General features: G+C 41.7%; 2 protein-coding genes across 2 annotated transcripts; one reads left to right on the forward strand and one right to left on the reverse strand.

Moving 5' to 3' along the window:
• Positions 1-8,156: 8,156 nt before the first annotated feature.
• Positions 8,157-34,656, reverse strand: gatad2b (GATA zinc finger domain containing 2B). Its single transcript, XM_030789378.1, has 11 exons — positions 34,571-34,656; positions 15,647-16,012; positions 15,196-15,325; positions 14,207-14,338; positions 12,404-12,532; positions 11,789-11,959; positions 10,351-10,723; positions 9,657-9,859; positions 9,368-9,478; positions 8,672-8,789; positions 8,157-8,308 (listed from the first exon to the last, which is right to left on the reverse strand). Exons 2-11 carry the CDS (start codon positions 16,009-16,011, stop codon positions 8,172-8,174), a joined length of 1,869 nt encoding a protein of 622 aa, XP_030645238.1. The 5' UTR covers position 16,012; positions 34,571-34,656; the 3' UTR covers positions 8,157-8,171.
• Positions 34,657-44,890: 10,234 nt separating this feature from the next.
• Positions 44,891-48,685, forward strand: gnrhr1 (gonadotropin releasing hormone receptor 1). Its single transcript, XM_030788752.1, has 3 exons — positions 44,891-45,424; positions 47,744-47,951; positions 48,279-48,685. The coding sequence occupies exons 1-3, from the start codon at positions 44,891-44,893 to the stop codon at positions 48,683-48,685; spliced, it is 1,149 nt and encodes a 382-aa protein (XP_030644612.1).
• Positions 48,686-72,089: the final 23,404 nt, after the last annotated feature.

Below are 72,089 nucleotides of genomic sequence, written 5' to 3' on the forward strand. Positions count from 1 at the left end.
TTCTGTCTATGCTTTCTAAGCTACCGATATTGATCATCTCCGCTACCTATGTCCTGGCACAAACACTCGATGTATTCCCACAGTGCTGCTAAAACCTGCCCTCTTGTGGTGAAAAAATAATATGGCTTTTGGCATAATCAATCAACTTTACTTGAGCTGCATTATTTGATTTGAAGGTTAAAGCGAAATACGGTTGTTCTTCATATTCCATACGAAATGTGTCTTATCCAGTACTTTCACAACGTCAGATAACAAAAGAATTGCTCTTCGAAAATGTGAATTACAGCAAAACTACACGAAGATGTAAACAGACACGAGTCACCCGAAAAAAAAGTGAGACCGTGTAAAATCAACAAGGCCTCTCCTCGTCGAGCGTCTCTGGGTGAACATAGCTGTGTCGTAACTCAGCTGGCTTGATGACAAGGTGCGTTCCCAAGTGGAGTACATTCCAGAACAGTGAAACTTTCCCACCTGCCACTATTCCAGACTCTCTTACTGATGAGTAAAAGCCTCTGATAGGAGGGGGATGTTCCAGGATAATTAACGTGGAAATTACGGCAGGCGCCAAGTGACGGGTGGTGGGTTGTTTGCACACTCGGTGAGCGATGAATTCCATGTGTGTTTTATTTGCCAGGAAGATTTATTTGTTTGTCTTAGTTATGTTTCTGGAGTAAAATGAAATACAAACCAGTCCCTCATAATCTATGATATATACCCAATATATTAAGTTCTTCAAATATATATATATGTGTAGCGTAACTTACATAAATTCTCTTCTCAGGTTAAGAAAAACGTATCTGTAGCCGTTTATAGCAAATAATGCTCCAACCAACTGCTTATTTTTCCCATTACCAAAATATAGAATACCAGATAACAGTCATAAATCATGCCAGTTTCAGCCCCTTACACAAGGTCTGACGCGTTCAGTTCTAGAAACTGTTGTTCTGTGTAGTTGACGCGCTAGGCTAGGAGTGTGGCGTACGTGCATCTGCTGTAAAATTGCACATTTCCAAGCTCTCGTTTAGAGGTCAAAGAGCATGACACGCCATCGGAGAGCTCACCCTTCCCACTAAGTGTACCATATTAGAGATCAGTACAGAACCCTGGGACGCTCAGAGGAATGTGGATCAAAAGACAAGACCACACATTTCGATTTCCAAGAATGAAGGGAATTTTGTAATGGGGCCTGAATGGAGTGTGTGGGTGGATATGAGAACATACAGATATTTTGGACAAACTGTTGGCAAAGTGTATATATATGGAAGTTAGTGGACTTAACTGGGTGTGTTTGTATTATATGTGTGACTCAACAGTCGCTCTCAAGCCACACGTCATTAAAAACACTGAGGTACTGGTAGACTGGAATATTTTTTTATTAATGGTTACCTATCCATTCATGGATATGTATTACTAATGATTTTGTCTAACTGAATTATGTGGTCAAAACAGAGAGCTGTATATGGAGCAAAAATCACAGTGAAGAGAATATATCAGCATCCAGACCACTGTCGTAGGCCTATTATTAAGTGTCGTTGCAAACAATGTACAGACTAGTTGCAGATATTCAGTTTCATATTCAGGTGACCATAAGGGACCAAAGGAGTTGTTTTTCAAACTTCCCCTAAATTATTCGTTCAGGTTTATTGAATCATAGTTATATACATATCTATATTATAAGAACCATGTAAGTAAGTATGTAAGAATTATATGAAAAATTCTCGATCATTCTCAGATGTTTTTCTCCTTGTACTGACTTACACTGGCTAAAGAGCGTATACCGTTTGCCACTGATTTGAAAGAAATATGATTATTGACCATTATATACTAAGCATAACTGAATTTGAATACCAACAAACAAAGCAAAGGACATCAGATAAGAGCCATAGTTGTAGTGGAATTATTGTGCCCATTTTGGTGCTACATACCAAGATCACTGCTCTCTTCCCTGCTCTAGGAGAAGAACTTTATGTGTCACACACACACACTGCACTTAACCCATCCTAATACCACACACACACAGGAGCAGTGGGCAGTTGGCGCCGGCGCCTGGGGGGCAAACTCCAGGTCCTTTTGCTAGTGCCTTGGTCGAGGTCACTGACACGCGTACTAATACTAATCCTCGCATGCGGTGGGAGGAAACCGCGTGCATGTCTGTGTCGCGGGAGAGAACCCAGAGGACACCCACGCAAACACGGGGAGAACACGCAAACCCCATGCAGAAAGGACCTGGGACGGCCGAGATTCGAACCCAGTGCCCTCTCGCTGCGAGGCAACAGCGCGAACCACTGAGCCACCTGTCATTGTCACACTGAGAATAACTAGAGCACCTGAGTCAACTTCAAGCTGGTGTAATTGAACTTAATGATGAACATGTCAGGGCCTCAGCGGTCACAGATTCATTTGTATTGGCAGGAAATGTCAGAGTTAGGCGTGCTGAGAAAACGGCCCTCGTTGTTCTAAGCGGACACTGTTAAAGCCAACAGTGAAGCTAATCAGACAGCTGACGAGAGTCTAGGGACCAGGAGAACCGGTCTATGCGAGTACATCTAATTGTCAGAGCCGTTTGGCTGGAAGAAAACCTTTGTGCGAATAACAATGGGAAAATCATACGTGTTTAATATTTCTGCGAAGGAATATGGTCCCATGCGTATTGGGAACTATCAGAGATGCACACAGTATAGTGCAGACCAAGACTGGCCATAACCAATAACATCACAAACTGCCCTTGTGTCATGATTGACAGGTAGCTGACTATATTAACCCCAAACAAAACCACCGACTGATCAATAGGATCAGAAGCCCCCTCGATATCACACACTAAGAAACGTTGAATGATTAATAAACCACAACCGCACGGAGAACAAAACACATTCACACTGCTGCAGCAGCAGCAATAAATGAATTAACACGTTAATAAATTATGATTTGGTAGTGTAATTAAAGTTATTCATTTTTTGAGATCGAATACAATTAAGGTGTATCTTGTATGCTTTGTTTACAAAACCAACACATTCCCAAAGGTAAACTGTTCCATCCTTTATTAAACATAGCTTGCAAGAGATAAATATTACAAAGTTATTTCCTCCAAAATTAGCTTATTTTTTTTTTCAGTCAATGCATAATTGTTGTTAATCAACCGGCAGTAATCAAACAGCATTTTTTCATCTGTGTTTTCTTTTTTCTTTTTTTTTTTAGACAGTTAAATACCAAGGATGTGCAAAAGATCTTGATTAATGTTCCAAATAAAATAAAAACTTGACTAAAGCACTTTTATCGAGCCTTGAAATAAATTCGTCATTATTCGGAGCCAATCCAAAGCTGTCCATATGATTACTACAGATTTTCTAATTACTCCATCATAACCTTTTTATTTTAAACAAACTGATTTAAATATTGCCATATTGTAAATATTCAAACATGTATTTGCAGCTAAGTCTGTTTAAAAAAAAGATTCCAAAGTTCAGTTGCAATTTAGAAAAAAAAAAAAATAAATTCAACAAAACGTGTGATCCAGACCCCTCTATTCCCATTCCAAATGAAAGTTATCGGCATTTGCAACAAAAAACCAGGATGGCAGGAGAAAAATAATAAAGAGTAAGAGAATGAAAGAAGAGATAAAAATCAGAAAACGTGATTTGATTCTTGGAGTGACATCATATGGTAAAAAGAAGCAAACCCCTGCGTTGTAACGCTAATCTCCAGATAAGCTGATTGTCCGATCCCAGGGCTATGGACAGTTACTCCATGGTGACACTGACACGTTGAAAAAAGTAAAAGAAAAGAAAGAGAATAATAAAGAATGTCACAATCCTTGTATTCAACACTTGAGTTAAGTGTACAAATTGTCCTTATATATATTTTTTGTAATAGGCTGAAGGCATTCCTCAATAGAACAGTCAAAATAATAATAATAAAAAATTTCCTTACATCAAGGATGTATACTATGTATACAATTTTCCATGAAAAAAAGAGAGGAAAAAAACAAAAAACAAAAACAAGAGCATTGTGAAATTTCCCACTAAGAAAACAACTTGAATAGAAGGAATAAAGACTATTGAAGATCTTTTTTTTTTTTATTTGAAGAAATAGAAAAGAAGACTGTACAAGATCTGCCCTTTAGGGTAGACTGCACCCTGTCATTTAACTCAAGGTAACTTATTTCATGATAGCATGCTTTGATTTTGCATCTACAGGGGGGAAACGCTTTGGATCTGGTCAAGTGTAGGGTAATACTGTCAACTGTTTGATCCACTCCAAGTCTTATGAAGCCAAAACTTTGAATGGGATACCTAGAGAACTGTTTTTATTCAACTTCTGTTCAACTTCAAATGTTCTTGACCAAAGGGGAAACAAAAGAAAAAAAAAGGGAGGGGGGGATAGCAACACACACTAAAATGTACAAGAACATCCCAAAATGTCCCAGTCCAAAGACTCTGGCATGGATCAAACACTCCACCCGGAAAAGAAAAGGAAAAAAAAAAAAAAAAAAAACAGAAGAAGAGAAAAAAAAAAAAAAAAGATTTTTTTTTTTTTGCAAGTACTACATACTACAAAAACATACAGCCAGGGAGAAGAATGCATCTAAAGAGCTCATTCAAAAACAAGAGAATTATAATCCCAAACATTTTGCACATTTGTTACACAATAATACACAGTGATCACAAAACGAAATGACAAGCTTCACAATATTCATGGCTTTTTGTTTGCTTTTCTACACAATATACAACCATTTTAATTTCATTTCATTTTTTTTTAAATTCAAGGGAGAAAAAAAGCATATGTACAATAAGTCATTATTACTTTTGACCTAGCAAATATCGTGTCATTTTTATTTCACAATTCATACTTTTTTTTTTGTTTGATTAAATTTGATTTTTTTTTTTAAGAAATATCGCAAATTAAACAACCAAACAAAAAAAAAATGAACCCAACCAAGGAAATAGTCAGCAAAAGAACTTTTACGTTTCAAAACCTTTAGAAAATGACTTTTCAAAATCCAACATTTTTGCTGTAGATAGTAACAAAGGTACATGGATGCATCTGTTATAGTCTGCAAGAGAGAGAGCAAGAGAGAGAAAGGAACTGTTCTATACAAGTCCTGCATTTTTTTTTCCTCAAAGAATATATAAAAACAATCAAATACAAGAGTGGACATAATTCCACCTGTCATTATGAATTAGAAATATGTCTAGAAAAAGTGAATAACATTTTACTCTAAGCACAAAGGATTGGCGGGGGTGGGGGGGGGGGGGGGGGGTGGGGGGGTGTGGCGGGGACTGATTCATCATTCTAAAGAGAAACGAGCAAAACTCCCTACCAAGCTAATATTGCACCTGTGAATCAAATCCAAGGTAGTTTCAACATGAATGTGTTTTTTTTTGTAGATTGCATTGTCCCGTCACAGTCTATGGCAGTGTGCGGCCTGCCCTGTTAAACGACGCCACAATCCACCTACAGTGCTCTGAGGGCAAACAAAACACAGCACCGCTCCAGAGTGCTAGATTGCATTTCCATCCTCGACAGCTGTTTGATTGACAAGTGAAATCACTGACGCTCTTCAGAATCTTCAAAGTATGCCAACCCTCTCATCTGCAACTATCTGCCCTGTAGATTAGCTGAACATGACTTCCCTGAAAACGTGTGGTTTTTACCGGTAGAAAATATGTCAGAAGAAACATAAGTGCCGTTTTTTGTTTTGTTTTTTTTAGTTTTTGACGTTTTTTTTTTCCTCTCTCTTTTTTCTGTGGTTGCTCATAGATTCATTCACAGTCCTTTGGTTTTTCTAGACTCTGTGACCTTGTTGAACTCTGATCAAGCAACCAGGCCAACCATTTGCCAAAACAAAAACAGACAGTCAACCCATAAACATCTATGAACAAAGCTGCTGACAAGAAAACCTGATAACCACGGCCGATTAAGGCTCAGTTCCATTAGGAAATGAGGAACTAACAGACTAACAAAGACGTATCAAAAATGTGCCTGATCTTTCACTGTAACTCTTGACTGTCTGGAGGTCATGTGAGGTCCAAAAGATGAAATCTCTGGTAATGCAACTTTAAACACTATTTAATACTGCATACTGACCAAAAACACTGCTCTCAACCTGCTCTTAAATACACAGAGGGTGTAAGAGAGGGTAAATAAGGGAATTTAAAAAGGCCTGAACTCAAGCTTTCATCGTGTTTATAGTCCTGTTTCATCCATATCTGTCAGAGGTAAACAGGGACAAAAGAATACCCATTGGGAAAAGATACCGCTATGAATCCTCATTGTTCCAAACTCCAAATTCAGTGTGTGTGCCATCCAATCTAATCTCTCCTCTGGCTCTCTCATAGACTTGTCTGATGACATCCATACCTTGAAAAACCTGTGAACTGTAACATTCTTCTCCAACCGTTTTTTTTTTTTTTTTTTCCTCGTTTTTTTTTTTTTTTTTTTGTCATTTGTTAAATCAGAAAAAGTGCTCCTTGAGAACGGGGTGTCTCACGTGCGATACCTTAAAAAAATCAATGATTGATCCATCCATGTCTATGCCACTACAGCTTTACCCATCTCCTTGTCTCAAAAACCATGATCTCCAACTAGCATATCTATACATAATCCATACAGATATTGAATAGTTTCTATATGTCTGTTCCTTCTTTCTTTTCTTTTCTTTTCTTTTTTTTTATGATGATTATCGTCTCCTGTGGTTAGTACCTCTTAGATACATCACCAATTCAGCAGGAGACGCCGCCAAAAAGGGCATTACAAAGAAAAAAAAAAATCAATTAAAGCAAAATAAAAAAAAAAAAAAAATTGAAAACAAAATGAGAAATAAGGGAGCATAGTTCTTGGTGGTGTTGGAGCTCTCTGGTTTGATTCTTCTCCAGACTTCGAGAGAGTTGACGTCACTGCATACTTTGAAAATGAAGGCATTGAAAGGACACAGGAGACATTTCATTAGGGCACCATCTATCAAAAACAGTGCTTGGCAGAGAGGTGGGACTGTTTTGAATTTTGTTTTTTTTTCGACCTCTACATTCAATAGCGACCATCTACCGTCGCTAGCACTCTTTTCAGGTCTTTTCAGCACCGTGCGCTTTTTTAGGAGGTCTTGCCAAGGCCGTTCGCTCTAACAACACTTTTTTGTGTGTGTGTGTGTGTGTGTGTGTGTGTAGCCAATGACTCATCCCTCAATGTCTTAACCGCATGTCTATCATCTTCAGTGACTCTGCAAAAAAAAAAAAAAGCTCCTGCTTTTCTCTGGTACTCCTGTAGCCTTCTCAAGGCGAAACCAACAGTCTGTGGACCAATCCCATCCCCCCATACCCCCCCCCCCCCCCCATTGCATCCGCGCAAAAAAAAACTGCTCCCGCGTGGGGAAGGAAAAGGAAAAAAGTCCGTCTTGCTCCATTAACCCATTTACTACAGGCTCTTTATACGCAGAGGTTGTTTGTAATCACTACAAAGACTCTGGTCTACCAGCGTGGACAGTCTGAAAAGCCATTCCTCTTCCCAAAGCTTAGCTATGCTTCAGAAGCTTTTATGTGGCGTACACAACGTACAGCAGGGAGGCTCTCTTGTGAAAAGCAAAGAGGCGTGCGTGTGTTTACAGGGCAAAAAAAAAAGGGGAGGTGTAAGAGATGTAATGAAATGACAAAAGAAGACTGTTTGAAATCTAAGCTCCTCCCTCTCCGAAAAAAAAAATAAAAATAAAATAATAATAATAAATTAAAAAAAAAAAAAAAAAGAGGGAAAACGTAAAAAGTCAAAACACTACACCTAGAAGGTAAGAATAAATCTAACAGAAGCATTGATAATACCAATAATAATAATAATAATCATAATAATAATAATAATAATAATCAGAATCATAATGGTGATAATATTGGTTGTAGCACTAACGACAGCAATAGTAGCTGAGATAATGATAAAGAGCTTTGCTATAGTAGGAAAGTTAAGTCAAGATGCACGGACAGCTCGGTGTCTGTGGTCTGGCGGACAGAGTTGTACTCATGGGTTAGTTGACTAGGCATACGGACAGGCACTGCATGCGATGGGGGGGTGGTGGTTGTGATGTGTGCGAGTGTATGAATCGAGGAGGGCGGAGGGGGCGGGAGGGGGGGGTCGAAGGGGGGGTCGAAGGGGGTGGATGGTGTGTGGGATGTGTAGAGGGGCCCTGAAAGAGCTCATTTCTGCCCAGTGATGGACTGGGATATGGAACGCGGCGGAATCATGTCCAGCAGATACTCCCTCTGTCGGTCTGCAAGACTGGACGCCTTGTGTCCCCCAACTCCCCCCGGGTTCAGATAGGCAATGTTCAGCCCTGAAAGCATGAGAGAGAGAGAGAGAGAGAGAGAGAGAGAGAGAGAAATGAGAGAAAAGGATGAGCGTATGCACAGGTAGAACCGGGTAAAGTAACAGAGGAAGATCGTCTCAAAAGTAGAAGAAGACAACAAAATACAACAACGAAATTATTTTTAATTACACGTTATATTCTACTGATTTAAGCACAGGGGGTCGGGGGAAGACGCGGAGGCAGAATGCTGTAATGACAGCTCGTAGAGAGGCCTGCTGTGTTGCCACGGTGCTATCTTACCGGGGATGTTGTAGATCTGCCTGTGGCTGTCGTGCTGCGCCCGACCGCTGCTGCCCCCGCCGCCGCTCCCTCCTCCTCCGCAGTGCTTGCCCGTCATCCCCAGCAAGCCGCTGGGCACAGACAGCTGAGACGCCTGGGCGAAGTTGGAGAGGACTCCCCGTGCTGAGCTGGTCAGACCCCGCTGCAGAGCCGCCTGGGGCTGGGGGGCCTGGGAGAAAGAACAGGGGAGAGAGAGAGAGAACGGGGGAGAGAGAGAGAACGGAGGAGAGAGAGAGAACGGAGGTAAGAGAGAGAGAACGGAGGAGAGAGAGAGAGAACGGGAGAGAGAGAGAGAGAATGGGGGAGAGAGAGAGAACAGGGGAGAGAGAGAGAGAACGGGAGAGAGAGAGAGAACAGGGGAGAGAGAGAGAGAACGGGGGAGAGAGAGAGAACAGGGGAGAGAGAGAGAGAACGGGGGAGAGAGAGAGAGAACGGGGGAGAGAGAGAGAACAGGGGAGAGAGAGAGAACAGGGGGGAGAGAGAGAACAGGGGGGAGAGAGAGAGAACGGGGGAGAGAGTCAGTAAAGTTACACTCTACATGTTAACAAACCACAAACTTGCATTTTACATACTGGTATGAAGGGTACATGTTCCTGTCTTGAATCAGTCAAACATCAGCGTAATGTACTGACATTAGTGGCAAGCTGGTCTGATGTGAAGAAGTGTTCGGTGAGTCTAGTATTTGTCAAACAGAGGTGAGGACAAGTGAAGTAATAACAGCTCAAGTGGCGTGAGGGATGCTCAGACCTGTCGGAGAGCATGGTGTCTGATCAAGGTCTCGGCCTTGCTAACGCTGGTGACCGTCTGAGCAGAGCTGGGGGACAGGGCAGCCTGCTGCTGGAGCCTCTGCTCTATCTCCTGAGAAAAGAGAGAGAGAGAGAGAGACGGGGGGGGGGGGGGCTTTAATATACTATAATACACTGGAAAGACAGTTTTACTCACCATGCAGAGAAGTAGTAAATTACCTTATGCTGTCATACAGTGAATGAAGTGAAATCATTTAAGGACTGGATGAGTCTTTGAGATATGAACTGACCTGCTCTTGCTGCAGGGCCTTGACGAACGCGTTCTTCAGCCTGTTGGTGTGCTCAGCTTTCAGGGCTTTCTTCTGATTGGACGTCATGCACTGCTCGCAGAGGATGCGTCCGCTTTTTTCCTGTTTCCAGTGGGGGGTGAAGTCAGTCCTACACTGAGCACAGAAGAAAGGCTCCATGCGGGACAGTGACCCCCGTAATTTACCTACAAACACAATGAGCAAGTGTGTGGAGTCAGGAGTGGAATATCTAAGAGGGAACTTCTGCTTCGCTGACCACAGAGAGACAAAAGAACTGAATATCCTAAAGCTAATGTGACTGTCAAAACTAAGGCAACACCTTTAACGTTTTTCTTTTTCTTTCTTATCCCTGAGAATAGGTACAATCTCGCTCTTCTACTAGTTCAGGTAAACTAGGGCCCTCGTCATTATCACTCCCAACCAAACAACGATCTTCCCTTCACTGCAACTGAGACTAAACACTGCATCTGTAACTACGTAACTATGACAACCAAACATTAATCTTCCCTTTGCTCCGACTAACACTAAACACTGCATCTGTAACTATGTAACTATGACAACCAACTGTGTAATTAATTCCTCTTTCCCCCTTAAGCAACACCTTTCCAATCCAGGTTTCTCTCTCTCTCTCTCAGTCCCGCCATGCTGTAAAAGTGTGGCTCTTTCTCTCCCTCACCCTGGCTGTCGATGACACTTTGAACCACCTCCTCCAGCCCCACCATGTAGATGAACTCGCTGTTGGCTGCTGAGGGCAGGAAGTGCAGGAGCGGGGCCGGAGGTTTGGGTGGGGGGATCTCCAGGAGGGTCTTCTCCAGCTGCTTTCTCAAGGCCAGTTTGGCCGCCGCCTGACTGCTGGCCTGGTCGTTCAGAGAGCCCACGGTGGAGGAAGCACTGGACAGGGTGGAGGGGCTCACCGCACCCACTCCTCCCACGCCCACGCCCACCCCGGTCACGCCGGCCGCGCCCGCAGCCTGCATGTGTGCCAGGTTCATGTACATGGCTGAGGAGGAGCCAGAGCGCTGAGAGGCCGCCACCTGCTGGCTGGTCGCCTGTAGTGCACAAATACCACGACAGAGCATTACAGAGAGTACGAAGAGCTCAAATGAGCAATAGGGAAACTCATTTAAATACTCCCTCAGACCTAATATAATTTACTTGACAAGTCTGACAGCTGGGACCTACTGTCTGCTGACAAACAGAAACAAACAAATAAACAAAGGGGTCAACTGGGGAGTCACAGAGAAAGAGAACTGTCTGGTCAAACACAGAGAAAAATGACAAGATATTCAGCTTTTCAGTGACAGATAGAGCCCTGGGCAAATGAGGGGAGTTCCAATAGGCATTTTATGCCACTTAACAATCTACTGGACTTCCACAGGTAGACAGAATGCACTAAGGCTTGACTTTGCCATGGCGCTCTCTCCGGCGACCCAGACAAACCGTACGGATGTTGCTTTCGCAATCCTCTCAAACCCGCAGGCTGTGTTGACATTCACTGAACGTTTAAGATTATTGTGGTTTTTGAATTTTTATCATCTGCTGGATGGGTTTGGCATATTTTTCTCAGACTGATAAAAGGAGATTAATGACATCTCCATATTCTTGTTTATTCTCTCCTTAGGTATTTTAATGTTTTTCCTGATAAATCCATAGAGCAAGTTGGGCGCAAGTTTATCCCTCTGATAAGTCCAGCTAAGTGTCCACATAAAAAAGGCCATCAGTCAATCACTGACTCAGACTCAGACATTGACTAAAGGTACAGTTATGTCCCCGCTGTTAAGAGACCTTGAAACAGAAATAGAATAAATAGGATGGTTTCTTCAAAGGTATGCTCTGTAGATTTAATGTTTTGTTTTGTTTTTTTTTTATACAGACTTTGGTTGATGTCATGGGCTCTGACATAGACATCTGAGAAAAATTAAAGTGCAAACAGCTCAGAGCAGCTGAAAGCCTTTATAGGTCGCAAAACACTTGTACAAGACAAAATTTCCCCATTTGTGGAATTCCTGTGAGCCAGCACAGAGATATGCAAAATAGTTCATCTAGGTGTTACTGACTGACTGCTGTTAGTGCAATGTATTACAGTGGATCAATGAACAGGAAGGTCAGTGTACCTGCTGGTAGCTAACAGCATTGCTCATGCCCCCTGTGGAGGCTCTGCCCATCCCTGGTTTAGAGGGCAACCTCTGGCCCTGCAGCTGGGCGGGGTTGGGGGCAATGACCCGTTGTGACATCATCATGGGGGGCAGGGCAGCGTTGGCAGCTGACCTGATCACTGTGTGGCTCTGTTAAACAGCAAGTACAAGTGAATGCATGCAATGTATTTTACAACCAGCAGATGTCAGCAGAGACCATCTTTACTGTTAGAGGTCGATAAACACTATTGTCCAAGCGTTATGTAGCCAGCAAATTATCACAGAATAATCTGGCCAGCATTCTTCTGTTATACCATCTAACTATTTCTTTTATATTTCATGCTATTTCTACACAGATTACTATAAACGGTGCGGTGAAACTCTACTACAAATACATTTCTCAGTTTAAAAATAAATCATAGTTACTAAGAAGAGTTTAACAGGCACAAACAATTCAGAAAATTCACCTGATTTTCTAATGTAGCACAAAATATCAATAGATAACTAAGTCATACTAATGCAACAGTGAAACTGATCCAAAACGGGCATTAAAAAGAAAAAAAAAAAGCCTAACGCTGGGAGCTGGACACCGACCTGTGCCGTGCGGAGGTTCTGGGGCTCTGAGGCGTGGAGGCCAGGACGCACGGGCAGTTTGCCCAGCCCCTGAGAGCTGTGGATGGGAGAAGGCTGGACAGAGGACGGGGCGTTCTGGACAACAGGCACCTGGGAGAGAAGAGAGTCGTGGTACATGTTAGGCAAGGTACAGTCTTAATCAGTCAAGTCTCTGCACCCATGCAGAGCGGGATGACTAAAACTTCGATATCGCAGCTTCATTTTCTATTGTCTAACAGCTTTTGGCTCTCTGTAAAATAAACAAATAGACAAATAAAAATAAATAAATAAAACCACGTTAAGTACACAGACATTAAGATTTTTCGGTAGAGATGAACTTGTGCTTGAGGGTGGGACTTGACTGTTATTGACAGGGGAAGGGTCCATTCATCTGTGTGGAGTGACACAGAGCTGAGACTCACAGACTAAACATCTCCATACTGCAGAACTGCTGTAAACATCGCAGTGAGCTGTGATATGCTATCAGTGAGGCTATAGCTTCGGGTTTCATCCTCAACACAGCAACTCCTGTCTAACGGCCTTTTACCAAAGCCACTCGCACGTGTGAAATTACTAACATGACCGCAACATGACAGGCTTTTTCCATCAGTAACTGTTTTAGGACATAGTTAGACATGTTTACATATGCTAAGTACTATGGTTGAACGTGAACTCACCATCACTATGCACTATTGCACACCTGTCTGGCCATGAAGGGGTCTCCTCTCTCTGTGGCCCTTCTCAAGATTTCTCCCATTTTTCCCTACAACACCTGGGTTTTTTGAGGGGGTTGTTTTTTCTTGTCCACTATGAGGATTAAGTCTGGGGGTGCCATCCTGCTTTGTTTGTTGTAAACCTGAGGGTGTGTAAAGCCCTCTGAGACTGTAAACAGTGATACTGGGCTTTAAATAAACTAGAACCTGAACTTGAACTATCATAATTATAAGTTTTACATTCAGTTTATTCATAGCTGTAGCTGTTACTAATGTCAAAAGCATCTGAGGCAGTAGGAAAGAAATCAAAACAACCGGACCTTGCTATATTCTTTACAGCCTGATTTAGTGCATGCGAAAATGCTTGGCAAATACAGAACTGACTCCACCTTGAGTTGGTTCAGTCTTACGGCCACTCTGATTGGCTGAGCTTAACCCATGCGTTTTGAAACGAACCCTAGAATAAACGAGGGTGTTCTAAAGCCGGCTGTTAGTGACAGTGGTAGGCGGCTGTAAATAGCTACTGTAGATATAGTAATCAATGTAGAAGTATCAGAATGAGAGAAGCAGTGGCTATATGAGTTAGGCTGACTCATAGTGAAATGTAGAAGAGACAACAGAAGACTACAAGTGAAAGCGCTAAAACAAGCCGCAGAAAGAATGACCAGAATAGCATTACACTTCTGCACCACAAGTATGTAGCCACAAAATATACTTCTATAAATACAGATTACATTATAAATACACCATCATGTGACAACAAATCATAAAAGGGTTTCTCCCATAAATGATTCAGACTTCATGTTACACCCTTGACAGAAAATTTCCACTCAAAACAAATGCACTTCAATCCGGGATTAATCTTAATCTTAATCCTCGAGAAACTCGCTCTCTTAATTAAGATCGGTAACCACTGAAAATGTTTCTGGGTGAACCGATCCAGGGGCTGGGAGGGAAGCCTGCGGCGGAAGGTGTGGTTTGAGTGACGGGTGACAGGTTGCGTGTGAGGCCATGGCTGAGGTGGCTTTGGTGGTTGCGGTGATGAGGAGGAGGAGTAGAGTGGGGTACTGACCTTCTGGACCACGTTCTCTTTCTGAATCTGACTCTGTCTCAGTTTCTTCAGCAGAACCAGTCTGGCCTCCTCCAGCCTCAACTCCTCTCTAAGAGCTTTGATCATCTGCTGTCTCTCCTCTCCTGTCTTCCCCTGTGTAAAACACACACACACACACACGGCTTGTGAATCAGAAAGTAATACACTATAAGCTATGGGCTATATGATACATATAACAAATTGATGGACAGACAGACAGACAGACACACACACAAACACACACACACACACACAGACACAGACACACACATGCATGTGCGCACGAGCTCACGCACACGCACATCGTGACTCAGAGTCAAAAGGTGTAACAAATTACATCCTGATAGAAAAATGATAAAAAAAAAAAAATTATGACTCAGAGAAACACACAGAGCGACCAGTTAAGGGGGAAAAAAAAGGCTACATTCAAAAATGCTGCGTGCTCTTTTCAAGGTTAATGGTCTTTATCTCTTTATAACCTTAATGTAATCTTCAATAAATCTGCTGAAACGTCACATACTGCAAATCATAATCCCCTGTTTTACACAGGACACTTGGCACCACTACTTGACAGTTTGGTTTCCTGAGATAGTGTGATTTTTTTTTTCAGGGATGGAGGGAAAGTAAAAAAAAGAGAGAGAGAGAGAAAAATGATTGAGTGTTCCAACAACCCTAATCACTGTAATGTTCTTCTGTCGTCTGGTTTATGCTATGACTCATATAGCTATAAGACTAGGGAAAGAGACTACAGTCAAGCGTGAAGATGACTGTCAGAGGAACTGATTGACAGACAAAGAAAAAGTCTGTCTGTGTCAGAAAGAGCCAGAAGGGAGAAGAGAGAGAGAGAGAGAGAGAGAGAGAGAGAAAGAGGGGGGGGGACTGACTCCTGAAATGCAGTACTGTTCAGAGAACTGAAAATGAGTGAATCTTAGGACGAATGACAAGAGGTTTGACGTTTTTTGGTTATGTACCTTGAACATCTCCAGGTTGGCACGGTGATGCCTCTCCTCGGGGTGGGGGGTTCCGCGAGGGCTGGAGGCCTCGTTGTCCGACAGGATGATCACGTCTGGAGATGGAGTGCGCCTTTCTCGGTCCAAATCACTGAGGATGGAGAGAGGAACCATCAAAGCTCAAACTAAATGAACTGGAACGAACCACCACACCCCTCTGTGAAGTCTGTTATAACTATTTTACAAAACGAGTGATGAAACTATCATTCTGCTACCTCAAATCCATTCTCTTAAATGACACACATCCCATTTTTATCTATAAACTTTCTCAGAGTCCTCGCTTGATTAGACTGAACATGCTAGGAACAATACAAGAAACATGGTGTTTTTTTGTTCGGAAACACATTATTAAAGTCGTACATTAAGCAATCAAAAGCGATGACACTTTAGTTCCCCCCCGCCCCCCCCTCACCTCCTCTTGGCACTCATGTCCACAGGTTCATCTGCCATGTTCTCTTTTCCATTCTTACTGGGGCCTCCGTGGCTTCCCCCTCCTCGCAGGCTTCCATTCATCTTTTCCTCGTAGGTAGAGAGTGTCACCAGCCCCTGGCTTCCCCCAGGGCCTTTGCCCTCACCCATGGCTGCAGCCACCGCCGCGGCCCCCTCCAGGGCTGCCAAGTCTTTGCGTTTGAGCAGGGCGAGCATTTTAAGGCGCTCCATAGCCTCGTGGCCTTCCATCTTGAGGCGCTTAGCCAGGGCCTCCTCTCTGTCGTCCGGCACCTCCAGCCCCCGCTTGAGCAGGTTCAGCCTAAGCGCCTCCTCAGACATCCGCTCCATCCTATAGAGAGAGAGGGAGGAAAGAAAGAAAGAAAGAAAGGTCTTTAATTTACCTTAATACACTGAAAAAGACTGTTTTACACACGTTTGCACATCTTCATCTTGAGAAGAAGAAATCCATTCAAATGGTTAAGCCCGATGCAAATCAGTCAATTATTTCAAGGCTTTCTTGACTACGAGCCGTGACTGAGCGGGAGCGTTGTGCGAGTGTGTTGTCATGACTCCTTGTCGAACGCCCACAGACTAAGCGGAGCCATTAGCCTGCCTCTTGCTGTGGTAGTGGACTACGCTGCACAAGGCCTCTCAAAGCTTAATTGATTAATTATATGAGCATTATATTTGAATTACTGTTCACAGCTTGAGAGAGAGAGAGAAGGCTCTGGTTGGACTGAATGAAATGCCGTTTCAGTATGCCAAGCTAATATTCGGCTGCCGCGATCGGGGTCGCTTTTGACTTCGCTCGCGAGGCTTCCCAGAAGCGGCAGTTCTCTGAAGTAGCCCGTTCATTGACAAACTTCGCTCTTCAGTCAAAAAGTCGGTCGGGGCGTTTATGCGAAAGGGGATGACTTTCACATTCGCACATGGAGATCTAACTCCGCGGATGCTAATTACTGCAATTGAGAATTGAGCTGCCGTCGAAGGAATCTAATTACATTAGTGTCATTCTCTAGTGAATGAATGTCGTGCTAGTGAATGGATTTCCGAGGTCTCCGTGGTGGGGCAGACATCATCTGAGCGCATAAAAGTCGTTACAGATCCTGAATATGAACGACATTGTAATAGACTTGAAAAGCGCCTTCCTCTCGGAAAGCCTGTAAACCTTGAAAACACTTTTCACTATTGAAAAAAAAGTTGCCAAACTGCCTTGACATTTGCTGGTTTCAAAAACGTCTCTTAGTATTCTGTGCAGAAAGCAAAAAAAATCCTTTCCGTCACTGATAATCATCAGCACTTCCATATTCATATCGTCAGAACTGTACTTTTTAAGTCATTTCGGAATTACAGTTCTTTCTCCAGACAATGAAGCATAAGTTTGATAGGTTGACGAGGAGTAAAAGAAAGTCAAAAGACAGATAAATCAAGTAATTAGTTGATCTTTGTGGACCGACTACTGAAGTTAAAAAGATTCAAATCTTCGGGGATAACACTTTGGCTTGCCAACCAAGAGCAAAACAATTTGTGTTCATGTGAGGCAGACAAAGGCAGGAACTAGCAATGATGTATTTCCACAAAAACCTCAGACACTCTATAATATGTAGTGCACTTACTACAATTAACTCTTGAGACTCCGCTCTTCCCCCTCAAGACAAGCCACAGTGCACTGTACACAAACAGGCTCAGAGGCCAGAGTCAGTATACAGTATGACTGAGTCACTGTGTGTGTGTGTGTGAGAAACACATATATATATATGCAGAGGTCATACATGTTCAAGTGCCCGTGAATCAAGGCACACGTAGGCGTCTGTTCACTTCTGTCCATGGGTCATGTACTAGTGATCTAAATGATCGTGTGTGTGTGTGTGTGTGTGTGTTGTCGTCTCTGCGAGTTAAGCATGCTTGGGTGGGTCCTTCATGGCCACAGGGCAGAGTGAGGCTACTCCCCTCTTTCTCTCCCTCCCTCTCTTTCTTTTCTCTCACATACACACACACACACACACACACACACACGGGAACTGTCTGGACAATGGCAAATGTACAGACACGGCCTATTGTTTGTGGTAGAATCTCTTCATCCGTCTGATACATTGGTATTCAGCTCACGGTGAGTGCCGAGGCACCAGTCTAAGACGCAGCATTAACATCAGGTGTTGTGCTTTGCTGATGTCTCTTTAATGCACACGAGATTCTGCAGAGCCACACACACAACAGCTTGCTCTCAGGAAATGAACCTTATGGTAATAGAGGACTTCTAAACACGGGGTGATATAGCCCAAACACCCGAGGAAAAGCCTGACTGGAGAAAAATACCATCTTGTCCAGCAGTGGGAAAGGAAGAAGAGTAAAGCTACACAGTTATTACACGGTACAGATCACGGTGTACTGGACAGTCACCTTCACAAATCTCTCTTATTGAACATATGTGGAAAAATATGGACACCACAGTTAGTCTCCTTGCCATCAAAGTGAAAAAAAAATCCAATGCCCAGCATCTTTTTATTTGTTACTATGTTTGGGATTTCCAAACCAATAACATACCATTAGTGTATTTAGTCTATATTTCACTTCTTCAAAGCTCAGGCATTGATTTGTGTGTGTGTGCGTGTGTGTGTGTGTGAAAGAGAGACACAGAGAGAGAGGTGTGTGTGTGTGTGTGCGTGCGTGCGTGTGTGTGTGTGAAGGAGAGACACAGAGAGAGAGAGAGAGAGAGAAGCTCACAGTTCTTTGTGTGAATATGCAGTGGGTACAGGCTGGAATCAGATGAAGGTGTGGTTTAGAGCGTGTGTATTAAACCCTTGGTCAGGTGATTCTATACAGCAGTGGTATAAAGAGATACCGCTCTGCTGCATTTCTACTCAGCGCACGAAAACACACGCATACACACGCATACACACACACACACACACACACACACACACACACACGCACGCGTGCACACTCACTCACACACGCACACACATACACACGCACGCGTCTACGCGCTGCCTCTACAATTAAGCATGGATTCTTATTCACGGCACAGGGAGGGACAATCTAAGTCTGATCTATGGGACTTGACAAACGGTTCTCTTTGTGAAGCGAGCCCTGGGTGCAATGCACCAAGCCAGCAACAACACCTCAGGACAACGCGCGCGCACGCACACACACACACACACAGACAGACAGACACACAGACAGACACACACATGCACTCATGCACGTGCACGCGCACGCAAACCAACATATTGTCTTTTTTTGTAGGGTGTGAGCAGACATTTCAAGACATGCAATACAAGTTCTCCGTTTTTAAAGGCTTAGCCAAACCTCCCTCATTCTTCCACTTGCGAGATATGACTAATCAGCAAGTACAGTATGTATTGGTCCAGCCCCGTGACCTTGTTAATGAGACACATGCAGACAAAGGACCTTGACACACTGTAATTTATATGGGATCAGTGAGTTACACTTGACTATGTTCCTCCTGCATATATCACCTCACAATGCCCAAGATTACAGCACCAACCAAACGCAGACCCCTAACAGAACACTGATCTGACCTACCGACTCTGTGGATTCATTAATGCTTGTGATATTGGTTTGGTAGCTGCAATTCCACACACAATGCCCTGTTAAATATCATCAAACCGCTCTGGAATTAAGGTGTAGTGGTTTGGAAAACGCTCACTTCCGGATCACTCGCCTACGACTCAAACCGTTAATATCACACTTGCCTGGACCCATCTCATGCTAGAGAATTAACCTTTAAACTAAAAGTACAGAATGGTCCACGGATGTATAATACACGGATGTCTCTACTTGGAAAAATTCAAAGTCATTTCACCATCAAAGTACTGCGGTCATTTTCATGTTTAACAAACATTTGAAACCACTGTTTGACAGGAGAGAATAACTCTAACTACGCTAACAATAACTGTACCGGTCCACCGTGCTGGTACCAGAACGTCACACAGACTTACAAACCTCTAACCTGGAACCACAAGCTAATGCAACCTCATCTCTCATCTGAGTCCAAACCATACCCCACAGACCTACATCTGACTCCTCTTAAATACCCTGTTGTAAAAATGTACACAATTAAAATGTTCAACTGAGATGTAATTGGTGCTTTGATCACTTCATCATCTCTTGATTTTTTCATTATTTCCTTACAGTATCTTTTTGTCATTCATTCTCATCCACCATGTAATCTGACCTAATTTTATCTTTTATGTGTCAGTGTGATATCTCAATATCTAGGCACGTCTCAACATATCTATATCACTTTCATTAAACGGGAAAAACTGGAGATACACTTCAGAACTTATATTTCTGAGCACAAAGGCATCTGTGGAGTGAAACAGTTTATATCAAATGTCTGGATATAACAATGACAAAGGCTACTTTTAACGCGGTATAAAAAGTGTCTATACAGCACCTTCGAGCGAAAAGAGGGGAAAAAAAAAAATCTTGGATATGTAATGGTGTGTCGTGGCACCGTTTAAAACCACCCACCTCACAGGCAAGTGAGGAGTGAAAGAATGTGTGTGTGTGTGTGTGTGCGCGCGTGCGTGTGTGTATCTGAGAGATACAGAGCGAGAGAGAGCAAGAGAGAGAGAGAGCAAGAGAGAGAGAGAGAGAGTACAGGCACAAGAACACACATAACCAACAATGGCTGAAATCAGCCAATCAGAGTTGTCTTCTTGTGCGCGTCAGTGTTCAGTCCTCCTCCCACCCCCAATCCTTACTGCTCCCTCAGTCCCCCTTTACATAATATAATGACTGTTTCAGTCAGCTGCTACAAAAACCAGACTCTTTCTCCTCACCCCACTCCTCCCTACCCCCCCTCATCCCCCCACCCCCCCATCTACACGCACACCTCGGTCGACACACGCACACACACGCGCGCGCGCACACACACACACACACACAAACACTTCTTCCACAGAAACCTGCACACGCGCACTCCATGACAGACCAAGAGCTTTGGGCACTCTGCCAGCCAACACAGCAGCAGCTCAGGGAGATGAAAAGAAAGAAAACGGAAAAGAGAGCGAGAGAGACCAAGATAGTGAGAGCGAGAGAACGGTACAGAAAGACACTACAAGTGAAAGAAAGAGAACGCTGTAGGAGGATATCTTCTCGAACGCCCCCCCCCCCCCCCCCTTCACCCCAATCACCGGTTACTACACTAAAGATATCAAATCACCATCTCAACCTCGTTTCCACATCTCTCCTCACATACGGTATTTTTAACTGTTGATTTGTTCTGTTGATATGAAATACACTGCGTTTGTATCGGCCGCTATAGGTGCCACAGACGTCTTCACATTGGCAGTGAAGAGGAGGATTCAGGATGAAGGCCTCACGCTGCAGAGAGAAAAGGGGGGGGAAAAAAAAAAGATGAACTGTGGTTTCATGGGCCATGCCAACATAAGGCTCCCTTTTGTGCCCCTTAAACACTCCCCCCCCCCCCCTTCCTACTACAGCTGTGCCACACACCACAAAGCCGTGCTAAAATGACCCCTCCCTTGTTCTACACCCCTCCCCCCATTTCCAAAAAAAGTACTCCCCCCCCCTCCCCCTCCCTGTGTTGTAAAAATAAACACACACGCTTACTTTCTTGGGGCCCCTTCAAGGTACTAACTGTTAAGAGTCCTTCCATGTTCCTTTTTTTTTTTAATTAATTCATCCATAATATAAGAGCGTAAGAGATCTGGATTTCTTTAAAAAAAAGAAAAAGAAAAAAAAGGCTTGAGGGGGTGGGGTGGACTAAGGATAAAAAGGAGGAGAATAAGCAGAGAGAGAGAGACGGAAAAAAAAAAAAAAAAAGACGGCAGTGCTCTCCTGACACGCTACCCTGTCATAATGCCAACCCTTAATTCCCTGTCCGCCCCTCCCCCCACCAGCACACCATTTTCTTTATGCACACGCCACTGCTGCCTGTCGATCAGATCACTACATGCACAAAAATGTCCTCCTCCTTTTGCCCTTACTCTCTCGCTCGCTCTCTCTCTCTTTTTCTCTCCGAAACGCCATCACACCCCGACAAAAAAGCCCTCCAAACCCAAACACACATACATTATCAAATCTGCCCCCCCCCACCACCACACACACACACCTCTCCACCCCCAACACCACTAGACATAACAGATTTGGAGAGTTTTATAAAAACAGGCCGAATGCCAGATGATGGGGTGTAATGATAATAAGGCCATTTGCGACCGCATGGTGGAATCCGCAGCTCATTTCACGCATGATCTGCATCATGACAATTCATCTGGCTGACGCAACTCTTCCCTCTGCTCCACCTCCCCAAAGCAAAGCACTGGTGGCATCACATCCCCTCTGGTTTTTTGGGGGTTTTTTTTCCTCGGAGGGCTGTTTAGAAGTGCCTTGTTCTAAACACACACACACACACACACACACACGTTCAAAGTAACCCAATGCATGTCTGCAACACTACCGAAAATATTAATTTTTTCAAGTTTGCGGCATGATCCATCTCGGGGCACAGTGCTTATCACGGGAGGACAGGGGCTTATGTATCACCCCCCCCCCCCCCCCCCCCCCCTCCCCCCATCCAAACACATACATCACCCCCCCCCCCCCCAATGCGCGCCCACACACACACACACAAACCCACCTCACTCCTGCCAATCCTGGCCCATCTCCCAAATCTAGCTAGACTTATCCTGCCTGTCTGATCATCCACCCGCTCAACTGGATACATTAAGCCTTTCCCTCGTTTGCCACATTTGTGCATGGAGATCTCAAAATGGCTGCTACGCAATCACCAAGGTGTGGACCCCTCCCACCGGACAAAAAAAATAAAACGACCAACAGCAAGGCATGGCATCATAAGCATATTCGTTCGGACAATCATTCATGTGGACCTTCTCCATCATTAACAAGGTAATCGTTATGTTTGAAATGACCTTAGCTGTAATGAATGAGATGCTTTGAGGCAGTAACCCACTTTCAAGCTGAGGAGTGGAGGTTTGCTATAGGGTCATGCAGGGTAAGCATCTCTGACGCTGAGGACAGCGGGACTGCTGCTAATCTCTCACTCTCTCTCTCTCTGTGTAACAGCCATCCAGTTGTTCTGTCCTGTTCTTTTAGAGAAATGAAGATTGGCGGGGTGGCGGGGGGGGGGGGCATTTATCACAAATTATAGCTAAAACTTACTGATTTCTAAGCAGGAACTCCAAATTTTAGTAGGGAATGTCAATTTCTAGTTCCACGATGAGAATAGCATCTATGCCGTGCTATGTCCTGAGATGCTCCCTCTGGTAACTGTAGAAAATACCGGTAGGAAACATAAATTCAGATCATTTGTGAAGAGCTGTTGAGAGCTAGAGCAGCCTACAAATATAGGCGCAACGGGAAACTCAGAAATGAACGAAAATCCAATAGACTAGAGCTCTTGAGAAGCAAACACAAAATTCACCAAACTGTCCTATTCTTACAGGCAAATTCTCTGACTGGTAGAGGTTTCTGAGACATGCCAAAACATTCAGGCAATCTACGAACAAGCCGGTCTGTACAGCCTGTTCTGATGCCTCCGCGTCACTTCGGAGTGGAGCCGCTCTGAGCGGCGCTGTCCATCTTCATGAAGAAAAAGAAAACTTTATTCGTCGTGCCATTACGACAAACAGCGCTGCTCGACGCTTGGGCAGATTCATGCCTTCACGAGGGCGTGTCAACGTCTGGGTCCCTCTACGGGCGTGACGATGTCGATCAAAAAGGGCACCAAGGGCAACCACCTCTCCTATACCATTAGCGCCATCACCCTCAGCTACTCTCTCCGGCGAAGCCGCGACTCTGTGAGCTCGCTTTCCAAAGCGACAACTCACTGGCGAGAGTGTGACATCCCCCAGGGCACATAAACCAGAAATATTACTCGAGCAGCAGACTAGGTCCTCATGATCTCACTGCACAGCCATTTGTACTCGCACGCTTACGACTCCAGACGGGCTGAAGAGCAGGTGACAAAACGAGGTGCGGGTCAGAACCGCTGCAAGGCCAGCCAAGAGTCTATCAACACTCTCCGTCCTCTCCACACTCGATAGCGTCGGGCCCTTTACAAGCCCATCTGAACGCGCTCTTGAGACGGCGCGGACGGAACAAGGGAAGGTAGGTGCAAGCGGAGGTGACATTAAAGGCTGCTTTTACTTCAGTATGAAATATTAAGAATACAAATAGAACGTCAACCACTCCTTCCTCTGCGTCCGATCTTTGTCCGCTTAAACCGAACCTCCAAATTAGGCCCTGGGTTTGAGTGTATGGTTCAGTGAATTTCAGGAGAGCCATATTCAGATCAGAGAAGAGAGATGCACACAGAGTAAACCAGAAGGTTTCGTTTATCGCTGAGAAAGAAGGGAGCCACTTTACGATCCGATCAAACGGTTGCTTTGAACTACACGACGCAACTGATACAGACACAACCGTGGCTTAAGCGTTACAAGCGCAAAAGCAAAGAGCAGCTAAATCCCATCCTTTAAGCGAACAGCCCATGGATGCAGATAGGCCTCCTCTAATCAGCCACTAAATCTGGTATGAAAAAAGATATAAATAAATTAAAAAAAAAAAAAAAAAAAACGGATTACTTGCACGGACAAATTCAGTGAAACGTCGAGGTAGGGCAGACAATCAGAAGTGCTAAATTCTGAGCATGTAGCGAGAAGCTACCACATTAAGCCAGATACATTCACCCTGAATCTCTACAGCGGCTCATGCAGTGTGCGGTCAGATAGCACACTGCGCGTTTTGACAAGTCCGCAATGACAACGCAGGTTTATGAAACGCGGTTCAAAAAGCAGTAGCACATTTCTGACCCGACGCAAGCCTCTGTCGACACAACATTGTCTTATTAGTCTAAGCCTGGACGTCTCATTAAAAACAACTCGGCTGTGATCAGTGAGATACTAAAATCAGCCGGGATGCTGTAGTCAGCTGTGCAAGGCCACCATAGAAAAATAGGTTACCGAGAGGCAATTTCAGGTCACAGTCACACTCATAGGACAAACCATAAGCTAAAGGGCATGGCGTCTCAGCGCAGTGCCGCGGCCATAAGAACCGCTAAAGAGGTACAGGGGAGGGGTCTGGGCATGAGCGCAATTTCTAAGATCATTGGTTAATTCACTAATTGGACCCACATCCTCATCAGCCCACACGCTGGCGTCCCTGCTGTACATTACTCAGAGGCGGAGGCTGCTGGGAATATGACCAAAAATTTGCATACGGCTAGTTTTTTGACACTAATGAGGCCAATTTAGCGGATGGCGCCCATGGCAACAGAGTTGTAATTGGTTGGTTTGAACTGTAAGGGTGTTACGGGTAACTGGATGTCTAGAGTCAATAATCTGTTTCGAGGGCTGCGAACGCCTGATAGGGCTGATGTACTATCGTTCTCATTTTCACTGTTTTTATTTTATACCCCTAGGTTGAGTCGGTGAGGATGAGACTGTAACAACGCAAATCAGTTGTCTCACACCTCCAAAGCAGTTCTGTACACACCCACACGCATCCCAGCTACTTTTAACTGCACAAACATGTACACAAACAAATTTTTAAACGTTAGCTACCATCTGCATATGCCATAACACACGCCAACACACACCCTCTGTCTTCTCTCAGTCAAAACAAGCACACAAATGCTGGTCTCTCTCTCTGTAACCATGCACACCGTCACACACCTAGACACTAACAGAGTCTCTTGCTCACACGTCTGTACGGCAACAACACTTAAAGCCCTGGTCTTCATTAAACAAGACAACAGCTCATTGTGGCCGTTGCCATGACAACAGGCCCTTCTATTTTTAAGCTGTGCCACTAATCAATTCCTGTTCTGCTGTCGCCCGAGGGAGGGAGAGAGGAAGGGAAAGGGTGGGGGTACGGGAGGGAGGGAGGGGTGATTCGGGAGGAGGGTGGGGCACTTCAGGACAGTCGCAGGGAGCAAAAGGGGCGGGCATTACGTGGTAGTGTCAAGTTGAAGAAGAAGAGACAAAAAAGAAAGCAACAACATCTTTGAGAAACTGATGACAGAGGCAGACTCTATAGTAACGGCAGTGGACGGCGGGCGAAGAGAAATCCACTAGTTTTCAACTCTTAACTAGATTTCTCCTCCAGTTACATTGGTTAGCAACAGCATCTGCCAGGAGCTTTGTCTGATGGTAGGTACATTTAAAAGTGCAAAACCGAGGCCAGTTTCTTTCTCAGTAAAGGAATCAGCAACTACGCTCCTGCCAACACAAGCACATACTGCGGAGGTTACTCAAGGCTATCCAATACATACCGTATCTCCAACACCATGAACCCTCCCGGACCACGCAGGTGCTAAACACCACGTCCCCGGTGTATGAACGAACATCATAGTCTCTTTCTCCTCATGAACCGTCAATTTGCCAAGTCATCTCCAGCTCACTCGCTTGGCCAGTGACATTACTCCCACTCAGCTGGCACCACTCAGGATGGAAAAAGAGATGACTAAAAACCTTACACCACGAAATTATTCCAAATACGCACAGAGATCAAACTCGATTCAACATGAGAAGGGACAGGAAACGGAGAATAAATCTTTTTGGTTTTTGTTTTTTTTAGTTTTGTTTTGTTTTTTTTTTTAAACGTGGATGTTCTCTTGAGGACACAGAAGCAGGGTTACGGTTCAAAAGGACTAAGTGCACAGGTAAATCATCTGGTTGTCAGAGAAGTTTGTACATGTGGCAGATTGCACCAGACATGCTATGAATACCAGAGAGATATACACGAATCCCAATCACGTGTATTATCGCCAAGATTTTTTGTTCTGTGTGTTAAAGTGAACATTTTAGACTAAGGCAAAAGGATTAACAGCACGGTGCTGTAACAGCACTGAGATAACTACAAGCACACAGTCAATAACCCCCGGTTTAACCTTTGATTTTCATCAGGAGCTGCTAGTTTACACTTAGATGTTTTCTTTATACCTTCTGAGCAGGACAGACCATTTCACAATGTGGAGTCATTCTCAACGGGATTCAAGGATATTCATGGAACGCTGAGATAGGGAACAAAAGCCCTGAAGAATGTGTACAAGATTACTGACTTGGCAAAAAAAAAAAAAAAATAAAGTCTCAAAAAAGACTTGAGTTTTACAACGGTAATTTATTACAAAACGGTAATTCATTGAGTGTTTTTGGGTTTTATTTTTTCAGTGACCTAGCAAGCCAAAGGGAATAAATGAAAAGTATGTGTGTAAGTGTAAGAATGTACACTGGGCTGATGTCACTCTTCCAAATTAGTCTCCTGTTCCTTTAAAAAAAGCAGAGAGTCACAATATCTTTTTTTTTTTTTTTACCCAGGGTACCCAGCGGAGTCAAAATGCTAGAGAGCCAGTCTAAGCCGGTTTGTAACCTCAGGGTATGGAATTATCTCTTAATATGTAGCCGTTAGTGGTCAGGACGTCACACGAAGACAGAGAGAGAGAAAGAGAGAGGGAGAGAGAGAGAGAGAGAGGGAGAGAAAAGGAGGGGGATCCAAAGGGGATGGGGGGAGGGTCATGAAGCCCCTGTGTTTTCAGGGCAGTGAGAGGAAAATCTACTTCTTCTAAGACGCTGAATCCAAAACCTGGCACCTTGTCAAAAAGGCTCATTGCGGAACTTCAGACCACAGGGTGGGGCATACACAGTTTAAAAAAAAAAAAAAAAAAAAAAAAAAGGAAAAATGCTGGAACTTGAGACATCTGGAGAGACTGAGGTAGCAAAGAGATTTTAAAATGTGGCTGAACTGGGCAAAAATGAGATGGTGGTGGTGGGGGGACACACGAAAATCATTAAATAAAATCAAAAAGCATCGCAAATTCAATGTATGAAAAGACATAAATACAAATAACAAAACAATAAATGCCACATTTACACACACACACAAACACACACACACACACACACACACAGAGCCCTACGTTTAAGTCTGACTTCCACACCTCATTGAATCGCAGAAACGTTCCATCAGGGCGAGTGCTTTGTCAAGTTGAGATAAAATCTACAGTAGGAACCTATCTGGACCTTAAAGTAATAAGCACATATAGACTAGAAAACATCATTTCAGCTAGGAAGCCTATGGCAGAACAGAAATAAGGTATAAAAACAAACGAACAGAAGAACTATGTGAAGCGCATCTTTGCACTGGAGCTCTGCATCACGCATGCCCATGTACGGTGGTCCGTGGCTGCCAAGGGGGAAATAAAGGACAAAATTACAGGGGATACAGAGCAGAAACTTGTTCTGATGAGTGTGATCAAAGATTAAACGCATCGGAGATCTTTTGTGAAACAATCACAGTTAATGAAAGATTGCTAGTGAAAGGAAAGCGGGCAGACTTTTCAATAGGCATAACAATAGCCGAAAAACCTATAAGAACATGCGAGATTTCCAGCCGTCCTTGGCAACAAAATGGTGTTTCTACGCCGACATGAAGCTCTTCTTTCAGAAAGACAGTAAGGATGATTAGGTCTTCGTGAAGGATTTAGAAACCACTGTACGTTATTACTGATGCTTAGTGATACCAGGTAAAGCGAGAGATAAGACCGCACTGCCGTTCAGATGGATAACCAAGAAAAAAAATCTGATCTTCTATCTGGGGGATACTTCAGTTGACACGAGGACGACCAGATTCCCAGGGGAAAAAAATGGCACCCGTGAGACCGGGGAGGCTGTGTAGAGGGAAAACACCCACATGAGGAGATCACGCTGAGAATTACCGGGCAACTTAAACACCAAGCTATGTCAACCACCTAAAATTATGTTACATATGTCAAGCGGAGAAATATCAACAGTTTACACAACTATCGATGAGTCTGCAGACAACAATAGATAGACACCGGGCAGACCGATGTAAGAACGCACGATTTCACTGTGTTCAAAAGCTTTTGATAAAAATGCTGATTAGGTTCATCGAAAGCCATGCAGAAAGATTAACCTGTTTGGAGGTAAACATTTCTCATGCAGCAATGTGTCATGAATTAGCTACGCATCAAACATAGCTGAAAAGGCAGTAACCAAACATGGGGACTGCATCTCACTCTGAAGATCAGACGAGTAAGAGCGGTAGTCTCGTAAGTTCAGAACAGGCTCTCGAGGAAGCCGCTGCAGAGCCAGTATCACAAGTCTCTTTCGTAGCTTTTGATTCAGTCCAGCACTCACAAAACCAGGCAGCTCTCATCTCAGCTACACACATCACCCAGTTCCCTCCTTTCCTTAAATGTGCGGGGTGAGTTTCTCTGTTTGAAGGTTATCGTGAGTCATCCACCTGGGGATTGTGCACCTCTGCACGGTGCTAAACGAGACTCTTTTCTAAACTATCCAAATGCCAAAAAAAACCCTTCCTCGCTGTCAAATGGTACAAACTCCTTCTGCATCCCTCTTCTCCCTTTGTATCATTTTCAAAGAAAAGCAGAAGTATATGCGTTTGAAAAGCATGTTATTATTAATGCCTGACACCGGGTTAACAATGAAAAGAAAATTAGAAACGAAAGGCCGTCTGGCTTAGTCGCAGGAAACATAAACGACGTGGAGCTTGTGGTACCTCGGCAATTTAATCAATGTATAAGTTCATCCCATACAAGGCTGAAAAAAAAAAGTGCCAGGACACTCTGTGCTGCTGGGTTTAGGACAACATGTGTGTGCGTGAGTGTGTGTTTGTGTGTGCGTGTGAGTGAGAAGGGGAGAGAGAGAGAGAGAGAGAGAGAACTAAGTAAGCAAGCTGATCAGCTATCTATTCACTTCTATCTGGGGTTCTTAAAGCCATTAAACAGAAGTGCTGCTACATTGGAAGCTGGATGTGAATTCCAGTTGGCTGTGATTTTCACAGAGTATATATACTCTATGTATGTACATTCCTCAACAGTCACTGACAGCAGCACGTTGTGTTGTTTCCCCACTGCTGTTTATCCAGCTAAAGCATCAGGGAGGCCCTCTAATTAAACTTCACAGGGAGCCATTCATCTAGGCTGATTGTTTCTGCGTGGGGTTTTAATACGCCTTGCGTGAGGCCCACTGAACACAGCCATTCCATTCAGGTGTTAACAAGGGTGGCACCAACACACTTAAACACATACATACACCTCAGCAAAGCCTAATTCACTCTCATCCAGCTTGTTTTGTTTCTGAGGGATTCGACTTAAGCATTACTCCTGGAACTTTGCCTTGTGGCTACAAATGGTCAAACCTACTAAAGTAAATGTCCTCGACAAAAAAAAAAAAAACATAACAAAAACTATGGAGAATTCTGATGGCAAACGCTATGATTTTCCTTACATCTGCAGATTGCTCTCTGGTTCAAAGTTGCGTTTAGGAGATAGCTGTACCAGATTTACATTAGCATTAGCTTCACTCTTCATTCATCCTGTGGAAAGTAGGTGATGCCCATGTAGGCACAACTTTTATGGCCAAAAGCACCGTTTGTCTAATGTATTCAAAATCATTTTCTATGAACAGCCAAACAAAGTTTGAAAGATGAATCCACAGCAGTAGAAAAAGCCTCCCCCCGCCCTCTGAGAAGTCCTTCCTTAAAAAAAAAAAAAAAAAAAAAAAAAAACTGTTCTGGATGTTCACTGGTTACCCTCAATTCTTATGCACTTCTGTTACAAACACATGAAGAAACCCACATACTTTTAACGACAGACATATCTGTCACACGACACAATTAGTCCGTACGGACTTTCGAAAGACAGGTCAAAATGCAACCCCCCCCCCCCAACACAAGTCATAAAAATATGAACACAGCCTCTTTACGCATTCTTAATGACACTCCAAATCACCACTAGCATCATTTTCAAAACATTGTTCTCAATGTGCATCTGTAGCAAATTGAGAACTTATGAAGATGCATTATTTCACATTTGCCTTTATTTTTTTTCCACTGCTGTGCAAGATGAATCCCTTGTTTATCGCTACACTTCACAAGCATTCATTAACATCACACATATCAATTAGCAGCACGTGCCAGCAACCGACGAGGCTTCTCTCCCCTCAAAGGATTTTCACTTGGGCGGATTTTTAAATAAACTTAATTTTCCTGATTAAGAGCTAATTATACTGATTTCTTTTGCCTAAAAATAGACGGCGTTTAGCTCTTAATTTTACGACAGCGAGGGCCATAAAATGAGCGCTGACTCTATAGGGGTACCTGAGTGTACCCCTTTTGTTCAGCTGGTGGAGTCACAGAGACAGTGTTGAGGTTTGGACAATGCATCAGTTTAGGCCGGAGAGCAACGTGGCACGGTGCTTCTTTATAGTTCTGATATGTCAAATAATCTTCTAAACAGTGGAGTACTGAGAGTGAAAACTTTTCAGTGAAAACTTACACTTACCTCAAGCTTATCTTGGGTTTGGACCATAACCCAATTGCTGGAAGTCTTAAAAACACTTTACTTGATGTCATTTGGACTACCTGTTTTAGATCAAGTCTCAACCCTGACAGGCCCAAAAAAAAAAAAAAAAAATTGAAAAGTGGAAAAACATTCCTCAAGGATGAAAATGTGAGCAAGAAAGTGTTAATCTGTTTATGTATGATCTCAGTTGGGAGGGATGAGGTAATAATGCCCTCCATAACAGTGTTTTTTTTTTTTTTTCCTATAGAACTAACAGAAACTGTAAAAACACTGCTGCCAAGACCGACAAGCCTTATCTTTGAGAGTGAAAACAAGAGAAACCGAATCAAATCCCTACTGGATCTGACTGTTCAGACCTTGGGGTCCTTTTGTAACTCACTATCAAAGAAAAAAAAAAAAGTCTCTTAAAAGAACTTCACTCTGCAAATTAAGAACGCAAACATAAAACAGACGGTCTGCCTTCGAAATACAAATCATGGTCATGAAATTAATATCAGGATATATGCGAATTGATTGCCATTCAAAAATCTATTAGAATACAGTGCTGAATACTGCTCCAGTAAGGATATGTTTCATAAGGCCGGCACCAACTTTGTTCTGAGACCCGTGATTGTTCGTTGACTATTTCCAGGTGTGTGTTTACAGAAATGGACGTTTTGTTGTGTCTACTGGGGATGCTTGCAGTGGGACATCATCGACTCTAAACACTACCTTCTCTGGTCAGTGAATGATGAAGCTATTCCAAGCAGCAATACATCCTGTCATCTTTCTTCAACAAAGTCTTACATGAGTTTTTTCTCCTGTCTTTCCAGCTGCTCTGAGCAAAGAGTGAAAACTACAAATTTCATTCCATATTGAAGAAACGTCCAGGGCTTCCCGCACTGACGGATACATGATAGAAATCTGCACGCTTTGGGCTAAACAAAAAAAAAAATGATTGATTGATGCACTAATTGTAAGTCGCTTTGGTTTAAAAGCATCTGCAAAGTATCAAATTCTAAAATGCAAAACAAAAAAAAAAAAAAAAAAAAAAAAAGAAAAATAAAAGAAAAAAAAGAGCTGTAGCTATGAACCCTAAGCTACTGTACTAAATAATCTGATACACTGTTGACTTAGATGAAGCACGTATGTCTTATAATGCAACAAATCTGCATATTAATCGCCACGTAAAGCAGAGTTCAGAATGGGTTACTGACGCAGACTATTCCATCTAAGCTAATCACCTGCCGACGCATATTGGAGGTCTCACGGGCTCAACTAGACCAGGCAGTCACTGACGATAAGGTGGCCACAGACCATGGAAATTAAAGAGTGCAAACTGCGTGAAATCCCTTCACAGACAGTGGCCATAAGCTGGGGGAGCACTGCCTAAAGTGATGAATAGCTTAAAAAAAAAAAAAAAGAAAAAGAAAGAAAGAAAGAAAGAAAAAAAGAAAGAAAGAAAAATAAATACAACACCGCCAAGTATCTTCTATCGGCAAAAAAATGGGGGAACAGTCCACACAAAATGGCTTTGAGCAAAACAGTCAATAAGAACATTGTTTGGACCCCTCCTGTGCATGTAATACTAGTGGGGCAGGCTCCAGACTGTGCAGAAGCCCCTTTTCAAAATTAAGAGAAAACACTGTTATGGGCTCCATCCTGATCTGTATGTATCAAACAGAATATTATACAAACAAGGTCATCAAGACTTTGGTCTGCTGCATCACATAGACAGCATTGCCGGTCAAAAAATCAGTTACCCACTCAGACCAACTAGATAATGTTGAGAGTTGAGAAGAACCTTTTAACTTTTGACAGGGCCTCATCTTTAGGCTACACGAAATGATGTTAAATTTGGATTTGTTAAAGTTAGAAAGTTCAGATAGTCTACATTGTCAGTGTAAGACAGCTAATCACTGATAACTGTTATCAAAGAGGTAAATCAATTATCAAAATTTGGCAGCGGTTGAGAGAGGAAAAGGGTCGGGTGGGGGTGTTGTTTACACAAGAAAATTCAATAGAATTTGTAAAATTGAATTGAACCTCCACAGAAGTACTTCCTGATAAAAATGGCCTTGGGTACTTCCTCAAGGAAAAAGTGAGTGAAAAACTGAAGAACAGTAAGGAAGGGGGGACTAAAATGCATGAAAAGATAGTTTTAAAAACCTGGCAAAAGAATGAATAGTTCAGCCCCTTAGATTCAGAGTCAAGGGAGAAAACTGATCTGATGGAATGGGACTTTCCTTTTTGCTCTTGTTCCCGTTCCTTTGGACCTCCCTGTTAGATACCCAAGCCAGGATCTCTTAATCTACAGCGAATTGCTCAATTTGTAGATTAAACATTGGAAGCAATGATTTATTAACAACAACTATATCAAAGTGTCAAAAAATAGAAACAAAATGCTAAATATGATTAATTAGTGAAAATAAGTCATGGTGGCAGGATTGTGGTAATTATTATAAATGACAAAGCATCTTGGAAGGGAAGTGTTAACCCAAAAAATAAATCCAAAAAGGGCAGTAACTCTCCACAGCCAAGTTCGCAGCAAACTAACTCTGCAATTGTAGGTTATAACTAAAAAGCATGAGAAGCAGACGCTCGAGCTGAACCATCAGTGTATGCTACTGACTGTAAAGGCTATAAATTAGGCGCTGTCTCACTTTTGACGTGTCTGCCGCACCGAGAATAAGAGACTGCATATATTATTGATCGGAGTTTATTTCCAAACGTCATCTCCCTCCGTTTATCAGTGACTCCCTGTTAGTTACGATCAATACATGCATTCACGTTAGAATTAAATTTCAGTCTTACGCCTGTCAAGTGTTGGGCAGCCATTTGCGTGCATATGGAGCAAGCTGAGAGTACGTCCTCACTTACGTAAATGGCTGATGCATATTCGGATTTTTTTTTTTCTAATTGTACAGCCATCAGCCCTACCGTTCACTCTCCGTGTGCCCTCAGCACAGTTCACCAAACACTCGCAACTTAAAACACTTGAAATCTCTCTGAAAACGAACATTTAAATATCAAATCCTAAGGAATTTATCCACAGCGGAGATCTGATGGCGTAATAACTGTATGTTTTGTGATTTGCATTGTGTGCCGCTGCACTACTACTGTAGCCTTCTCGCGCAGCCTGGGGTTAACCCCCAGAGACACGAGATGAAACAATGAAACGGATTTCAGACATTAAAATGTTGCAATCACTGCGATGCTTAGCAGACTTCTTCCTCCTAATTATGAATTTTATCCATCCAACAGATGTAACACTGAGCCCCATGATTAATGATACGCCGAGGACAAACCGAGACCATTTTATTAGTATTAGCTAGCCACTTTGAACTACTGCTTGTTGGAAGCCTACTAGCCAACTTGCTTTGCAGCGCGGGTATGCTATTGTCTGGCTATTCTCCACATTTTTTCCTACCGTCCGTAATCCCTTTGTAACCCGCGATGCAACTCTTGTCACACACGAAAGGGTTCCTTACATATCCAAACTGATTTAAATCCCGCCATCGTAATTTCAAAATCACGTCCAACCCTGCTAGGCCCCACTCAAATCCCCGGACTCACCTGACTCGCCTTTAGCCTTCAGGTTTCACTGGCTCCGGGTTCACTTTCCGATCCTGAAGCGCTGCAGTAGCTCCTCACGACCAGTCCCCGGCACCGGCAAGCAACACAAAAGCGCTGATTGGGCCTCGACAAGCGCTCATCCCCTTGGTCTCTGCCCAGACAGACGGGTTATTGGTCGGCGGCTGTGTCGGAGACGCGCCCCTATTAAGGTGTATGTTGTTGTCTGTGTCTGGAGGGGAGGAGACAAGAAGCTCTGAAATGATGGGAACTAAATGGGTTGTTATGCGCGTCGTGTCGGCAGTACAAGGCAAGCTTACTACATTGACAGATAAATTGTGGCCAGCCATATTAACTCCCTCCTCATTCCATCAGGACCATCGACTGTGTTTTTGAGGAACAATGCAGTCTCCAGAAGAGACAGAAATTTCCTTTATCACAGCCTGGCTTTTAAAAAAGTTCAGTGTGGATGTACATTTTGAAACAAACAATTTGAATATCCAGTGTGATGTAACATTACTAATAACGTTTAGTTAGCTCGGCTCACATATACAACCGGTATGAAAGCAACAAAATATATTTACAAGTGTCCTACACTGTTTATTTTCAATCGGTATAAAGCATTTGCAAGACTTGTTTAAGTTATTACTGAAGCGCTACAGTAACAGATCAAACCGACGGGTATCCATCTGCAGATTCACTCTCGCAGAGACTGCGTGATTTATTTTAACGTAAATCTCCTAAATTTTTCGAACCATTCAAAGATAAATCACTGCCCACGAAATCATCAAAAAAAAAAAAAGAAAAGAAAAGAAAAAAATCTGCTTCTTTGATTCACCGATCAATTAATGCACACCAGGAACAATAGCCTTCGTCTGCCTGACCTACTTTACAAAGTAGTGTTGATTGGAACACAAATATTTGTACCTTCGTCGAGGGAAGTGTAGCTCGTGTCTGGTCGGGGAAAAAAGGAATCACAGGAGATCTTTTTTTTTTTTTTTTTTTTTTACAGCAGCTGAAGTTGGATGTAGGAAGCTTCTTCATGTACTGGAATTTCAGAAATCATTCAGTTCTCGAATCATTGGCTCGGATCTTACTTAGGTACAACTGACTTCACAGTTTTTCGTGTTATTTAGGTTTTTCATCCTGAAGCTCAACCAATAATAATTATTCGCTAACACGAAGGTTCTGAAACCGATAGGGTTGTAATGACATGCGTCAGTTAGGGGAACAGCTGCTGCGACCTTGGGGCATTCAATGGCTCATTAGATCTTTGTATTTGTTATATGTAAACATCTCATATACATTGTCACATAGATCTTGGTCTGTCGACTCGACCGCTGTTCTGAGCATAATAGGTGAACTGAGGGTGATACTCACCGTAAACATTCTTTTGTTGTTTGTCAACAGGAGCTATGCCCTCTAGCGGTGGCATTGGACAAGACACGGAGTTCAGTAGCCTACAAAGTAATTTGTACTTAAATTAATCGTAGAAATGTAATTTATTGAGATTTCTCCTTAATCCTAATTCTGTGAATTCAGCAAACTATCACAGGTAGTATTCTGGTATTTTAGTATGATAGTTTATCGAACTTTACACTGACTGGCAATATGGATAGAAATCTTAGAACTGAACTGCATTCAAAAGATGTGTGCTCTCTTATGAACCTACTTATGACTTGTCCTCACGTTTCTTACATCTATTGAAAAGCTCTTTTCTTTACCATTAGACATCACCCATCCGAACAACCCAAACAGACCACAATATCAGGACGTCATCCATGCAACACAATGATCACTTCCTAATAGCAATGGCATGGGAGACCAGTGGGCACTGTTGCCTGGTGTTTAGTACTGACTGCAGCAGTTGGGGAGTAGGGACAATCACATTACTACAGAGAAGAGGACTGGTGCCCGCCCCCCCTCAAATTACTTGGTCACAGGTGTATTAAAAAAAAAAAACATGATTAGCCATGCATTGTTTCAAGCACAAATAATACACAGATGTGTCGTTCTTTTGAATAAGTTGTATTTTCAAGAATTCTTTACGTATTATGAATTACATTTGGTTATGTTTACCCACAAATTCAGTTCATAAATCTGGAACTTTGTTACAACTCTGCTCTAAGGTTGTCAGTAACAGCCTTCACTTTTCTAAGCCCCATACTGAAAAAAGGACTCATACAGTGTGTTGTTATACTGCCTGTTATATTCCTCTGAGCACCAGTTTGAAAATAGTCTTAGTAGTATATACACTTGCATAGAAGTAGAAGTTGTGCATTGAAGTGAGCAGTACAGTCCTTTTGTTCTTAAAAGAGTAAAAACAAAAAGTTTGAATATTACTAACTTGAGGATATTTGTATGTACATGCCTCTTTTCCTCAGATGCTAAAATGCCACTGTGAACTAAAGCAGGAATACCTCATATTCGAAACTGAATTGAATAACAGAGTGGATGATCTCAAATCCACACTCAGGCGCAGGCCTGGAGTTTGTGTCACTCACTTCACTGCTGAGGGTCTGTTGGATTTAGGTATTAAACAGATTAGTTCTAAGTTTTGCATCCAATGTCTCTCCATGATAATCCAGTGCACACTCCTTGGGTTGGTCATCTACCATGTCACACAGGGGTTTACTATAGCCTGACCGGGAAACACTTCAAAATTATGCATTTCTTTCTCCCCCGTCCTTTTAGTTCATCCTCTCTTTGTCTGTCTCTGTCTCCGTTTCCATGTTTGTCTGTCTGTCTATTTCTCTCTCTGTATTTGGCCTTAAGATGTCAAGCGCTCTTAAACTTGCTGTCATTTATTCATTTCAGTATGATGAATTGTATTTTTTTCTCCTCCAAAATTAGCTGTGATATTTTAATCCAACATTAATCTCTCCATAACCTATAGTAATGTAGACGGACTTATAAATTATGGAGGGGACATAAAGTGGTGTTTGTAGGTTTAATGTGGCTAAAAAAAAAAAAAAGCAACTTCATTGTAGTTTCCTAAATTCTTCCCCATAATCCCACCTCTCCACATGGGTGGGCTGGCGTGTGGACTGCATTAAATGCTATTGCTAAGTAGATTAAGAGGTTTAACTCTTGATTAAAAAAAAAGCAGACAATAAAAATGAATAAGGACATAACACCCACCCTTGTAATGTTGATCATGCCCGAAAGAAGAAAGCGCACACGCGCACACACACACACACACACACACACACACACACACACACACACACACACACACTCATTCATTCCACAATGAAGTGAACATTTTCTGTAAACGGTGTAAGTGTAACCATAGTCTATAGAGCAGTCCCTGCTTTCCACAATGAATCAAAGATGAGCAGTGTAGTGTGTAGAATCTCTGAGTGTAACGAATTTACATTTGGAAGTGTTCACGTCATTGCTCCATCTGGTGGCAGTAGCAGTACACTGCACTAGTATTTAAAAATGGATTCAATCATGTTTATGATCCGAATTGATTTGTGTATATTCACTTCATACATATTGCATTTTGAGAGTGTTTTTTTCTGAAAAGATCTGTTGACTGGAGCTGAAGATAATGCAAAACAAGATAACCTAGACTCAAAAACATGGTTCACTAAACTGTCTAAACCTTTGCTCAAGGATATGTCCCAGTGAAAAGACAAACATTTACCAACTGTCTGACTTACACTATACATCAAACACATGACGTAATAATACATAGAAAGTATCTGTCAGCAAACAGACATTTTATTTCTCATGAAAAAAAAAATTCATGCTGTTTACAAAATCTATGCATTTTTAAAATATCAGGCTGTAAGACAGGGGAGCTTAGCTTTAGTGCCATTTCTTATATTTAAAACAGAGGCTCCCCTTGCTATTCTTTCTATACACTTTCATTCTTTTTAGCCGAGTGGAATAAAACAACACATGTAACATCTCCATTGACATGATAATTGCCGACAAACACAGAGAACCAAGCTTGAAAATCAGCACGGTATCACTGAGTGTCAATCAACGTTAAGCATCAAGCTTGGAACACAAGAGGATTAAATATGTATCAGTATTAGAGACTGTATCAAACCCTTGCTTGGGCTGACACACAAGCCACAAGTTATGTAAACATGCAAAGTGCATATTAAATGAGCTCATGACTCTTACGCAATCTGTCTGCCTGGGGCATAGCACAGCTTAGGACAGGCTGTCTTGTAACACATGTGAAGGTTGTATCAAAGCAACATATAAGTGGAACACAATGCTCAAAATATCTATTTTTTTTAATGAATATATTTATTTATTTGAATGGTCTCATGTCATTCAAACCCTCCATTTTTAAAAGTACAACAGAATGTAATTCCTTTTTGATAAGATGTAGATATTGTGTATCAAACCTCTATGATCTGGTGTTGGAGATTTAAAACAGATTCTGTGTGTCTGAGAGTTTGTTACAATTTGTCAAACGTGAAAAGACTTATTAACATGATTTATTAACATGCTAATGGTTATTTTAGAGTTTCATGGTTTCAGAGTGACAGTGTTTTTTTGAGAAACATAGAGACGGCGTCAAAGAAAGGGAATATTGGAATTAATAAAGGAACATTATGTCTATAGATAGGATGAGTGTAATAGAGAACAAGACGCTGTTGCATCTTGTGATTAGTTTTTCCAATTTCGTTTTAACAGTACATTACCAGAAGAGGGCAGTGTTGCACGATCTCGCGTTTTCAGGGGACGCCAGAAGAGAAAAGAAATGTACAAGAGGGCAAAAAGAGATTGAGAGGATAGTATCCCAGAATTTGGGAGGTTACTAATGCTGATAAAATGTTCATAGACTGGTTTTACCATTGTGCCATGCCCCCTGCAACCCAAAATGCAACCTTTATTTGATTCCTCTAACAGTATTGCCATTTTTCTGAGACAAAATAGATCCTCAGTTTGAACTTTTTTTTCGGAGGGGGTGGGATAGGGGTTGTCTTAACAATACAAAACTTGCAGGAGTCTATTCTAGCGTTCTCTGTCTGTTTAATGGGCAGAAAGAGTGCTTTATCATAATTAGCTTTCTGATAATCAGTATCCTGGAAAGAACAACTATCTTGGAAAATTAAATCTGGTTCTTGGAAATCTGAGAAAGCTTTCTATGAAATGTGGTGTATCGTGTGCGTGCATCTCTTTTCACTATCTCTGACCAAAATACAAATTCACTGATTACACTAATGAGCTCTTTCAGTCACCGAATCACTTGATGTATGAATGGAAAGACCAGACAGGAGAGAAAAGCCATCTGACAGCAATGCATACGTGAAATTTACAATGGTATTTATGTGACTAAATCACGTCAATTTAATCTATATATGAGTAAATGTTAGATAAACTATATTTTAGTCCCACAGTGTAATACGTGGACAATATGCATACATAATATCTTCACATTCCAGTTTAGTGAGACACTTGTGTATGAACTCGTGTTTATCTCCACTCATATCAACTTACAGGAAATAGCCTAACCATTGCATGGTAGTCGAAGTGTTGTTATTAACGTGCACCTGAACCGTGCAAACAAGAACAACTGAAAAGCGGAATTCCTAACTGTTAAGACGTAATATGCTAATTCGGAGGTACTGATGACATCCGCGAGACTTGTGAGACCAATCTGTCGCCGCTTCCAGCTGATTAAATTCTTTCGTGTTTGCGGAACAATCAGAACTACAAAGGTGATGGCTAAGTGGTCCAATAAAGCGAGGGCGCCATTTAGTTCATGTTCAAAAAGCTGAGATAATGAAAGCAAAACCGTAGAACAACACACTGAATTTGGACTGACCAGTTATAAATCTGTGACAGTTTATTTCGTCGGGATGTCACAAACATCCATGACTTATCTGAAGGAGCAGAGGAACAGCGCACAGTCGTGGTTCATGCTTCTAGTGAAATATCTGGAGTGTAGGGAATACTAATGACATTATAACAGAGTATTAACAGTGGTCCATTATGCGTCTCTCTTTGTCATTTGTCTACCAAATATCAGTGAGAGATTATAAAATGCGCAGAGCTCGTTCCTGGTGTGCACCCCAATAATGAAAGTCTAAAACCTCGCATTAAATTTCAGACTCAAGTCTAATCAAATATAAATTGCATTAATGAGACACATGAAATATGCATGACACGAATGGTTTAATATGTTTGACTTCATGTTGTCAGCTTGTTTCCTGCGACTTGCCTGATCAACGAAAATTACTTCGATCATTGTAGATGGTGCCCACATGTGTTTAAGGAATGCTGACTGGTATCCTTTTTGTTTTCGGTGAATGGTCCGCAATAAAAAAGTATAAGAGATATAACAGATATAAATTATAGCATAATTTTTAGCAAAAGGAGAAAGTTTACAGCCCACACGACCCTAAATCGACTGTTACTGTCATTTCTCTCTCACAGACCGATAACCAGCCAGCCTATTCATTGAAATGTCTTGAAATTCTAGCTTCTGTAGTGCATTCATATGCACTTTAAATGTAATTGAACTACTCTCTCTCTCTCTCTCTCTCTCTCTCTCTCTCTCTCTCTCTCTCTCCCTCTCTCTCTCCCTCTCTCCCTCTCCCCCTCTCCACTTCCCCTCTCTCGTCCTTCACTACAGGTAAGACTAAGAATCCACACAGTGTCGTCACAGATACACTTCAGCACTATGTTTTCGGACAGCTCCGCAACATCGCTAATAAGCGGTCCAGTGCTTTGCGCACTGTTTCATTTCCCGCAGACAGTGCACTAAACCCGAGGGAAATCTGTACTATGGCTTCAAAAATCCATTTTTTCATTGGGAATATCTTTGTCTATATGGCCAGCGGTGAGTAAACGGTGACTGCGGCAAACTGTGTTCTACAGCATTCTGTTGGACCTGTCACATTCTTAAGTGCCTTACAATGAATTTGGGAATATATCACTTGAAGGACTAGTTCCGAATATTGAAGACTATGGAATCCCGCCGTAGTCTGAATAACAGGATCAAGCTGATGTGGGGAACATGGTTGAATTCACCAAAAAATTTAAAACAATGCTTCGGTCGTTTATCGAAAGACACAAAATTCTTGGAATAATTTTCGCAGTATCTTCACAGACAGCATCTTCAGACATTTCAGGTAAGAGTCTTAATGCACCTAAATTAGGTTCAAACTACTTGAAGTAAGTTTTTAAATAATCAGTGAAACGAGTTGAACTTATGACTGAAGTAACCATTTAGGTGGAGCGAACAAAACCAGATTCGAACAGCACTATACTAACTTCAGTTATCAAAAGTTTTTGGTCCCTGTTATTGTGGGCAGCTACAAATGGAAGCAAACTGAGGGAAGTTTCATACACGAGACACAGGTGTCTTGGCTAATTGTATGTTTATACATTTTTGGGAAAGAAACACCAGTCTATTCGGACAGAGGCGTCCTGGTTCGAAGATGTCAACCTCCAACGCCTCCCCTAGACACTACTCTGCATATGAGTCATGTACAATACTCTCAGAAGAATTTATAGTGTCTGATCGTTTATTTCGTGTTATAAGTGAGATGGACTATAGGCCTATATCAGCTTAATCTAGGGGTGCCAGATACATATGTTTCATAACATTATAGCATGATGTTTTTTCCTCAAATTCTACCTCTTGGCGTCATAACGACCAACTCCTGGAGTCTGGAATGGCTAATTAAAGCATCAGATTGTTTTGTACGGTAGGCTACATATCTGGGAATAAGCCACTGCTCCGAGAATTGTGTTTTCCCTCCTGGAGCAGATTTTTCATTCAGATTATGGCGCGACTGGAATCTGGGTAATTGCATTTACACAAGCGCGATTCAGTTAATGAATTTCAAATTAAACCTTTAAAAAATCCCCCCAACTTCACCCCTGATGAGCTCTATCCCAACATTATTAGTCATTTACCAGCCGATATAATGGGTTTCATTTTCATTCATAAAAAATGATTGTACAAAAAACCCAATAATGACTAACGATGAAACACTGATTATCTAATTCCAGTTAAACAGCAAGTTTTGGTCCGGATTTGTTCTTAATTATGGCAGCTCACCTGGGCGGAGTATGACGGATAAGTCCTTAGACAAGGACGAGGCTTCGTGTGCTCACGGGAGCTTTATCGACTGGGCCGCGACATTTAACGGGATTGAACAATTGCTGAGAGTATGTAGAAGCAGAGGGATCCGAATTAGAATCCGATTAGAGGAATGGTTCTTATTCGGAAGTGTTTGCCCTAGGGTATTTATAAAATCCAAAGACAGAACGAAAGAGAAGGAGCGCTTTGTTCCATCCTCATGGCTTGCAGCTTTAATTAACAGGATTAGGCAAGAGAAAGGAACTGAGCTACTGGTCCCGTGCCGTAAATTTAATATGCATTCTACAAATTCTTGTCAAACAACAGGAGATCATGTGGTAGACCAATGTCTTACAAAGTGTCCTCAGTATGTCACTGGTGCCAGTGGCGCTGGTAGAGTCGTTGTTAAGGTCAGCATTTGTGACTGCTGCACACCTGCTCTGTTCAAAAGCATTACAGTCCTGAGTCAGAGATGTTGAAAGGGCTTTCTAATGCTGTTATGCTCATCTCTAATCACATTACAGCTTGCTGACACTCACCCTGTCTCATAGTGGCAGCACAGGCAAAATGCCTATGTGTGCAGGCCAGAAAGAGAGCTAAACCTATTTTATTCCAACAGTAGAGGGTCCAAAAGTCATTAAGGCATCCCAGGAAAAATAAAAACACTGCAGAGAGTCCAAGTGGCCAGTTGTGTCTGGTGATACTAATGACACATAAGTGGTTAATCTCACACTGCTGCCAAGATAGCAAGGAAATCATGTTCTTTCACTGATTGATGCCTTTTTGTGAATCAAATCCAAGGGCACATATTCGTGCTGATGATTCTGTCATGATGTTCTGTCTGGACATGACTCATAGCAGTCTATGTCAGAAGGCAAAAATGGCATTTCACATCTCTCTCTCTTTCTCCCTCCCTCTCTCTCTCACTCTCTCTCTCTGTCTGTGTGTGTGTGTGTGTATGTGTGTGTGTGTGTGTGTGTGTGTGTGTGTGAGTGTGTGTGTGAATCTTTTCATTCATATGTGTCCCAATCCCCTCAGGGAGATTCAGTAATTGATATAAGATCATTGTACAAATCAAACCAGCATAACAAACCAGAAATCCCTAAGCTTTGCGTAGGCAGTGTGGTTAACCATTGTATAGTGAATCCCTCAGTATATAGTTGTGTTTTGAATACTTGTGTTGTTGGTAGTTGTTCTGTGTGTGTGTGTGTGTGTGTGTGTGTGTAGATGACCCTAACTGATTACATTATAAAACAGAAAGGTCGTCTGTTGTTTCATTTCAAGGGCATTGTGTTGTTCTTACCTGGCTTGAAAGATGGACTGTACAATTTCTTTTACTCATGTCATCATTCAAAGGAGAACTTAATGTTTCACAATCATACGTGCTTGTAATTCATCATAAAACACGTCTGGTATCAAATAGTCTGGGAACAAAATATAAAAATCATTCAAAGCACTGAACTGGTTGTCCAGTCAACATGATAAAAAGGAATGAAAATCATGAGAACTGCCAGTCTGTGCATTTGAATGATTTTTCCCCACAAACAGGAAAATGATAAATGTCTTCCAATCCTTTCAGGCTCAGGCAAAAGTATAAAGACCACAACCCCAGTGCTTCTCTTTGAGGCTTTATATGTAGACAAAAAGCCTGAGGGGCACAGTTTATCAGGTAGCCATTCAGGCCAAGGTCTCCATTGTTGCTTGAGGAGGTCTAAAGTGAAAAAGTGCCCCTGGCAGGAGTGTAGGAGAAGATGAGACAGCATCCAGACACTATAAATCCATAGAGAATTGGAGTGCAGCACACGGGGAGAGAGCCCTGAGCTGTAACATGGTGGTTTAATCTGTGAAGGGCCACATTGTTGGAATTGTGTAGGCTGTGACAGGGGTTTAATGTAAAGTGCAGCATGTCTACATGATAATGGGAATCATGCTGACATATATCAGTCCAAAAGAAAGTCACGTTAATCTGACCAAGATCTTCTGGTTTGTCACATTAACTGTGTCAGTCTGTTTCATCCTCGGTCTCTTGTGACTAGAGATTTTATCATGACCCTCCACACAACTTAATCAGGTTCAATAAACCGCTAGCTTCAGAGCGTTCTGTCCTCATGGCTGCCATAAAGAAGAGATTTGTTGTTGTTTTTTTTTCTGTTGTTCCGCATAAAAAGATTTTAATTTTGTGAAAAGTTGTTCCTTTGTTATGTAAAGTTTTTCTTGAAGGCAGTTGTAGAAAGGAAAGTGTGTTTTCTTCCACTTACAGGATGTCAAGAAACTTGTCCCTCCTCCTGCAGAGGCCCACTGTCCAATTCAACAACACCTCCAAGCTATCAAACTCCTCCTTCCCACCTTATCCCCCTGACTGGGAGGCTCCGACGTTTACGGTGGCCGCTCGGTTCCGCGTCGTGGCGACTCTGGTTCTGTTCGTCTTCGCCGCCCTCAGCAACCTCTCCGTCCTGCTCAGCGTGACCCGGGGTCGAGGTCGGCGTCTGGCCGCCCACCTGCGACCTCTCATCGCCAGCCTCGCCTCGGCCGACCTGGTCATGACCTTCGTGGTCATGCCTTTGGACGCGATATGGAACGTGACGGTGCAGTGGTACGCAGGGGACGCCATGTGCAAGCTCCTGTGCTTCCTGAAACTCTTCGCCATGCACTCAGCTGCCTTCATCCTGGTGGTAGTCAGCTTAGACCGACACCACGCCATCCTACATCCACTGGATGCCCTGGACGCTGGCCGCAGAAACAAGCGCATGCTGCTAACGGCCTGGACCCTCAGTTTGCTTTTGGCTTCTCCGCAGGTGAGTGATAGGAGGAGATGAGGCACTTTGGAGTCAGTAATATCGTCCCCCTAAGAGATTACAAACATGGATAATGATATTTGTCTAAGGGGAACAGCCTGTAACTCTAGACAGCTGGAGTTCAGACAGCTGAAATCTGTGACAAAATTCCTTACCAAGAATAAAGAGACAGTTTTTACTTAATTCAGTCTTTTATTCTGTATCAGTTTTCTGCCCGAGAAGGACTATACAGTCTTTTTGGGAGACAGAAATAGTCCAATTTGTTGGGTACCATTGAGCCGGATCAGTGAATACAGTCTCATAGGGCACGGCTTTTGTGGGTGACTGGTGGACATGCTCACTTACTTCTATCAGTTTTCAGTGTGGTAATAGCAGAAAAAGAGGGAGGGAAATCATGTTATTGCTGGTCCAGTGTTGCCTTTTAACTAAAGTGATGGGCTATCAGGAAGTGGATCGGCGACTTTGATCCGAAAGAACCAAAATGCCCCGTTTCATAACGTCTTCCACTTGTTTAGCTTGCTGGGATCTGAATGTTTCCTGGGAGATTAAGAGCCGCATGACTGCCTCTCCTGAGAGCTGCCTTTACTTTAACTGCTGACAGTGGAGCAACCCTCCGCACACTTAAATCCACCAAGATGCTATTTGTAGCTGTCTGTGGTAGACGTGTCTTTGCATTCAAAACCATTAAGGGATGAAGAAATTGTTCAGAGTGAGGAGGCCAGAGAATGACACAGTGCGAGGAGAAAAAGATGTAACCCAGGCTAGGAGACTGCGTGGGTGGTGAGTTATGATGATCAATACACCTCCTGCTTGGCCTCCCACTTCCCTTGGCTCTCCTTTTTTTTTTTTTTTTTTTTTTTGGCGAAGCTGAACAAATTACAGGGCTTTCCTCCATCTTGCTGCACCAGCAATTTATAAAATGTCATAGTGGAAGGTCGAGGCAACAGAAAGCCTACGTCAGATAGGAAAACATTGGCAGTATCAAACAGCATAACCAAACCAATGCAGGGGACGTGTTTGACTCAAGATGAATCACTTGACAATGCAGACAGGATGTGTTGACATGTAAGAGTGTGGGCTTGTGTGTGTAACAGGTGTTTCCTGGGGAGAATGTCGATGAGCTCTCACGGGTTCCGAACCTTTGCCTGTTGTATTCCAATATCATATTCAGAGACGCACACATAAATAGATGGAGAAAAAGGAGAGGCTTCTCGCACTACAGGAATCAGTCAGAATCCGACTGATGCACTGATTGTAAGTCGCTTTGGTTAAAAGCGTCTGCTAAATGCTAAATTGTAAATTGTAAATTGTACAGCAATTCAGAGGTAATGCTGGAGTGGCACAATTCACCCGCCACCTCTATCATCCAAAAAGACTCGATATAGTGAGGACAAGTATTGTTATGTTGAGAGAAATATGTACAAGAGAACAATAGAACATAGAGAGATAAACGCAGGAGGCATAATGTCAGTGTTTCAGACACTGACATCAGTTTCAAAAACGATTATGGAGCATTAGGGTGGTCATTTAGATGTCAGGAGGGAAGAGCGAGACTTCACATGTCAGTGGCTAATTAAAGAAGATTTTACCGTCGTGGAATAATAATCATGCTTTCATTTAATCGGAGAATAGCCGTGAGCCCATGCTCCGTGGTTTATTGTCGGCAATGTCTCTGCAAGATGGAAAATATTATACAGTAGTCCAAAGTGCATAATACGAACAGTTATGTGTTATGTAAAATGTTTTCATGTGCTGGGTATTAAAAGCTGAACGAGATTCTCTCTGATAGAGACGATCATATATAATCTAATGACCGCAGTTCAATGAGTAATGTTTCCCATAAAATTAAAAAAGTCAGAGAACTTCATTACCAGTGATATCTGTTATATTAATAGGTAATTTTAGACAGGACTTCCTTTATCACATTACCAGGAAGATGAATTGTTCATTTAACCTGTTTCATCCACAGTTGGCAGTTAGTACTGAGATGGCTCAGATCAGATTCACTGAAAGATAGGAAGTGAATTAAAAACCTGAGTCATATTTTTGTTCCTTATAATACTTTGTGTGGAAGTGAAGATTATGACAAAAGAATCTGACATCCTGTCCCTATTACATCAGAGAATGCTATTGATTTACTATCTCATCAAGCGCAAGCATTGCACATCTTATACAGACGACAAAGAGATGCCGAACGACACACAACCAAACGGCCACCGCTTCTTCAGTAATGATAGTAGTTTTATTTTCTACTTTAATACCCTCTAAAACCCTAACTCTCTAACCATCTCTCTTTCGTTCCTTGACACCGCGGGACAGCTGTTCATCTTCCGGGCAATCAAGGCAGAGGGAGTAGACTTCGTCCAGTGTGTTACACACGGCAGCTTCCAGCAGCATTGGCAAGAGACGGCCTACAACATGTTTCACTTTGTCACACTCTACGTTTTTCCTCTGCTGGTCATGAGCTTCTGTTACACCAGGATCCTCATTGAAATCAACCGTCAAATGCACAAGACAAAAGGAAAGGGTAAGTCTGGTTGTGCCTGATTAACTGTGTGGAAAATCTCACTGTGTGAGGAGCTTATTCTCTGAGACCTCTTTCAGTAGAGATGCCTGCAGACGCTCCACTTCAATATCTTTAAGAAAAACTAAATGCATCGTCTAAAAGTCAAGTAAAATCCGTAGCCATCTCAAATTCGAAAAAAAAACCCAAACCCATATCATTCCAGTCACATCACAGGGGCCATGACACTGAACTGAACTTAATGGCTGAAATTTGTAATAATACCTTCATGCAGCAGTACAAAAGCATTAGTGCAACAGGACACTAAACTGCAATCTTGTTATCCTGAAGGTACAGAGCCTTGCCTTAGGCGCAGTGGGACAGATATGATCCCCAAGGCGCGCATGAAGACGCTGAAGATGACCATCATCATCGTGGCCTCCTTTGTGGTCTGCTGGACTCCGTACTACCTGCTGGGCATCTGGTACTGGTTCCATCCACGCATGTTACAGATAACCCCTGAGTACGTCCATCACGCCCTCTTTGTCTTTGGAAACCTCAACACATGCTGCGATCCAGTTATCTACGGTCTCTTCACGCCTTCCTTCCGAGCAGACTTAGCGGACTGCTGGTGCAGAAGAAACCAGAACGCCTCACCCAAGTCTCTTGAACGCCTCTCGGTCCGGAGGGGCGGAGCAAGTCAAGAGGCGGAGTCAGACCTGGCAAGTGGAGACCAGCACAGTGGACAACAAGCCTAAAAAAAATCGGTTATGGTAGTTGCTTGTTTGCCTTATTCCCTGGGACACTGAGAAAAGAGGAAGAGGACAGAGTAGTGCTGCTGTGAAGTTACTGGATATGCGACATAAGAGATGGTCAAAGGAGTATGTCTCAAAGATGTATCTCAAACTGTCTGGTCATGATTTGTACGGCTTAAAGTATTAGATACTGAGAAACTCCTCAGGCTCATGTACGTGTCAGCTCTGGAGTGTTTACTTATGTGGATATAAACTGTTACTTTGAAGCTTTTGTGAGGTTTTTTGTTTCATGTGTCCTAAAATTGTACCATCTCCTGTGTTTTTAAGATGGTAGGGAATGATTCCAGTGATACATGGTTCAATCTTTCATGTAATATCCGGCTAATATACTAAACCGAATTTGATTCATAGACTTTCATTTACAATGTCTAGCGTAATCAAATATACCAATCCTGCACTCTGAAACTGCTTGAATTCCCAGGAGACCCTCAGTATGAAGAATTATACCATATGGATGACACCAAATGCCATTTTATAGCATCAACTTTCTTCAGTGTTAAGCCCCCTCCTGGAGCCCGGAGGTGTCTGTTTTTGCTTACCTTTATTTATTGAGTAGATTGTCTGCATGGGCAGGATTTGATGGACAATACTGTTCACACAGAGTAAAATGAATCCATGTCAGTCAAATGAGCCAAATTTTTAACAGAGAACATTCAAAGAGCTTGATGTGATTTCTGCTTTGACAGGTTCACTGATGATACGAGAGCAGTCACCTCAATCATCATAGATTTGCTGCAGAGAGTATAGAACCTTAAAGTCCATTGTATGTGTCCTCTAGGTGTGGCATCTTCCTGATATATTTTGAAGTGAAATGTTGATATCTTGTGCTGAACTTATTCAGTCTTGTTTCTGTCCACTGCCAAAGCTCAGAGTTATATGATTATTATGCATGGCTCTGGCAGGAATGATTATTGTGGTGTACACTTGTGACCAACTGATAATGTCGTTGACCATCAAACCCTGATGGTGCCTCTGAATGTGATGGTAGCTGCATATAATGTGATGATTAAAGAGTTGTTCAGCACAAAAGGAAAATCGGAAATGAACTTGCCTGTCCTTGTACACATCACTCCAGTTAGATGTACAGTGGCATTATATGTCACAAATACACAGCACTAGAGACTCTATTCGTAATACATGTATGGTGTGAAAGGGTTCTTAACCGCAGGAGGACAGCGACACATGTGGAGTTGGAGTTTTGTGGGAACGACAAGATTTAGAGCAGTGATTCTTTGGCAATCAGCAGAGAGAAGGATCAGGAGGGTGGCAGGGGTGGGGGTGGGGGTGGGGGTCATCTCTGTCTATTCTCAAGATGCTCAGTGTCAGTGTTGGGAGACACAGATCACTTTCAGATCTCCTACACCCAAAACAGAATGTGTGTGTGTGTGTGTGTATGTGGGCAAATAAATCACTGCTGTTTTGGCCCGTGTGGCGGTTGGTGAGGTGCATACCTTACAGTGTGACGTCTTGACAGGTCTCAGTGTTGCACCCTTGGCCTAATCACATTACAGCGGTGGCAGGGCCAGCAAACACGGCCTTATCTTCCACCAGTCTCCACATCACAATGTCACTGTCGCAGCGAGACAGCAAGATGCTTGTCACCCCCGCCTGTCCTCTCCTCTCAGCCTAAGCGTTTCCAGCGTTCCCGACAGTGAGGCCAACAAAATGTTACTGTTTTTGTTTGTGGCAATCACACGTCCCCTGGAGAAAAACAGTGCCCGGCCGCTAGATCCCGTATATCAATGATTAAAGAGTAACTGCATTGAATGGACAGGAAAAAGAAGAAAAGGAGACCGTTTCCACCAGAGAACTAAGCACATATACCAGCTCATTCTAGTGTGCACACTTATTAACCATTCCTTAATAAAATCAGGAGACCACTGAAATGATGAAAAAAAGACATGTAACTGTTTCCAGCGGCAAAAATCCATGGGAACATACTTCATGTATTTTACATTTTGTGAATTCATGCCCATTGGACGTGTCACATCAGACAGCTTTGGAAATGTGTATGTGTGTTTGTGCTCTGATTTACAGCTTCATCTCTGCGTTCAGTGCATGATAAGTCCTTATAGAAACCACAATTTATGCATTTGTATATAATTACCAGTGAATGACACACATTGTCATTTGCTTGTGTTCTTCTATGGCATAATTGAATTCTAATGAATCTCAACATCAGTTTCCCTTGCTGCCTTCCAACTCCATCTTGTTTCTCTTTCCACTCCAAAGATCACCAGTGTCATCATATCTGTAACAGTGCACAGGGCAAACAAACTGTTTAACATCACATCACATTTAAAACCTTTCACAAAGCCATGTGGCTAATTACTTTATTCAACTGTACTTTCATTCACATCAAGATACGGCAGGCAGTGTATTGTGAATGAAGGCTTATCTTTGCATTATCCAAAAGAAACGAACACCAGCCATTGCTAATTAATGGCAAAATAAACATATCAGGAAGCTGTCTCTTTGTGGCTTACTTCTGAAAATGAATCAATTTTATGCATTAACAGACTAGGTAAAATGTATTAATAGATGGTATTTCTGACACATTAAAGGCTGAGAAGGTCTTATGGACAGATTCTTATTAGCTTGGCTGCTTGTTGATCTTTGCTGCTTTGAAAAAAAACAAAAACAAAGCCTGTGCTCTTGCTATTGACCCTGCTAATTAATAACATTTTTCAGTAATGCTATGTACCGGAATAGGGAATATGAATATTGTTCATTGAGTTCCTACATGCATAACCACCCAAAAGAATTTGATGTATTTTGTGAACAGCAAATAGACCATTTTCTACCCATTTCTAAAAGACTATTGTGAAAAAATAAAGCACCCTGGCAAAACATGTAATATCACTCTCTTCCACAAATGTTTTACCTCACCAGGAATACTACACAAACACAGCTGGTTGCACTTTAATGTGCCTATTTTCCAAACACTCTCAGTTCAGTCAGATACAATGAGATGTGTCAAAAATAAATACATATAGTTGAATCTAATCAAAGAATTCGTAAAGGAGAATAGAAAAAGCCAGCAGAGTTTGGACTGAGTCATCAATAATAACAAACTGGGTACATTGTATGTCCTTGTTTGATTCTTCTTTTTCTTTCGTTTTTTTTTTTTTTTTATTACAACAAATGCAACAGAGGCAACGTGCCTAGCTTGGCAAATCCATGCTGCAGTGTTACTTCCCCAGAAAGTTCTTTAGTTTCCTTCTTGTTTTTAGGACACTGACCTTAGCCAAAGGTTGACTTATCTAGCACTTATCTACAGCAGAGTTACTGCCAACTTTTAAAAGTTTAATTGAAAATTTCAGTGGAATTGTGATTACCCAAGGCTTTGTAAGACTTGTGAAAAAAGAAAGCACTGATGAAAGAGAGGAGAAGAAAAAGAGGTATGAGACTTTGGCCCAGAGCGGAAGATAGCCTTAGGTTAAGTGCGGTTCTGTGTTAACATATTCCGGTGTGAAAAGCCCATCTGAAAGCACATTTAAAGAAATACTTCTGAATACTGCAACTCCTCCACCGGTGCGGCTCATAAGATTGTGCTACACGCTCAGTCCCTTTTCTGGTTCAAGAAACTCAGTACTTGACCTTTGAAAAGAGAGTTTACAGCGTCTTTCAGAATGACACCGGAATCATACGCTGACTCGTTTTGTTTTCACGTCTGTCTCAGAATTGATTAGCTCTGAAGATGTCCAAGATGCCTGGATTTCTATTGTGGGCAAAAGACCAGCACCAGGTGTCTGCAGTCCTCATAAATAATTCATTGACATCCCTGAAAATCCATCCCAGCAGCCACCGAAATGCATTGGTATCGATCGAATGACTGCATATCTTGGAGTTCAAACCAACACGGGAATAATGCTGCCAACACATCCACGAAAAAGAAAATCCTTATCAAAACATTTACAGCTCCCTCCAACTTATTCAAGCACTTGACAACTTGACAATGATGACAGTACACACACACACACACATATATTTAAATACCTGTGTTCTATTCAGTTTATACTAAACTGATGCTTCCAATCATATATTAAAACTTGTTTCTTCAATCAAAATACTAAGCTGACTAAAGATGTTTCAGATTTGACAGGCCAAGCTATATACATTTTTACAGTCTCTGATTTCATTAGACTTACTGAAAAGAAGAGACCATCTTATTAATGTCCTTAATCATCTTTCTAAGACAATTTAATTATGTATACAATTAATTATATTATTCAACTGTATATACAATTAACTGTGCATGCAAAAATAAATACATTAATTTCCATGCTCACTTTGACAACATGCATTCCTCTAATAAGAACCAATGGTAATTTGTTCCATTTCATTAGGTTCTGGTTTATATTTGCAGTCATTGACCTACTACTGAAGCATGATAAATAAATGCTGAGACTATTGGATTTCCAGTTGAACTGAGATAATTGTGAATAAAATTAAAAATGAAGGTGAGGGCACCGTAGTCTTACACTAACTGTTTTGAAAAAGAAACCTCATTCAGTTCTGTGAAATATTCTTTGTGCATCCACATACAAGGAAAAGCATATTTTTTGAGTTTGCGATAATATGAATTCATTTATAGACAGTGTCTGGTGCTTACCTGTTTTTGATAAATTACGCCAAATTAATGAAATGCGAGTGCCAACATGAAGAGTGTTTTGAAATCAACATTTAGCTTCCAAAAACATGCACAGGAGTCATACAGCTGTTTATCCTGAGGGAAAAAAAGCATTGATTAATGAGATTTCCAGGCTTGGACATACCAGTGTCTCTATACCCCTTCTTCTTCTTCTTCCTCTTCTTCTTCTTCTTCTTCCTCTTCTTCTTCCTCTTCTTCTTCTTCTTCTTCTTCTTCTTCTTCTTCTTCTTCTTCTTCTTCCTCTTCTTCTTCTTCTTCTTCTTCCTCTTCTTCTTCCTCTTCTTCTTCTTCTTCCTCTTCTTCTTCTTCTTCTTCCTCTTCTTCTTCTTTTTAAACTACTTCTTCTTCATCTTCTTCTTCTTCTTCTTCTTTTTTTAAACTACTTCTTCTTCGTCTTCTTCTTCTTCTTCTTCCTCTTCTTCTTCTTCTTCTTCTTCTTCTTCTTCTTCTTCTTCTTCTTCTTCTTCTTCTTCTTCCTCTTCTTCTTCTTTTTAAACTACTTCTTCCTCTTCTTCCTCTTCTTCTTCTTCTTCTTCCTCTTCTTCTTCTTCTTCTTCTTCCTCTTCTTCCTCTTCTTCTTCTTCTTCTTCCTCTTCTTCTTCTTCTTCTTCTTCTTCTTCTTCTTTTTAAACTACTTCTTCTTCTTCGTCTTCTTCCTCTGTCAGACTTTCTGTATGCACATTAATAATCTGAATAATTCATTTTCAAAAAAAGGTTTTTTTTTAAATAATTCCAGCAGAAAATCATCCACGACTAAGGTCTGAAAACTACTCAACTGATTTCTTTCTGGCTTCTAATTTTTTTTTTACTTCACTTCATCAGGTTATTTTTGTGTAATGTTCACTGAATCTATCACCTCTGTGAGCTTTTCATCACTTTTCTCATTCTAGCTCCCTTTTCATAATAGACATATTCAGCTCAAGTTACACAAATCTTTTTTTTTTTTTCATCAAGACATGCTAATTTCTTTTGGCGTACTTTTCTTTAATGTCATGGACTTTCAATTCAGTTCACTTGTTACAGCAACTGCAACTCAGTCAAAAGTTCAAAAAAGTTCAAAAAATAAGTTTTTTTCTTTTTTTTTTTTCTTTTCACTTCTTTTGACACTGCACCCATTTGGAACTTAGCGTTCAAGAGAGTTGAAACTTTTTGTGTGCGTATACAGAGAAGGCTTAAATAGGGAAACAGAAAACTGCTCTACCGCTTTGTTTACACCCTTGTTTTTGATTTCCGTACGGATCAGCGTAGGAGTGAGCGTAACGTAATTACAAAAAAAAAAAATGTACAGAACATCTCTGTTACAAGTATGAGTTATTCTGGAAGCACTGTGTATTAAAAAAAACCCCAAAACAACACTACACGCCACCCTCTGTTTTGAGTGGCTGTTAGGTGTTCCCGGTACTGCATGTCTTTCCAAGAATTGAGTACAGACACTCTCTCCCCTGAGGGGAACGGAACTCCTCACTGTGCAGTAACAACGTTACTCCTCAAAATCTCACTGAGCTGCAGTCGTGAGCAAGGACACTCACTGCTCCACTACAGCTTCTTACCCACGGAGGGAACACAAGCGCTCTTGCAGTACCTGATAATGATTTCTGTTCCAGCACCAAGGTTCTTGACAAAGTGAGAAAAAATAATGAACAAAAACAGTTAACCTAATCTGCTCTTCTGAACATCTACGACATCCAAAGGATGAGTCAGTGCGGTACAGTCTTTGTCTAGTCTCAGTTAACCCCTGTGGAGAGACGCTCCTTATTTTCTCCATCCTGTCTTTGGTACATTGGCACTCTTGAGTTTTATGCTCCCTGAAGGGTTGGTATAATAAGGCAATAAGGAGCTTAGTCATTCCTGGATGGCTGGTACACTCAACGCTGGTGCGGTGTGGAAGCGTCGTGCAGTGACCGCTATGGCCTGAGAGACTGCTGAATGACAGAGTCGTGTGTGCTGACACATCTGAGAGCTGTCAAGGTGTCATCCCTGGCGTTTTCCAAGCCTGATTAAGTCTGCACATTCATCCTTCACTGTCCCCTCTAGCCTCGTCTGTCTTTGTTCCTGGTTCTCTGTGACATGAGTGAGATTCATAATATTTATGAAGGGTCATCTATTACTAACAAATACCCAACAGAAGACTCCCATCCACCTCAGACTGTAAATCCCTTGGGCGTTGTTCAGATAACGGCTACATTTGATTTTAAATAGATTTGGAGATTTGTGAGGTTATTAATCCCATGCTAAATGAGACGATACATTCCCAAATAAAGTCTGGCGCAGAAGGGGTTAACAGTTGTAAAAGTGTAGAAGCATGTTTATCTTCATGCTTTGTTGCGAGGTAGTAAAAGGTGCATAATTTCTAGACCGTGTTGTTAGATTTTATCAGAGACGAAAATTGTTGTACTGACTAAAATGTCTTCTCTCATTATTAAATGAATATTATGAGTAATGGTGTGATCTAAACAATCAGTTTTAAACAAATTCAATCACATACACATGGGAGTGCATCTTGGGAAGACTACAGACCCGAACAATGTTTTCAAACCCACTTGCATCCTGGCTGAAGGGTTTAATGTGTCTACCAAAGGAAGTTAGCTGTGAAGAACATGCAAGAAAACTAAAATGAAGTCTCCAGGGGCCAGAGGCAGCAGCTTGACACAGAATGTACTTTGAGGTGGTTAAATAGTTCTGGACTGAAAACGGTTGATTTAGGGTCATTGTCTGGTACCTCATTTACTGAGCTAAACAACAGTTTCTCTGAGGACTCCAGCTGGGTTGTGTTTTGTGAAATACGATGTCGAAACACAGTGTTGTTTCCCTTCATGCTTTATTAAGCAATTATAAACAGACCCTGGAGACAGGTGTGTTCATTCTCTACCTCGCCAGAGTGATGCACTGTTACCTTTTACTATTAAACTGAGGTGGTGGATTTCACAATGTTGCATTAAAGCAGTGTCCTTCTAATCCGCACAGGGATTTCTCTCTGCAGGTTTAAAAAAAACAAAAACAAACAAACAAAAAAAACCAAATTCCATATGAACCAAGCAAGGACTGTCAAAACAAACCATCAGACTATCAGTTCATGTTTTTACCCTGAAAGACCAGTTCTTTACTGATCCCTAGCGATAACAAAAAGGGTTATATCATCAAAGTAGTGACCATATTGATTTCAGCCAACCTCAAAGCCTACATGTCCATGGTGACATTGCCTGTTTTCATCTTGTGTATGTTTAATTCTAATACAAAGGGACGACACTGAACAGTGCTCCCTCTCGAAAGCCACCGTCTCTTATTTTCTTGGAGAAATAGAGCAAACTCAAGTGAAGCTCCTAGCCTACGGAAAGAAGAAAAGCTTTGAGGTTGGTATCAAAGCTCAAGTCATCTGATCAGCATCTAGAGATGCGTTCCTTGTAGAAACAAAGTCGTATGTGGAATATTCCATTGAAAGAAATTGTTCGTTTTTGTATACGGTTTAAAAGAATCAGTGTGAGAGACTTCGGGTCAATTAAGAGGCTCAGAATTGATGACTTGCAGGACTTGCAGGAGCTGTCCTTGAAGAGAGCATGCAGAAAACAACAGCTGACAGGCTCTGGGACATCCTGCAATTACATCTTGTTTCTCTATTTAAGATACCAAAGTCACATAAATAATGCATTCATTAACACTGTCCACTATTCAGATGTATGTGTGTTCGTGAAAAAGAATGAAACATAAGAACATTGATGTATGTATTTGAGGGGATTATTAGGTGTCAGATAGCTACCTAATGCACCACTTACTACATCTGCCTCAGTCATTTTGACTAGCACACATACGCCTATTTCAAAGACACAGTGACATTTACTTGTATGGTACCATGTTACAGTAATACTCAGCTCTCAGAGGATTTCACACGAGGTATTAAACTTCATCTTCCACACGTCTCTCCGTGGACAGACATGCCATTAGCTGCAGACATCCCTGTGGTTACTCTGAAAACTTCAACATTTAACAGAGTATCATCCAAGCAACTGGCAGAATTATTCATTTGACATTACTGTCACGTAAACACTACCTTTCACAGACTTCACTCATAGTAAGTGCAGCCTTGAGGGGAAGGCACATTTGTATGCCAGGAGACATAGGGTCTCTGCTGTTTATTTTTATCATATAGGGAATTCCACTTAAGAGAAAATATTTGTGATAATTAGCAAAGTGCCCTTGAGTCATTGTGTGTGTGTGTGTGTGTGTGTGTGTGTGTGTGTGTGTGTGTGTGTGTGTGTGTGTGCGTGTGTGTGTGTGTGCGTGTGTGTGTGCGGGTGCACATGCATGTGTGTGTGTGTTTGTGCACGCGTGTGTGTGTGTATATTTGTGTGTTAGGTGTGCCTGTGTGCATGTGAGCGCAGGTGTACATGCATTATTAAGAGAGTACATGACTTTGTTAGTGTTAATTTGGAGTTTCATATCAACAATGCATGCTCTTTGCTCCTCCAGCGTAAACACGCAAATATAAAATGTTATCATCAATTTTCCTGTCCTTATCCAGAGGTTAAACTGATAAACTGATTGCAGTTAAATTTTCTGTCCGCGCTGTCCAAGACGCCAGAGCTTGCAATTATAAAACAAAGAAAAGGATGTTGTCATCAGCCACCATTGTTCCTGCTGGAGCTCCCACCTCCACCCTGTTCTACTTAACACTAACCTGTGATGAACGCAGACAAAGAATGATGGAAATCAATGAGGTGCGGCGGCGACCTGGGGCTTTGAAAACTTTAAAATGGAATTTCTTTGTGAAGGACAGAGCCTAGGAGGTAATGAAGGGGATGACACAGAGGATTCATCTCTTACTGTTCTACTCCCAGTCCCACACAGGCTGAAAGATCAGTGTGTTTAACACAGGACGACAGAAAAACGGAAAGCAAAAGAGGAGTGTCCGCTGAGACGTATCAGGAATTACCTTCAAAAACAATCCTTTGGGGGATAACATCCTTTTTCGTATAATCCAGCGCTGTGTGGAGGTTCTTCAGCAAGTCTGTGAAGCTGTATAAGAACTTTGTCATGGGCTGACACCAACGAAACTAAAATGATTCATCGTACCTGATCTGAATCACATCTAATATTCAAGATTATTTTCATGTCACATTATGTTATGACTTAAACCTCTGTACCAGTTACTCGACATGATAAGAATTCGTTAGGTGAAGTTTGCACCTGCTGTACTGTACGTATTGTTCCACCCACTAAGAACAAAAACAGACATCCTTACACTGTCCGAGGTAAAGGGGAAATAAAGCCCCGGCAGCCTTGAGGCCAGAACCTTTCCCATCACTGAGTCTTATAGTGGGACATCCTCGAATGCCCTTCAGATATATTACTGCCTGTCTCCAATTTCACCCCCAAACAGACTTCTTCTTCTGAACCACTGCTAATAGTAACCTGACATTTTCAGGGAAATGTCATCTGGTGAGCAGGACAGGATCACCGGTGGCCCTAAAAATTCTAGTTATATCCAATCTACAACATATTCTGTCAGCTATTTCTTTATCCTCTCCCCTCTCAGACATGTCTGATTACAAATAAAAGATCCCAAATGACCACACTCTAGTGAACTGAAAGAACCAGGGCATATAGCTAGCTTCCATCTATTTTAAGATGGTAGGGTTGTTTACAATGCTTTTTTTTTGTTGTTTGTTTTCGCTATAATTACGTGTCTCTACCAACTAGAGCATGTCTCTGCTTGGTTAATGAGAGAACACACACGTAGAAGTCTGTGATTATGTGGTGAAGGTGGAAAACAACAGGACTCTTTCCCCTGAGGACTAAGTATGAGCACCTCTGTTTCAAACTATTATTAGAACACAGGTGATGCTCAATCAGGAGATCACTCCATTTTTTGTTTTTTTGTTTCTTAAAGGAAAATCATTTTTGCCATCAAGTGTGCTGCGCACAATCCTTGGCTCGACAATCCAAATACCAAGCAATCCTATCTGATCATTTTAAATGACCAGCTATCGAGTATTTTCCAAGAAGAGCTGCGTTAGATTGTAGAGGATTCGTGTTGAAGACAGACCTGTTCAGAGAAAATAAAAAAGACTTGTTTAATGATGAATGTGTGATTTTAGAGAACATAGTCAACCCATTGTAAAACTAGTCAGAGATTTAGGAGTAAAATCTATAAGACATGATGCAGTTCTGCAACATGATATTTTTACCTTCATTCAGCATATGTATAAGGTGCTAAAGCAATTCTGTAGCTGGAGTATTGGCTGTTAGTTCTTTCTTCCTCAAGGGCAACTTGTTTGGACCTCATGCTAACCAATAAAACCAGTAGTCTCTTTCAGCGGCCATCAGATGGAAGCAACTGCCCTATGGAGCTGTTTCATGGTGAGAGATTTACTGCACTGAAGTACCTCCATTGACATTTCTGGCACATTCTGTCTGTCCAACATATATAAAAAAACCCAAAATGCTCAGATATGGATGTATGCCATCCACTGCTTTCCACAGGAGGTGGCACAGAGTGTGAGAGATCAGTCTGAGAGATCAGGACAGGGTCCGGGCCTAAACCTAGTGAATGCAGAATGCTCCGGCATAGAACCGATGTCCTGGTCCAGTGAAGTTTAAACATAGCTTACATCCATCACTATCATATATATAGATGACACTGGCTAGGGTGGGCAATGCAATATGAAAAATGATAATAATGAAAAATGGAATGAGGCCCATTGGCCCTGAGTGAATTATTAGTAAATGAGCTGTGAGGAGGTGAGGGAACGGCTGTGTGGTTTCCTTTATATTATTTTTCTTTCATTTCCTTTCAGTGTTATACTGTATTGTTGTACCATTCTGCCGCAGAGTCTGATCCTGCCTTCGTATTCACTCCTTTTTATTACCGATATTTTTTTTACATTTTTTTCTCTCTCTCTCTCTCTTTCAAGGTATTCTCTCTCTCTCCGACACTCTGAAAAGGTCCCCACCCCACACCCTCACACTTTTCTCTCTCACTCCCTCCATCTCATTTCTCACTTTTCTTCTTTTTTTTTTTTGAGTTATCTTCATGTCTATTTTCTGATTCCTGGTGACGTCTCTGCTGGCAGATTCCGTCATCTCGTCTGTTGTGTGTTGCACATGTATGACTGCCTGCCCCCCCCCCCCTTCCCCTATTCTCAGCTCTGTATGTTGTACACAGGGATCCATCTGCTCATTATCCCCATGATAAACAGCCAGCCCAATCCTCTGCTCTTAGCAAGCAATAGGACATTTTTTCACCTCATCCAAGGGCACATTTGTTTAGATGTGGCCCTAGCTGTCCGCTACCCAGCTGTATAATAATATGACAAAATGGTATGTACCCTCTCATGTAGTACACTTTACCATATGTAAGCATGTTATTTCAGGATTTGGATACAAGGGAACAAAGTAGTCAGTTTAGGAGATCGGATTATATACGGATTATCTTTTCAATGAGACCCCAGTTAGAGGTATTTTCTAATGCACATGAAAAGCAATTATAGAAAATGCAGTGTAGCTTTTATAAATAATTAGCTTTTTATGGATAATTATGGCTTGTATCAAACAATTTTTGCTGTAATTTTGATCCCAGGAGGCACACAGACACACACATGCACGCACCGCACACACACAGATCCCAGCACTACACACAAACAGACAGACCAAGGCATAAACATCAGACTGCATCCTCAACAGGACACCTTCCAGCCTCACAATAAAGGTAATTCAACCAGGGCCATAATTTATATCAGCAAAACCCTGCCTCATCTAATCTAATCGATTACAGCCCTGCTCAACTATGAAAAGGGTATCACAAATGTACAGTGTTTAGCTGCAAATAAGTGATGGATACATTGTCACAATTGATTTTATACTGATTTAATGCTGGTTTACCAAGACATGAACATATATTTAAAAATGACAAGATATGGTACATCAAGCAGCTGCCTGCCTACAGCTGATCGGCAAGTGTAAACCTTGTGGTCCAGTCTTACCACTTCTGGCTTTGTGTGTACGTTTGAGATCTTAGGTTGAGGGATGCACCTGAACTCACTACACTGAAATCATCAGTAATGGAAGTGTGATTCAGGTAAACACACGCCGCCAAGACAATTCACGACTCAATACAGTTGCGTAGCGAGACAGTATTTCTCATAGATGGCAGCCTGTCGAGCTAAAATGCCAACACATGTCAAATAAATTTTGGTTATAAGATCGGAGAGGATAGTGAAGCTTCAGGACAAACGCCAGAGACTGAAAATGCATCAGTATCCAGTTCTGGCTTTGACGTCTGAGCTGCAGATGTATTAAGGTTTTGTTCACGCTGGCAAAAGGCCACCGAACTCATCTGCAAATGATTGGATCCTTAAATAGCCTTTAATACAAGCTGGGTGACAGTCTGCATTATATGCTAATGGATGACAAGGTTATTTTCATACACAGGCTCAGGGCAAATTTACGCTGTGGAGGAAAAGTAAAGCGGTAAATAGGTTTATTCATTACTGTCCTCTTAAAAACCATTAACATAATGCGTGTCAATGGTTTGCAGTTATACATCTGCATGAAGAGCCTTGGCATTTTGCTTTTAAAATGCATTATAATGATGAGCACAACATTTTTTTCGTGAATGAGCGCAATTACTGCAAGTTCAGTTCGGATGAAAGTACTTTGTTTAGGGAGGGGAAAAAAGTACAGGTGTGTTTGTGAATGCATTCTGCATTCAAACCATACGTCAGTGAGTCACAGCGTCATCGTGAGGCTGGTTCACGTCCCAAACGAGTTCATTTACAACCATGACTCACTAAACCTGATAACTATTGACTTTCACTGCATACATTTACACCTGCATGTCTGTGAATGAACACTTCACATTCTCCAAAGAAAAGAACAGACGGTGTGATCATATGAAGAAGTGAGAGACACTGCGTTTTTATTCATAAGTAATTCATCTATTGCCTCTGACTTCTAATGAGTCCTGTTTCAAAACCCAAGCTCTGTTGACCAAATTCTCATTTGAAAAGCAGGCTGATGAGAGAAAATCTGTTGTCCTGAGATAAATGCACAGGCTCTAGTGTGTCTCCTGTGTGGCTCCTTTGTGAGGCTTTGCCTTAAACACATTTATAACACTTCAAAGCCATGTCTGCACACAGATAGATAAAATAACAGCACTGCTGGCCAAGTGATGAACCAGGGTATCTATCCTTTTTTGGCTAATATTGAATTTTTGTTTGTTTATTTTTTTTTTTTTTATGCAGTTGGTTCTTAAAGGCAATGTATAATCTGCATGGAAATTGCACATAGTCATAATACAGGGTTCCTCAGAGTTCCAGAATCATGCTGATTTTCATATCCACTGTGCTCTCTGATTGGCAGAACACTGCGCATACCTAAGTGAAAGGTCCAAAATGACTTTTAATGCTGGGGTCGGGGTATAAATCAGCAGGGAGCTGGAACCAGAGAACCATATTTATAGCATGGCTATGACTAACCTCTGTAACATTTGAAAGAAAAAACCTATTGCACAGTTTGAGGAACATTTTCAGTGAATGTCTTTTTTAAAAATGTTGTGAGCAGACGCAAATAGCTACTGCATCTCCTGTTATGTTAAAAAGGTCGTACAGAACATTTCTCGTTCGGCGCCACTGAAAACTCCACAGAGACTGAAAACGTTAGGTCTGTAATAACCCAGCCACGGACGATTTCAGCCGCTGTCATCATTTAATTAAAAAAAAAAGTATTTTTGTCAGAGATCACGTTCGCGAATACACAAGCATCAATCGGCTGAGAGTGCACTGTAATGGCACCAAAATGAGCTTCAGTGTGTTACGAGGGTGTGTCAGTGCATTGCAGTAAACTGCAATTGATTACCTCCGTATACTCCCCCACAGGCAACCTCTCTAACACAGAGATGAGATCCTACCCACAGTCTGTCTTATCCCCGCACTGCCAATGCAGCACAGCACACTGAGAGAAGTGAAAGGGGCGCAACAGAGAGCCTGGGAGGCATGTAGATAAATGCGTAATTAAAGTGAAGGAAAACCTGTGAAAGAGATAGAGAATGTACAGGGAAGCTAATAAGATGAGTCTTAGTGGCGGCGACGAGGCTGACGGTGAAATGCATGCAAATGCTCGATCCGTGGTAAATATGACAAACATAGAGCGACTTCACCTGAGTAGAAAAAAAAAAATTCGAGAGTGCTCTAGAAATAGAAAATTCCATGAAGAAACAGGATGGAGACAGAGACTGTGTGAGGAAAGTGGCAAAGTTGACAGCACATAGGAAGAGAAAGACATGAGAGGAGGCAGAAAAAGTGTGAAGTAAGAAAACACAGTGCATTAATAAGAGGGAGGTATGTGAGAGAGATAGATAGCTAGATAGATGGATAGATGGATAGAGAGAGAGAGAGAGAGAGAGTGAGAGAGAGAGAGAGAGAGAGAGAGTGAGAGAGAGAGAGAGAGAGAGAGAGAGAGAGAGAGAGAGAGAGAGACTGCTCTGAAATACAGCTTGAAGACAGCTTGTGTTGACAGAGCAGATAGCCATGGCTTGTTAAATCTCTGTATAAACAGTGAAAATTAAACAGCAGAAATGCATTGCACAATGTCATGAATGTGATTCAGAGAATGATTCAGAGGCTGTGCAGAGAGAAGTATGACACTAGTTTAGAGAATAAGAGAGATGAAAATAAAGCGTGGCCGGACCAGGCACGGAACATCCAAACAAAAAAAACGATGTCGAGAAAAGAGGTAAAAGAAGGAGTGGAATCAGATTTCTTTATGTTAATGAGTCAGACAAGAGGCTTCAGGGAAGAGGACATGAGAAAGAGAGAGGGAGAGAGAGACAGAGAGAGAGACAGAGAGAGAGGGGAGGGATCACAATGTGCAAAATTAGTATATTTTGGGGCTATTTTTTGCACCTGAGAAAGACCAACAGCATGGAATGATTAACAGAGGATCACACACACACACACACACACACACACACAGAGCAGAAAGAGAGAGAGAGAGAGGGAGAGAGAGAGAGAGAGAGAGAGAGGGAGAGACTCTAGCCTTCCAGAATAGAGTGCCAGTTACTGATATACACTGATGTGTCCTTCAGACCATTCTTACTAAAGATGGTTCATGGCCTCCGGCCAATGTCTTCTGTGCTATCATACTTCTAACAGACAGACAAGTTCACAGCTCTCACCAGGGGAATAAAATTCCATATCACTTAACTACCATATAGACATGTCTGAACATTTAAACCTCATTACCATAACATTTAAAATGCTTCTGCAGCCACCTATCAGTAACGTCATCTGAACATAATATTAAACATTCATGTTTAGATCAGTCTCTTGGGAACCATAAATATTTATATAACAACATAACCATAGTCCTTTGACATTCTGTTTATGAATAAAACACATCCATGTTTTTTATGTCCGGAGCATATGACATGAGCTATATAAATCAATGAATAACAATCATGCAAATCACTTGTAGTGTCTTTATGGGGCCAGTCATAAATAACAGAGGCTAAGTGCAACACAGAGTTTCACCATCGCTGGATCAGGCTGGATCCGTTTCATCTGGAACATACCTTGAACATTCCATCTATATGCTTTACAAATTTCATCGCTCAGACAGACTGGCGAAGGGGAAAATTATTGATGACACGGCATGGGCAGCAAAACCTCAGTGAGAACCTCAGATACCAGCAGACGTGTGAGTGAAGCAGAGGAGTGGCTGCAGAGAAAGAATGAAGGTGACCAAGCAAAACCCAATACATCATAAGATAGATTTTCTTCTCTAACAGGATGAACGATCGAGTCAATTCGGCCACACGTAATGTTTTTTTTTTCCCCCAGCACTTAAATGCGGCAACGGTACAAACAGAGTATGTTCTGTATCCTACGTAAAGGACGGCTGTCTTCTCTGACCTATCATAACATCATTTAATCTCATTCTGACATCTCTTTTGCAATATCTATTCTGCCGGAAAACAGACTGTTAAAAATCTGCATAAACTGTTTAAAGTGATAGAATTGAATACGATTATCTGTTTTTACAAGCCACATCTCGCCTGAAATTGTTCTGATGCCAAAGATGGGACCTGGTTTTATCATCAGTAAAGCAGAAAGGTGAAATGTTTTCATGCTGTGTTCTTCCACAGTGTTCTTTAATCAGCCTCTGACAGGGAAACCTTATCACCGTTTCCCACACAAGCCCAAAGTGCACAAATATCGCATACCACATTTGGTATATCTATAACATTAGCAGGAAATCTCAGTACCATGCCTTAGTACAAGTGAGATGTCTGTTTAGCTCCCCTCTCCAGGAATAACAGTGAACATTAGTCCTGTCCTCATAACAATATTTCATACGTCAATGTAAATTGTGAACTGGGTAAGTCCACTCTTTTGAATTGGTGTCCCAGAGGCAGTGGGTAAATGAGGTGAATACTGAACGGTATGGATAAAATAAACAACTCATACAGGCTCTGTAAACTGAAATAAAATCATTACAAACCAAATGAAACATAAACCGTTAGGAAGAAAAGGTATAGACAAAGCATGTGTCCTCTCTCGTCTCTGTCGAGCAAGAACAGCCTAAATTCCTTAAGCTCGCAACCATCAACACCAGTGAAAAGCAGCTAATCAAAACACCATTAGAGCAATGACAGGAGGAGAGAGACAGACAGAGACAGAAAGAGGGAGAGAGAGAGAGAGAGAGACAGAGACAGAGAGAGATACAAGAGATACAATACTGATTGTGCAGTAAGAAAGGTTATAACAACTTGACAAAATAAGATGACAAAAAAAGCATGCTTTTTGTCTCGCTTGCTTCCACTTGCCACTACTACCAAAGATACAAGCCACGTTTATTCCTCCACAGAAGTTTTCAACAAGAAAAGTAGTGAGATGGATCACTCTGCTCCGAGGTGCCTTAATAGAACTGCTGGAGTAAGTCTGTTCCCATTTATAAACTCTGAAGAACTCCCCCAAAAAATCATGTACAGTAAGAAACATTCAGTTTTCTCTCCAAGGTGTGTGCTTTCAAAAATTGGATCCTTCATGCAAGAATAGATTAAAAAATAAATAAATTATATATACATATATATATATATATATATACACACACACACACACACACACACACACACACACACACATATATATATATATATATACATGAGCCAAAACCCATCAAACCATGAACACCAGTCCTTCCCTCCTTCTGATCCAGCCCCGTGACAAAAAATTAATTACAGAAGAAATCTGATCTGAGACAATGGGAGAAAATATCAGGTCTCACTCCTACATTCTGAATACGAAACCATCATGGCATATTGATGACAAGAGGAGAGCCTAAGCCATTTTAGCATTAATATTCACCGTAAGTACCAGTGGAGTAACAATGAATGATGGTTAATCACTGAAGACCCACAGGCATGTTCCACTATAGGAACAAAAAAAAAAAACTTCAGTTCTGTAAGTTATAACTCCAACAAATGAATTTACTGGCTTGTTTTACCAATCTCTAGTTAATGCCTTAAAAAAATGTAGTGGCCAGGAAATTGTCACGTGTTTATTTTACCGCGCTATTTCGTCTTTTGAAATGGTTGGAGTTTAAGTTCATTGGTATTGTGTTCAACGTGATAATAACGAAGATAGAGGATGAATAACACCAGTTGTAACCTACACGCAACATACAGTCATTTTGTTACCCTTTCATCAGCGATTAATGTCTAGCAATTTGCTGTTAATTGTAGAAGCAGCCCTGATTAAAACATTTAAATCTAATTTTCGTAGCTGTGCAACCATTTCCCAGAAAGAGAATCAGCGTGTGTAAACAGCATGCTGATTATAGTAATTGGCTGAAAGTGAGAGCAATTAAAGAGACAACCAAGACATCATTCCTGATTTGTTCTGGTTGTAACCCATTTCACAACTAATTTATGCAAAGTGTGTGTGTGTGTGTGTGTGTGTGTGTGTGTGGGCACACATGTGTGTGTGTGTGTGTGTGGTGCATGTGTGTGTGTGTTTGTTACAAGTGCCTGGAATTGCCATGTGTGCTTGTGTGAGATGAGAGGCGGATTGAAGGGGGCCTGTGGTGGTTCTGAGATCCAACTTCCCTCAGACTTACAGCTGATATACACCCAGATGTGTCTGTTATTGCAGACACTGGCGTGAACGTAGCATTGTGCACTGTTGTGGAAATGGATGTTTTCTCTCTACCTACCTCTATTAACCTGGGAGAAATATAGCGAATTGCTGCTGAACTTTGAGAAATTATAGTTCTTCATAGACAAAATTCCATTGTGGGATGGTTTAATACATTTTCAGGTAGTTTTGAACTGGGGTCTGCTATAAAGAAACGGCTTTCATAAGAAAGAATCCACTTCATGACTGGATGACTCACATGATGTGTGAAGAGAAGAAATTCTGCTTTGACTGTTGCAAGAACCAAATAAATGCATTTAGTACAGAAATGCAATACCTCTACTTATGTATCACACAAATGCTTAAACACACGCATAAACACACGCACATACACACACTCACACATACACAAACACACACACACACGCAAACACACACACAGAAACACACACACAGACACACACACACACATACAGAATCACACACACTGACAAACTCAGACACACACACACACACACACACACACACACACACACAAAGGCTCCATATAAATTAGACTTTTTGACCTGCACTCATCACATCAGGGGACATTGCTCGGGTGGGTAGAAAGTGGAAGTGCAGGGCAGAGTTTCCATGGAAACAACATCTGGACCGCACAGCAGTCTTCCTGGAATTGTGAGGACAATGGTGTGTGTCTGAATGCGTGTGTGATGAATCTGTTTATATGTGAGAGCAAAAAGAGAAGACGTTTGTGTGTGGTGTGTGTGCATACGTTTGTGTGTGTGGGTACAAGTGTGTGTGTGTGTGTGTGTGTGTGTGTGTGTGTCTGAATGTGATTACTCCAGTCTGTGAACCCAGCGCGTGTGCATTAATGCTACAGTGGCTGTGGTGTTACTCCCTTGGGTAACCTTACACTCTGTGAATGAAGAATCAGAAAGAGAACACACGTGTGGCAAACAGCCACAGTCTGCTCTTCCATTACTAGTCCCTTAGCACAGTTTAGGAATCACAGATTAATCCTGCACACGTAATTAGTAACATTTAGAGTCTAAGGGCACAGTTTATAACTGCAATCAACTCTCCCACACTCTGGGGAGCATGGACTTACACCACCAGTCAAAGCAAGCACACACTCAAATATCCACATTGCCCACCACTTCCAATGACATGCTCCTGTCCTTCAATCAGCTTTTGGCCAGGTCACAATGACTGTCTGAGGAAATCTGAACAGATCACCTGCATTGCCTTACCATTAAAGGTCAGTTCAATTAGATGACACGACGCGCAAGCTGCAATGTTCAGTGTTGATTTGGAGTTTTAGCAGCAGGCTCTGGACTTCACCAGTCTTTTGTTTTTTCTTCATGACTAAAGCAGTCCATGTTTCTTGACTTTACCTCTGTCCAAGTTCCTTGTCTTAACTGCACACACAGTGTTTTTTTTTCTGTTTTTTTTTTAATGTTGGGCTGATGCCATGGGTTTGTATTATGCTGAATTTGCACCCACTTCAGCCCCAATTTTTTTTAACTTAAAATCCATCTCTCATCAGTAATGAGAGGACTGAGAACTGAGTGTAACAGAGGAGTAGTCTAAAAACAGCCTCGAGTTCTTTCAATCTTAACAGCCCCAAAAACACGCTTGGTTTAACAAGCTCCCAACCCCAGGAGTGACTTTTCTGTTTTTCGGTAACAAAACTTTCACAAAATAAGTTTGGCTGTATATCACAAAAAGTTGAGATATAAAGCTTATTTTAATGCACCTTTCTAAGACCATGAAGGATGCCGTCAAGTTTGCAATCTGGGCATGACTCAGAGAATTCAGAACGAATCAATCTATTTATTTTTCTGTCTAAAATTTTCCAGTGATCTTGGAAGTGTTGCCATATTCTGTTCATAGCTGCCATTTTCACAAAATAAAATTAATAAAAAGGCTAATATTTCAGAGAAAGCTTTTGCCTGTCAAATGTGAGGTCTTCGCTACATATATTATATTACTTTGTCAAAATATTGTTGTTTGTAATATTATTAAGTGTATCATCCGTCTTGGCAAGGTCTAGTTTTAGCCTGGTGAGGAATCTAGCTAAGGCACAGCCACAGAGAGAAGCAGGAGACAGTCTCCTCATTTGCTTTTAAGAGGATGCATTTACGAGCATCAGAGCTTTGGCATTCTCCAGACCCTTAAAATCAGGACTTAGTCAATCCAAACCAGTCTGAATGGCCAATAAATACAGAGCCAGAAATGTGAAAGTGACTTGAGGACATTTAACCTCCAACTCCTCAGTCAAATAAATGAGTGTTTCTGGATTGACATGTGCTTAGGTTTAGATTGTAAGGAGCATTGTTTATTTATTTTCTCTGTGTGTTTGTGTGTGTGTGTGAGAGAGAGTGTGTGTGTGTGTGTGTGTGTGTGTGTGTACAATATATTTGTATGTGTACAAGTACATGTATGTGTATGTGTATGTGTATGCGTATGTGTGTGAGGGCAAAAGAGAAGACATGATCTCTGTGTGTGTGTGTGCGTGCGTGTGTGTGTGCGTGTGTTTGTGTATGTGTATGTGTGTGTGTGTGTGTGTGTGTGTGTGTGTGTGTATGTGTGTGTGTATGTGTGTGAGGGCAAAAGAGAAGACATGATCTCTGTGTGTGTGTGTGTGTGTGTGTGTGTGTGTGTGTGCGCGCGCGTCTGTGTGTAGAGCCTTACCCAACAACCGTTCCGTGAAATAAATAAACACATGAAAAAAAGTGACAGGAGAATCTAGTTCTTAGTTTTAATTTGGTTTTAGGCGCCGTGGAATCTGAACATGGAGTAGAGAGGAGAAAGCTGGGATGCAGTTCATTATTCAACCATCACTCACACCACCATCATAAAGGAAGACCAAGCAGTACGACTCTGAAAAGGCTGCAGTCTGCAAAATGTAATGCTTTGTTGCCATACACTGGGCATCAGACACTCTCCACACAGCAAAAAAAAAGAAAAATCCATACTAAACCAGATAGAAACCTCAAAGTGGATTCTCAACTGATTAAACAATGCAAATCCAGTGCATTAATGTAATGAAGAAGAGGAAGAGGCTGAGAGACAAGTTGATTGCTCTTATTCATCGATCTAACCCTTGATATTTTCACCAGTGTTGTCTGCATTGCGCTGCCATCTTTTTCACGGCAAAGACCAGCATGCCAATTAGATAGCCGTGTGGGCTTTGAATGTCACTGAGATTGATGGGAATCTCGTACAAACACTTGTTTGGGCAGGAACATTTCGCAATGCAGATGGATATATTTTGATGCCAAAGTTGATATCAGGTAAAGCAGAGCATGTCAAGCATGTCAAACCCAGACTTGAGCATTGAAGAGTTTTGATTTTAACATCTTTTGCTGTCAGCTGGGATCCATGAATTTAAATATATTTACTCTGCAGATGTAGCAGCTCTGGGGCTGCCTCTGGTATGTTATAATCTGGATGTCTGGTAACCTATTGCTTTATATATGAGTGTAACTAAGTTTAAGGTTCACAGTTTGGCTTGGATGTAATAAAACACTGTTTCATTTCATTACAATATAAGATGGAGAACAACAAATTTCTAAATGTTTGCAAAAAAAAAAAAAAAAAGACTACTTGGTCTCCTGTTATGGGTGAATGATACATTTTTAAACATTCCATTACAGCCTCTCTATCTTTCACTTTCTCTATCTTTCTCTCTCTCTCTCTGTCGCTTGCTCTCTCTCTCTTTTCTTTTTGGTTTAAGACATCAGTCCCAAAATATTTAAAGCTTTTTGAGTTTTAAGTTTTGTATGACACACACACAGAACATATTTCAGAAAAGAAAGGAAAGCAAACATTAAAGCATTGTTTCATTTTCTCATTGGTTCTAGCCCTTATCTAGTTCTCTACTCTTTTTTTTTCATCATTTTTTTCTAACCCAGTGGGCCGTGAGGTCAAAGGTGAGGGAGTAATGGTGTGATCTGGAGGTGCCTTTACCTGTAGAAACTGACATATGAAAATGAAATGAAGAGAACCGACTCTGGTGTCTTAGTATATATGTGAATGTTCGTATGTGTGGATGTTAGGTAATGGAGTATTGTGGAAAGATGAATCATGTACATTTGCCTTTCTCTTTATCCTGGTGAATGGTTGCTTAATCTGTTAATTCCTGTTTGTCTGTTTTACCCTCACTTCTGCCTCTGACCCACTGGTTTTTTTTCTCAGTTTACTAACAAACATTTCCACATACTCCGTCGGTCTGCTACAGAAAACAAAAAACAGTTAGGAATTAAATGGGAAGGGAAAACAAAACAATAATAATAACAATAATATTAATAATAATATTAACAACATTTAAAAAAAAAAATTAACATTTCAAAATCATGTAAGTTTCGGCAGAATTTTCTGCCAGACAATGGTTAGGCAGAACAGGGGAACAAAAGCCCAAACAAACAGGGGGGTGTAAAGTTCTACAAAAAGAACCATCAAACATATATTGTTTGTTTATAAAAAAAATGAGAAATCTAGGTTTACCATTACACAAATTACGTTATACAGGAAAAAGTCCAAAAAACTCTCCCTCGTTACAAAA

Source organism: Chanos chanos, chromosome 12 (assembly GCF_902362185.1).
Source record: "Chanos chanos chromosome 12, fChaCha1.1, whole genome shotgun sequence".
Classification (NCBI taxonomy): domain Eukaryota; kingdom Metazoa; phylum Chordata; class Actinopteri; order Gonorynchiformes; family Chanidae; genus Chanos; species Chanos chanos.

Coding starts and splice junctions, on each gene's coding strand:
- gatad2b (XM_030789378.1), bottom strand. CDS start 16,011: ATGGAGCGGATGTCTGAGGAGGCGCTTAGGCTGAACCTGCTCAAGCGG. Junction 12,533..14,206: donor AAGAGAACGTGGTCCAGAAG/GTCAGTACCCCA, acceptor CTTCTCTCCCAG/GTGCCTGTTGTCCAGAACGC. Junction 9,479..9,656: donor AGGCCCTGCAGCAAGAGCAG/GTCAGTTCATAT, acceptor CTCTTTTCTCAG/GAGATAGAGCAGAGGCTCCA.
- gnrhr1 (XM_030788752.1), top strand. CDS start 44,891: ATGTCAAGAAACTTGTCCCTCCTCCTGCAGAGGCCCACTGTCCAATTC. Junction 45,425..47,743: donor TGCTTTTGGCTTCTCCGCAG/GTGAGTGATAGG, acceptor ACCGCGGGACAG/CTGTTCATCTTCCGGGCAAT. Junction 47,952..48,278: donor GCACAAGACAAAAGGAAAGG/GTAAGTCTGGTT, acceptor GTTATCCTGAAG/GTACAGAGCCTTGCCTTAGG.